Raw genomic sequence first — 60,762 nt, 5'->3', positions numbered from 1 at the left:
GCTCAGTAGTGAGAACACACCTTTATCTCTTTATTACTGTGTGACCTAGGCATCTTAAATAACTTCTCTGAGCTTCAGTTTCTTCCTTTATTTAATGGTTTTCCTGAGAAGAACACATGAGACTATGCACGTATAGCTCCTGCCTATTAAGCTTACTTATACCCCTTAACCAAAGAACGTAAACAATGAATTGAACCAATGTTTCTTGAGCATCTAAGACATGGGATGGGGTCAGTTTTTTCCGTCCTTCGGTGGCAGCATTGGAGGCCTGGCAAGAGTTCCTCTCTTTCTCTCCTTCCCCTCTTCCCAAGGAGCTTCAGCCAAGCTGAGGTTACCTGGAGCTATGTTCTGCTCTGTGCGAGCTCAGAGCCTGGGCCCTGGGGCAAGTGAAGCTGTGGACTCCCAGGTCCTGGTGCCTGCTGCTCATCGCCCCTCCAGCTTAGGGCCTGTTCTCTCCACCCTCACTGGGGGGCCTCCATCTCCAGCCTCCCTGGGTCCCCAGGGCTCACATCAGCCTGGAGGGAAGGACAGGCAACTGTGCGGACTAAGGGGCAGCTTGGGGTCCCTGGAGTGGCCTCCCAGCTGGACTCAGAAATGAGGGTGTTACAAGGAGGGACTCAGGACCGAGACTCCAGTAGTTTGAGGTGAAATTTTGGTTCCAAAAGGGCTGATGGGACCTTCCTTTGCTCGCAGGAAGCCCCTCTGCCACCTCCTAAGGAGAAGGCCCTGCAGCTCCTCCCAGGGGGAATGTCGGGCGGGGCTGCAGGACCTTGGGTAAGGAACCCACTCTGTCTCAATCTTGTGGCCATCATCTGTGAAATGAGAATACTAAAGCTCCCTCTTCAAGTTATTGGACAAATGAGATACAACCCCAAGTATCAAGCCCCTTGCAAGCACCTAGCACGGCAGGTGGATACACTGAATCAACACAGCTCTCGCCCTCCTTCTCTTTAAGTTGAACAAAAATCTGCTTCCCTGACACTTCTATCCTCGGGGAATTCTTTCATGGAAGTTTTGCAAAATTACTCAAATCCCACTTCCGAATGAAAGTTATTCACTATTTGAAACTGTGTGTCCATCCCTTCTCTTCTCCACCTAAATACCAGTTACCATTTGTTGTACACTGACATATACCAGGCATGGGTTAGGGGTCCCCAACAACCCCGTGAGAAAGGATTGCTATTCCTATCTTACGAATGGGCTCACATTCTCCCCTATTTTTTCCCTGTGACTTGATTTCCTGTGCCCCAGGTTGCTCCCCATCTTTGGACATTCTCTGGTTTGTCCCCGTCCACTCTGAGACTGTGGCTCCCTCAGGCTGGCCAGGGGCCTGTGGAACTGCTAAGTCCCTTCTTTTCTGACAAGACTGCTCAAAGTCTTGCTCAGTTATTTACTGAGTTTCACGGATTCCCTAGCTAACATTTATCCTGTATCAGGGCATGTTGGCTGCACTGCTCCCTTGGGGCCTCCCCTGGCTCCTGAGGATGGCTGGGCACATCTGGCTGTCCTGAGCGGAAGCGGTGGCTCCCTGAGTCTGCCGTGTCTTTGGACAAGGCAGTGGTGTGGCTGAAACAAGCGCCAGGTGCCTGCAGCTGCCTCCTCTCCAGGGCCCTCCGCTGTGCACAGGCGGCAGCTACACCAGACCATGGGCACTTGGTAAACTCAGGGACAGATGACGCTTGTCTTGTACCACATCCCTGTACCTCTGGGCCAACCTACAGTCCTCTCCTTTTGTGCTGTGGGTTTTAACCCAGCTGTCTGGCCCTGCAACCATTTTGAATCCTGATTCTGAAATCACAGGGCTTTGGAGCAGCAGCACGTGAATGAACAGGGACAGCTGGGCTGCGGAGGGAAGCAGATACTCCGGGAGCAAATGCCTCCTCCATGTGTACTGTCAGGTCAGCCCGGCCCTCCGGGACCCCGGCAGGAGACCAGCCTAGGGCTGCAGAGGAAATGGGTTAGAGGCTCCGCCGGCAACGTGTCCCCGGCTGTGCTCGAGGCTGAGGAAAAGAGGGAAGGCAACAGGGACAGAGGACAGGCAGGGGTCACTGCCTAGTCACTTTGTAAACTGATCCTTAGAGACCAGAGAGGAAATGAAGGAGGCCCTGGATGGAGGGGTTGGGAACAGGAGGCGAGATCAGGAGAGGAAGGAAGAGGAGGCAGACGCAGGCGGAGGCTGAGGCAGCGACAGTGAAGGTAGAGCACCTGTTGGGACTGTGGAAAAGGAGGCCTAGTTTCTGGCACCAGCTTCACCTGGGAACTAACCCTCCTTCCATCTGCTTTCCATTCCCAGAGCCCTTTCTCAACCAGCCCTACCTGGGCACGTGGAGCAAAACACTCATGGCTTCTGTTTCCTGATTGGTTAAAAAAGTGATTGCAATGCCCACCCCGACACTGCTCAGGGTTGTGGTAAGAGCCGGATGGTGGATTAGTAAGAGGGTTTAAGCCGCTGTGCAGAACTGGAGATGTGAAGAAGGAGGACAGCTGGAATCACATCAGGGTTCGGATCTTGGCTCTGTTGCCCACTAGCTGAGTGACGATGAACAAGTTGTTCATCCACTTCAAGTCTTAGTTTTTCCTCTGTGAAATGGGACTAATTGTTTATTAGACAATATTAGAGGCCGGGTGCATTGGCTCATGCCTGTAATCCCAGCACTTTGTGAGGCCGAGGCGGGCAGATCACTTGAGGTCAGGAGTATGAGACCAGCCTGGCCAATATGGTGAAACCCTCTTTCTATTAGAAATAAAAAAATTAGCCGGGCATGTTCCTGTAGTCCCAGCTACTCGGGAGGCTGAGGCACGAGAATCACTTGAACTCAGATGGTGGGGGTTGTAGTAAGCTGAGATTGTGCCACTGTACTCCAGCCTGGGTGACAGAGCAAGACTCGGTCTCAAAAAAAAAAATTAGAAAATTAATTTTGTTATATGTGAGAATAGTTTTTTGATTATGTAAGAAAACGTTTCTGTTTTTCAACGAATACTAAAACATTCAGCAATGAGATGTCATGATGTTTTCAGCTTACCTTAAACTACTTCACCAAAATAGACCAGATGTTGTTCTCACCAGGCCTCTAGTCCTGCATTGCCGTGGGGATTCTTGCAGGGAAGAAGCTGTACCTGCTTGACACTGACGTTAACATTGTCCTATTTTCATAAAAGTTGTGTGAGGTGGCTGGGCGCGGTGGCTCACGCCTGTAATCCCAGCACTTTGGGAAGTCGAGGTGGGCGGATCATGAGGTCAAGAGATCGAGACTATCCTGGCCAACATGGAGAAACCCCACCTCTACTAAAAATACAAAAATTAGTTGGGTGTGGTGGCACGTGCCTGTAGTCCCAGATACTCGGGAGGCTGAGGCAGGAGAATTGCTTGAACCTGGGAAGTGGAGGTTGCAGTGAGCTGAGATCGTGCCACTACACTCCAGCCTGGGCACCTGGCGACGGAGTGAGACTCTGTCTCAAAAAAAAAAAAAAAAAAGGTTGTGTGAGGTGCTGGGTGGTGGAAGGGGTGAGAAGGAAAAAGGAGCATGCCTTTGGGGACAGAGCAAGAGGAAGAGATTTCCTGAGTTTGGGAATAGGTCAGAGGTCACTAGGTACCGAGGAGAGGAAGAGCCTGGAGACATCAGGCCAGGACCCTAAAACATACAGGACTAGAGAGCTATTGCTGACTGCACAGGCCCGCCAAAGACTTGGACAACAAGCAGGCCAGCAACCACGATGGACCAGCGGTTAGAGGCCTTTCCCTGGTTTTGTCCCTCCTAAGTTTCTTAGTCAATTTGTGCAGCCATACTAGAATACCTGGGACTGGGTAATTTGTAAAGAACGTCATGCCTGTAATCCCAGCACTATGGGAAGCTGAGTGGCCAGATCACGAGGTCAGGAGTTTGAGACCATCCTGGCTAACATGATAAAACCCTGTCTCTACTAAAAATACAAAAAAATTAGCCGGGTGTGGTGACACGTGCCTGTAGTCCCAGCTACTTGGGAGGCTGAGGCAGGAGAATTGCTTGAACCCAGGAGGCGGAGGTTGCAGTGAGCTGATATTGCACCACTGTACTCCAGTCTGGGCAACAGAGTGAGACTCCACCTCAGAAAAAGAGAAAAAGAACAAAAATGTATTGTCTCACAGTTCTGGAGGTTGGGAAGTCCAAGACCAGGGCTCTAGCAGGTTCGGTGTCTGGTGAGGGCTGATCTCTTCCAAGGTGGTGCCTTGCTGCTGCGTCCTCCAGCGGAGACGAAGGCCATGGCCCCACATAGTGGAAGGCAGAAAGGCAGAAGCGGATAAACTCCTTCTGTCAAGCCCTTTTATAAGGGCAGCTACTCCCATTCACAGGAAAGGAGCCCTCATGGCCTTACCACCTCTTGGAAACCCCATCTCTTAATACTACCACATTGGCAACACCTGAATTTTGGGGACATATTTAAAACATAGCAATAAGTCCCTGGGTTCTGGTGGGACACTGGAAAAAGGCAGGAGTCCCGGGAATGAACTCAACTCTACTTGATTGTAATGAAATAGAGAAATGGATATTTTTGTGCACCTAAGTTTGTTGAGTGAGTCACACCTACTATATCACTACTACTATTATTATTATTAACATCGTTGTTGTTGTTTCCTGGGCTGTGACACTAGTGCATTTGAGTGCTGTCTGATATGAGCAAACTGCTCGGGACAGCTGCAGTTCCTTCCCCCAGGAAAGACTCCTAGCCCTTCAGTTCCCAGGCTCTTCCTGGGTTGTGCCCCAGCTGGCAATGGTGCTGCTACCAGGCCAGGAATGACAATGTAGGGACAGTCCTCTGTAGTTGAAGGTCTGGCTGGAGGCTCCAGTAGGAGTCTGTCTGGACCCAGCCTTCAAGGGTGGCCCACACTTTTGAGGTCTGTAGGGGAAACCAGGGCCCAGGGAAACTTCTAGTTGCTCTCTCCATCTTCAGGCTTGTCACCTCCCCTCTACTCCCTCCCAGTGCCCTCCACCCAACCTGGCTAGATTCTCCACGTTCCCTGGCTGGGGAGCAGGAAGGAGTGGGGAGTTTCCAAAATGTCTCTGTGGAGCTGCAGGGTGAGGCTTGGCAACTGAAAGTTGTCAGCCGTCTCCTTGACGACCAGCTGCCAAATAATTCTGGGAACGGAGGAGGAAAGGGAGCTCTGAGCAGGGCAGCCAAGAGAGGCAGCCCTCACTTCCCAGAAAACTTCAGTTCCTCATTACCTGTGTCAACTGGGGTTTAGTCAGGAGACAGAAACCACACTAGTTAGTTCAAAAAGAGAATTCAGCATAAGGAACTGATAATGAGGTATAAAGTTGTTAATTAGGCAAGGAGAGAGAAGGGTAAGGATGGGGGTTGCAGCTGCAGGAGCAGCTACCACTCCAGGGCTGGAGGACCCTAAGGAAGACTTTTGAAGGAGGGTTCCAGAGCCTGTGACCCATACCTCTGAGGAGGGGGCTCGAACTCAGCAGGCGCTGGTGTCTCTGGGTGTGAAGGAAGGACTCCTGCATCCAGACCTCTGTGGAAGGGGCACCTGCCAGCTGGTGCTGGGGTCTCTGGAACAGGGGTGCAGGGCTGGAGGTGGGGTGGATGACAAAGCTGCAAGCGTTGGAAACTCTGTGAACTGGGATTCAGGTGCTGCTCCCAGATGGGCCTGCTGTTCCTGTGGTGAAGGTGTGTTGCTGGGGTGCCCTCACAGGGAACACACAGATGCAAACAGGAAGGAGCCTGTCCGTACTTCCTGTCCCACCTGCAGCCTCCCTCTAGTGACTGGCAAAGCACAAATGGAGTTTGCAGGGTCCAAGCCCAACATTGCAAAACTGACTATAGAAGATACAGGCCCGGGGCTGAGAAATAAGAACCTTGTTACCACAGTGCTGGAAGTTTTGGCCTTCCAGCCTTGTCATTAGTGGTAAGAGCAATGTTGAATGCATAGTGGGTGCTCACTTAATATCATTGTCTGGCCATTGCCTCAGTTTATTCCTGAAATGGGCAAGTAAGGGACCAACCTGTCCCTCCCCTTCTTGGCTTTATTCTGGACTGTTTTGAAGTTACTGTCATTCACAGCCTTTGTTAGCTGGCAGGAATTTTTATAATGGCAATGATGAAAACAACAGTAGCAAAGAAATATTAAGTAAGAGTGGCCTAAGGAAAACTATAAAATGACTGGAATCACATCATACATAAAAGTACAGGAGAAGATAAATAGCCCCATGGGGCAGAAATAGCACAGTCCAGAAATATATCCCCATGCATATGGATTATAGGGTACAATGAAGGTGGTATTTCAAACTGGTGGATTCAAACTATGGTTTCTTTAATAAATTGTGTAGGCACAGTTGGCTATATGTCTGAATGAAAAAAAGGTTAAGACCTCCACCTTATTAAGTTATTAAAGTGAAATTTCAAAGAGCTGAAAGATTTAAATGTAATGTTTAAAACAGTTTCATGAGGAAAAATATTAGGAGAATATTTATATGATCTAGAGTTTGAAGATTTTTTCTAAATAAAATAGAAAGTTCAGAAGCTACAGAGGAAAAGAGAGACATAAGATGCTTAAATTTTAGAAAGATTTAAAAAAAAAGAAAGATAAAAGATACCACTGGGATCATGAGCTCAGGAGTTCAAGACCAGCCTGGCCAACACAGTGAAACCCCATCTCTACTAAAAATACAAAAATGAACCAGGCATAGTGGTGCGTGTCTATAGTCCCAGCTGCTCAGGAGACTGAGGCAGGAGCTTGAACCCAGGAGCTGGAGTTTGCAGTGAGCTGAGATCGAGCCACTGCACTCTAGCTTGAGCATTAGAGTGAGACTTCATCTCAAAAAAAAAAAAAAAAGATACCACTGGGTGCAGTGGCTCACACCCATAATCCCAGCACTTTGGGAGGTTGAGGTAGGCGGCTCACTTGAGCTTAGGAGTTTGAGACCAGCCTGGGCAGCATGGCAAAACCCCATCTCTACAAAAAATTCAAAAGTTAGCCGGGTGTGGTGGCACATGCCTATAGTCCCAGCTACTCAGGAGGCTGAGGTAGGAGGATGGCTTGAGCCCAGGAGATCAAGGCTGCAGTGAGCTATGATCACACTACTGCACTCTAGCCTTGGCAATACAGTCAGACTTTGTCTTAAAAGACAAAAACAAACAGACAAACAAACATGAGAAAGATAAAATATACCATATGTAAAGTCAAAAGACAAATTATATACTGGAGAAAATATTTCTTTTTGTTTTTTTTAGACAGAGTTTTGCTCTGTCACCCAGGCTGGAGTGCAGTGGCATGATCTCTGCTCACTGCAACCTCTGTCTCCTGGATTCAAGTGATTCTCCTGACTCAGCCCCCTGAGTAGCTGAGATTACAGGTGCACACCACTATGCCTGGCTAATTTTTGTATTTTTAGTAGAGATGGAGTTTCACCATGTTGGTCAGGCTGGTCTCTAACTCCTGACCTCATGATCCACCTGCTTCAGCCTCCCAAAGTACTGGGATTACAGGTGTGAGCCACAGCACTCGGCAAAATATTTCAATATATACCACCAATAATGAGTTAACATCTGGTACACAAATAGGTCCTGTCTGTCAATAGGAAAGAGAAATAACCTAGTAGAAAAATAGGCAAAAGATAGAAATAGGTGATTCATAGAAGAGAAAATCCAAATGAACAATACATTTATGGAAAGATGCTGAACCTCACTAATAGTCAAGGAAATGCAAATTTTAGAAATTGGATACTGCTTTTCATTTATCAGAAGAGCAAAACTTAAAAGAATGATCATACCTAGGGCTGGAGAAGATGAGGGAGAAACTAGTCTTAATCACAGCTGGTGGATATGTGAATTACCCCAGACTTTTGAGAAAGGGACCTGGTAAAATATATGAAAACTAAAAATATACATCTCTTTGAGCTATGTAATTTTTGGAAATTATACTATAGAAAAAAAAAGCTTTAGTATTTGAGGATATGCATACAAAAATATAGCATTTTTTTGTAGTGGCAAAACCACTAATATTGATTGAATGATATACATATACCCATATAACGGAATGTTATACAACTATTAAAACAATACATTACAGAGAGACAAATGCTCTATGATTCCACTTAGATGAGATACCTAGAGTAGTCAAAACCACAGAGACAGAAAGTACTCTAGGGGCCAGAGAAGGAGGGGAAATGGGGAGTTGTTTAACGGGTATAGAATTTCAGTTTTGGAAGAGAGAAAGTTCCGGAGCTGGGTTGCAGAACAATGTGAATATACTTAACGCTATCAAACTGTACACTTGAAAATGGTTAAGATTGTAAATGTTATGTTATATGCATTTTACCATGATTTTTAAAAAAATAATAAATTAGGGAGATTTTCACAATGCTTTGTTAGGTGAGATAAGCAATCTGCAGAGAAATCTGTGTGGTATTTGTAAAATAAATGACAATAAAGGTAAATAAATACCTGTTGGGTAATGCAGACCTGCCTGGCTGCATCCTGAGTCCTCGAACTCCAGAGCACTCTCCACGCTGGTCCAGGCCTAGGGCTCCAGGCAGGGGCTGGTGTTGAACGAAGCTTATTGGCTTTGTCAGCCCTAGGTGGCAAAGCACCCTTTAAAAAGACTTCTGCCCTGGTGTTCTTCATCTTGACTCTCCTCCCCGAAACGCTAGGCCTCCACAGGTTCTGGCACAGCCAGCCAAGTCACACAGCTGTTTCCAATAGTCTGCACAAATTTTATTGAAACGAGAAGCCCCGTTTATCATCCTTCAGGCCCCAGCTCCTCCTGATTAGGTACAGATGACCTGACAGTCAGCAGGGCCTGAGCCAGCAATCAAAGAGGAGATTGTTCTGAGCCAGGAGGTGAGAGGGGCAAAGGCCTGAGGAGCTGAGAAGGGTCCAAGGAGGCTTCAACCAGTCAGGGGCAGATGGGGGAGGTCCTCAAGTTGGGGGAAGGAAGGGAGGGGAGGGCTGAGTAAATTCTTCAAGGACCCCTGGTCTGCTCATCTTCTCTGGCCATATATTATCTCTGGCCTCTGAGCCTCCTTCAAAAGGCTTACATTCTATGCCAGAAACATCTCCCCATCTCCAGTCTCCAAACTCAGTCCCCATTTTGCTTTACTTTCATCTTTCAACAATACCAGAAAACCTCTCTGAATGTAATAAAAAGAAAGAGCATCTCTCTATCCTTGGGCTGTCCATAATTCTACTCTTCCTAGAACTACAGAATCAAAACTTGAATATTAAAAATAACCTAGAAATCACCTAAGTCTCAAGCCTACAGCTCCCTGTACAGCATCCCTGACCAATGGCTATTCCAGTTTATGCCTGAGCATTCTGAACTGTGCTGTCCAATATGGTAGCCTCTAGCCACATGTGGCTATTTAAAATTAAATTAAAATTTCACTTTTTTGGTCACTCTGGCCACATTTAAAGTGCTCAATGATATATGTGTTAGATGATGTGTCAAGAAATATGAAGGGTCGCATATTTTACCATGGTTGCAAATTAACGAGTTAATTTGACCATTTCATGGATGCTGGCAGAAGACATGAGACTACTGGGTCAAGGACAAAGAACTTTATTATTTATAGCAATATCAGTAACCAGAGTATCAGCATTTTCTTGCTTCAGTTTCCTGAGCTCCAGTTCCCACAGGGCAACATGAATGAGGCTAAATGATACCCACACATACAAGTGGGTTGCCATATAAGAAAGGAACCCTGGGTTTAGGAAACCTGGATCTTTTGCAATGTGCGGTAAATATCTGCCCTTTGTACTGGAGGAAGACATTGTCTTCCAAGACTGCTGGCTACATATGAATACAAAAATCCTTGAAAAGTGTCCAGAACAAAGGCAGTGCCTCTGCTTACAAAATGTGTAGAAATGCAGCCGGGTGCGGTGACTCACGCTTGTAATCCTAGCACTTTGGGAGGCCGAGGAGGGCAGATCATTTGAGGTCAGGAGTTCGAGACCCTGACCAACATGGTGAAAATACAAAAATACAAAAATTAGCTGGGCGTGGTGGCATGCACCTGTAATCCCAGCTACTTGGAAGACTGAGACAGGAGAATCGCTTGAACCCAGGAGGTGGAGGTTGCAGCAAGCCAAGATGGTGCCACTGCACTCCAGCCTGGGTGACAGAGTGAGACTGTGTCTAAAAAAAAAAAAAAAATTATGTAGAAATGCAGGAGACCCATGGGGAATTGTCTCCCAACACGGTGTGGATATGAAACACTGCTATCATTGCAGAAAGTTCCACTGGACAGCAGTGCTCTAGGGAACGTGAAACTCACTTATTTGCTAGGTCCTTTCGTCATTTCCAAATCTTGGCCCAAGGAATCACAGAAAAATCAGCAAGCACTGCCACTTTGTTACAGGAAAGGGGACCCAGTCCAGACCCCAAGAGAGGTTTCTTGGATCTCACGCAAGATAGAATTGAGGCAAGTTGGCAGTGCAAAGCAAAAGCAAATTTATTTAATTGATTTAAAAAGTAAAGGAATAAAAGAATGGCTACTCCACAGAGCAGCTCTGAGGGCTGCTGGTTGCCCATTTTTATGGTTATTTCTTGATGATATGCTAAACAAGGGGTGGATTATTCATGCCTCCCTTTTTTAGACCATTTAGAGTAACTTCCTGATGTTGCCACGACATTCGTAAACTGTTGTGGTGCTAATGGGAGTGCAGCAGTGAGGACGACCAGAGGTCACTCTTGTGGCCATCTTGGTTTTGGTGGGTTTTGGCTGCCTTCTTTACTGCAACCTGTTTTATCAGCAACGTCTTTATGACCTGTATCTTGAGCTGACCTCCTATCTCATCCTGTGACTTAGAACGCTTTAACTGTCTGGGAATGAAGCCCAATAGGTCTCAGCCTCATTTTACCCAGCTCTTATTTAAGGTGGAGTTGCTCTGGTTCAAATGCCTTTGACAACTTTGCATGCTCATAAGTAAATTTCAAGGTGTTTTCCTTGAAGCAGATGTTCATCACATTATAATCACTGTCTTTCTGAACTCAGCTATGAAAGCTGAGTCTGATTTCATGTGCTCTGTCCTCATAATGAGGTCAGACTAATCCAGGAGAGACAAATGGCTCTGGCAAAGGCCCAGAAGTGGGGTGAGCAGGGCATAGCTGGAGGGGCTGGGAGGCACACAGGTGAAATGACCAGGACACTCTTAAGTGGTCAAACACTCTAGCAAAGCGGCTCCCAACCTTTACAGGCATCAGGATCACAGAAGAGTTTGAGGGAGAGATTGCTGAGCCCCACCCCCAGGGCTTCTGATTCAGGAGGTCTATGGTTGGGCCTGAGAATTTGCATTTCTAAGGTTACGGTGGCTCACGCTTGTAATCCCAGCACTATGGGATGCTGAGGCCGGTGGATCACGAGGTCAGGGGTTGGACCAGCCTGACCAACATGGTGAAGCTCTGTCTGTACTAAAAATGCAACACAATTAGCTGGGCGCGGTAGTGTTTGCTTGTAATCCCAGCTACTCCGGAGGAACCAGGGAGGTGGAAGTTGCAGTGAGCCGAGATCACGCCACTGCACTCCAGCCTGGGTGACAGAGTGAGACTCTGTCTCAAAAGAAAAAGAAGAAGTTCATAGGTGCTGCTGCTGCTACAGATCTGGGGGTCATATCATGGGAACCATGATAGGTGCACTTTGGGCAGCATGCTAATGACACACGGATGGACAATTCTTTTATTTGTTTTAATGTATATTGGAAAATTGCAACTAGCACATCAAACCAGTTATGTTTTTTAACAGTACTAAGTAGATTTAAGAATATATTTACACATACATGTAGCTGTATCTATGTAGTATGAAGATTGGCAAAGATGGTGACGGTGCTACGGGAATGATTGAGGTTTGGGCAGTGCTGCTGCAGGAAAGGGCAAGGAATGGGATTCAGACAGGCCCCAGTGAAATTCCACTTCCACTGCATGATGGCAGATCTAGCCTCTCAGCTTCCTTGTTTATAAAATGGCATTACTACACTTCGATGAGTGTTTTCCAGGCTGTGTGAGGATCAACTAACCAACAGTAACTAGCTAACTTCCCTCCTTTCCATCCTTCCCCAGGGGGAGGGCACAATCCCTGCCCTTGGACTGTTCTCATTCTAGGGGACAGGCTCTGTCACCTTTAAATGCTAAGAACTTGTGAGGGGCTAAGAGTCCCAGGTCCCCGCCCTTGAGACAGAAACTAGCCCTCCCTCTGGCTGAAGCCTGAGGACTCTGGAAGGGGAAGCTGTCCTGGGCTGGGGAGCAGAGGGTCCCACAGCCATCCCCTGGATGGGCAGGCACAGACCCTGGGCCCCCAGCTCACCTACCTTCCTGGGCTCAGGCTGCACAGCTGCACAGTCCTGTAGGGCAGCAGTGCCTTTTCTAATCTTGCTGCCTTGGGTTTAATATCAAAGCTGCTTTGAGAATCCTGAGCCCGTGCCCATGTGAGGTAGGTGGACCTAGGCCTGGCCTAGAGAATCCGTCCAGGACTGAATCCATGTTCCTTTTTCTGGGGCAATAGGCTCCGTCACAGGGCCTAGTCTTAATGGTAGTAAGGCAGCAGCAAAGAAAACCAATGACTTAACAAGGAAAATTAAAATATTCTTGGGATCATCAGCATGGAGATACCTCTCTGAAGGCACCCTTCAGGAAGCTCATACTCGCAGCAACTGGTCTTGCTCCTGTCCAAAGGACTGCTAATGGGAGGGGTGATGATGGGAGATAGTCAGCGTTTTCAGTGAACCCCTAAATCCATGTTTTTGGCAGAGCCCTCTAGACTCCAGTGGTGTTTCCATCACACCGTTCATTCCGCAGGGCTTTCTGCTTCCTGCCCTCCTCATTTTAATGATCTCAGACAGACATAAAAATGGCTGAGCTCAGCATAAGTGACTGAGACATGAACATTGCCTCAAAGTCCCTGTGGACCCCAGCTGGGTACCATGCCGCCCTCGGTTCCACTTTGACAGGATAAAGTGAACTCATATATTCAGTTGTTTTAAGTGAGCTAACGCTAAGCAGTGCCAGAGGACGAAGACATAAATCTTTCCTAGAGCTCAGAGTCGCTGCCAAACACCTTGGATAAAACTTTCTGCTTGTTCAAGACGGTTTTTCCTCCCCTCTAAAAATGAGGAGGGGAAAAGTACTAAAAATCTACGGGGCTAGGGGGAGGCTGTTAGCAGATTCTGGGAATGACAAACTTGTCAACGCTTCGGCCTCATAAAAATTCTTTTAGTAAGAAAGGCAAACTTTTAAATTGATTTTTCTTACCGCTCTTAGTGGGTGCGGAGGGTGTCACTGGTCACCTGGTCTGCCTATGTGTTAGCCCTGGCTGGGAAATGAGGACTTTTCTTATATCTCTGCAGGCAGCATTTGCATCAGAGGTGGGACAGCTTGTCACATATCACCCTCAGCTGTGCTCATAGCCTCAAATGCTTCTCAGCTGGAGCAAACTCAAGCAGGCTGTTTGAAAACATTTTGAAAACCTCCCAGCCAGAAAGAAACCTTGTTCTAGCAGTGCAGACCAGCTCAGGGAAGAGGCAATGAGTGCTGTGCCCTACATGGCCTCCGTGTGGCTGAGAATGAACTACTTTTTTCCCTTTCGCTGATTTTCTTTGCAGTTTTTTTTCTTTGCAAACACTTTATAGCAACAAACATGTGAGAGAAAGTCACCTACACCCTTATCAGCCCTATGTGACAAATGGCTTTGTGTTTCTAAGTTGCTTGTCTATACACATACCTTTTTATTTTTTTATTTTTTGAGACTGAGTCTCACTCTGTTGCCCAAGCTGGAGCACAGTGGCATGATCTTGGCTCACTGCAACCTCTGGCTCCTAGGATCAAGGGATTCTCCTGTCTCAGCCTCCTGAGTAGGTGGAACTACAGGTGCCCGCCACCACGCCCAGATAGTTTTTATATTTTTAGTAGACACAGGGTTTCACCATGTTGGCCAGGCTGGTCTCGAACTCCTCACTTCAGGTGATCCACCCGACTCGGCCTCCCAAAGTGCTGGGATTACGGGCATGAGCCACCATGCCTGGTCTGTACACATACATTTAAAGCATAATGGTGACCAGGATTCAAGCACCCCCAACCCCGCTCTATTTTTTTTTTTTTTTTTTAGCCAAGAATCCTCACCTAGATCCGTGTTCTAAAACTTTGCTACTCAAAGTATGGTCTGGAAACCAGTGGCAGCACCACCCCAGACCTACTAAACCAGAAATCTACAGGTTAACAAGATCCCCAGGAGATCATATTTACGTTAAAGTTTGAGATAGAGTGCTCTAAAACATCGATCACCAATGTTTTTGGCCCCAGGGACGGGTTTTGTGGAAGATAATTTTTCCAAGGACAGGGATGTGGGGGGAATGGTTTTAGGATGATTCAGGTGCATTACTTTTATTTTGCACTTTAATTTCTATTATTATCACATTGTAATATATAATGAAATAATTATACAACTTCACCATAATGTAGAATCAGTGGGAGCCCTGAGCTTGTTTTTTTGCAACGAGATGGTCCCATCTAGGGGTGATGGGACACAGTGACAGATCATCAGCATTAGATTCTCATAAAGAGTGCACAACCTAGATCCCTTGCATGTGCAGTTCACAACAGGGTTTGTGCTCCTATAAGAATCTAATGCCACTGCTGATCTGACAGGAGGCAGAGCTCAGGTGGTAATGCGAGTGATGGGGAGTGACTGTAAATAGAGATGAAGCTTCGCTCACTCACCTGCCACTCACCTCCGGCTGTGCAGCCGAGTACTGATGACCTGGGGGTTTGGAACCCCTGCTCTAAACAGCATTAGCTAAGACAAAACTCTGCTACACATTGGGGTTACACAATTTCCTCCTTCCCTCTTCCCATAGTTGTGGAACATCTGGGGGTTGCTAGGCACTGGGTTGGGTGCTGGGCCTGACAGAGAGCCGGGTCCATGACAAATGGTCTCTGCCTTCAAGCCATTTATGCCTGTCAGAGGCTGAAGCATGATAGCACCGTGGTGTCAGGGAGGAATAGGATTGTAGAGCTGGAAGGGTCCTGGGAAGGTGGGGCCATGGCAGGTGAAGTGGCTTTGTCCATGACCACAGAGCAGGTTCATGGGGAAGCCCAGGCCTCCTCCCCTCACATGCACTCACTTGGCAGAATTCAGACCCCTGGCAGACAAGGGAACATGTAGGGATGCACAGAAATGAAATGCCCGGGCTTGCTGCCAGGTCCTCCTCCATTGGGCATGCCCTAAGACCACCTCAGCAGCAACCCTCCCTGCCTCTCCCCCTTGATAGCACAGCCTCTTGCTCAGGTGTCTACGGGTCTTTACTCCTAGCATATCTCCTGACCTTTTTGAGATAAGAAAGACCTAGCATGCGCTTCAACATGATAAAGAAATCTATTCTCCACAAAGTAATGTATGGACTGAATATATTACTCCTGCTGAATGGATGCAGTCAAATAAAATATCAGAGGAGTTTTTGGAAATTGGTTAAATGGATCTAAAACTAATCTTGAGGAATAAACTTGTAATGACATTGTTAAAATATGAGAGACAATGAAAGTAGCCAAGAGGGGGAACAAGTCCTTAAAATAAAACACATTGCATAACAATAATACACAAAACTGTGGTGTTGGCCCAAGAATAAACTGGAATTGAGTAGATACCTAGAATCTTGTTTTATGTGTTGAGGTATGTAGAAATTTAATATGATAAGGGAGATCTAAGAATAGGAAATAGAGGTTTCTCAGTGATATACCTCATACCAGAACAAATTTCAGATGAACTAAAGCTGAGTATCTTTTTAAAGATAAAAATCACATAACTAAAAATAAAATTAAACATGTTTTCTGGAGCAGTGCCAATATTCTAGAACCAGCAAACAAAAAAGTATTGATATATTTCATTACAAAAAATTAAATAATTTTGTGTCAAACAACTATAACAAATTTTAAAAGGCAGTCAGACTGAGACAGACAACGTATTGTTAGTAAAAGGTTAATGCCTTTATTTTCTTTGGAAATAAATTCACACATATATTTCACACAACTTAACAAGGAAAATATTAACATCTCACAAGATAAAAGGGCAAAGAACACTACAGATGTTTTTCAAACAATGAACCACTTTAAAAAATATAATCTTGTTTGCACTAAAAGAAACATAAACCAAAAAAGTTACCAAGCATTTTGTTTTGTTTTGTTTTTTGAGACAGAGTCTCGCTCTGTTGCCCAGGCTGAAGTGCAGTGGTGCGATCTTGGCTCACTGCAGCCTCCGCTTCCTGGGTTCAAGCAATTCTCCTGCCTCAGCCTTCCTAGTAAGCTGGGACTACAGGCACGTGCTGCCATGCCTGGCTAATTTTTGTATTTTTAGTACAGAAGGGGTTTCACCATGTTGGCCAGGACGGTCTTGATCTCCTGACCTCATGATCTGCCCACCTCAGCCTCCCAAAGTGCTGGGATTACAGGTGTGAGCCACTGGGCCCAGCAGACCAAGCAATTTTAAAACGAAAATATCCCTTGCTGGTAAGGTGAGGTGAATTTGGTGTGATAATATATATTGGTATAGCCAGAGTCTATTGGATACAAAGTGACCCTAACAAAATCTGTCAAAACGCTCCTAGTTTTTGACCTGGTACTCACACTCAATGTCTCTAATCTTAAGAGATAATGCAGAACACTGGGTGAGAAGATATTTGCTATAGTACGATTTGTAATGAAAACTTTGGAAAAATGGACATCTCATAAATGTTCAACAGATAGCTATATGCATATTCACTAGATAGGACAATCTGGCCAATTATTCTTTGGAAAATATAATCCCAAAGACTGTGTGGCAACATGAAAAAAACTTGAATGTTTCAAATAAAAAGATATGACACTATAATTAACCACAGACGTGTATATTAAGGTGAACAGGACTGTATCAAGCTGATAACTTTTATGATAAAGACATTAGATTTTTGATATTTTGCTCTACTTTTGTTTGCTGTTTCATTGCTTTTATAATACGAACATTAAATTAAAAATAATCCACACGCAGCATAAACTTGGTATAAAGAGATGGTCACATGGGGAAGGAGCCAATTAATCTGAAAGTTAAGACAGGGTGCAACTGGAAGTTAATTACCCCATTTTCATTTGTGGAAAACAATCTTCTTTTGTGCAAAGCTTCTCTGACTCATGTTCCTCCACCTGTGTAGCTATTCTGTATGGGGTCATGGAAACATGGCATCTTAGAATGGACAGAGTCTCCGAGATCATTTTATTCCAAACTCCTGGTAATTCAAGAACCAGAACTACAGCATCCATTACAAGTAACTACTCATCTTCTGATTGAATGCTCTCATGAATGGGGAGTTCACCACCTCACAAAGCGGCCTGCTCATTCTGTGCCTTCTAAATCATGCCTGAGGCCATTATATATACCTATACCTCCGAATGTCATATACATATGACTATACCTCTGCATAACACAGAGATTTCAAGTCATGATCACAAACTAAGGAACTGAGTGAGGCTGTACCATTTTTTCTAACAATAGAAAAAATATTAAGCTCAAAATAGGAGACCATTCTTATTTATGAAAATTATATTCTAGAAACAGGAATAGAGAAGCCCAAGGTTATTCTACTGAATAGAAAGAATTATGGGCAGGTTAATTCCCAAAGAAAACTGTTACAGGTAGTTGCCATGCTTCTCTAGAGGCTTATTAAAACTTTATTTCAGTTCTGAATACAAGAGGGAGAGCCCCTCTTCAGAGTTCATCGTGATTATATCAGAGCCTCTGGCTGTTTCTAACCTCAGCAGAAGTGGAAGGCTGATAAACTGGTAAAAGAGGGCCAGGCAGTTCCAGATACAGGGCAGTGGGTCCCTCCGTGGGTTTGCCAAATGCAGTGGGATGTCCCTCAGCCAAGAATCATCCCAGTTCATGTGTGTTTTCTGTATTTCACTAGAAGAGTCTAAAAGTTTAATGTTTAAACAGGGATAGAAAATCCACATTAAAAATGCAGAATGGTGCTTCAGCCCCACCCATATTTAAAACTGATAGTTTGCAAAGCAGTAAGAGAAACTAGACAATGGCTCAAACAGCATCTCTTCAGGCAGACACCCGGCAACACAGTGAGGGGCAGCGAAGGAGGGTGTGGGAAGTCCAGACCCATCCTTCTGAGGGACCCAGGAGGCACAGGAGGGCAGCAAGGGAGAAGGCAGAACCAGACAGTGGAAACATTAAGCTGGGGACGTGAGCAGCAGAACGGGGAGGGGAGTCAGTAGACAGAAATGAGAAGGGGAGGCTGAGTGCAGTGGCTCACACTTGGAATCTCAGCACTTGGGAAGCCAAGGCATGTGGATCACGTGAGGTCAGGAGTTTGAGACCAGCCTGACCAATATGGTGAAACCCCATCTCTACTGAAAAAATACAAAAATAAGCCAGGCACGGTGGCATGTGCCTGTAATCCCAGCTACTCTGGAGACAGAATTGCTTGAACCTGGGAGGCAGAAGTTGCAGTGAGCCGACATCCTGCCACTGCACTCTAGCCTAGGCAAAGAGTGAGACTCCATCTAAATAAATAAATAGAGAGAGAGAGAGACAGAGAAAGAGAGAGAGAGAGAGAAGGGAAAATGTCAAATTCTCCTAGTCACAGATTAGCAAAAGTATAGAAAATGTTGGGGTTGACAGCCTCTTGGATTCTTTCTAGAGCAAAAAGTTGGTATTCCCTGTAGCACAGAACAAGACTGTGATGATTTCATAGTTTGTGGGTTAAAATGATATGAGGGTCTTTGATATACATCATTATTCCTCAGAAGTAATGGAGAGTTGAAGTGAGGGCATTAGGATTGAAGAGGATCTGACCTTTCTGTTACTCCCTTGGGAAACCCAGTATATGCCAGATCACTGGGCTCCTTAAGACCCTCCTGCAGGGCTGGGCATGATGGGCTGTCTGTACAATGTGGGCGAGAACAGAGTAATGCTCCCTGGTTCAGAGAGCAAAGTGCAGGCCCATCCCAACAGCTGGGCTGTCTCTGCATGGGTTCTCTTTCGAATCTAGGTCCCGACCTGAATCAAAGGGGAGACTGAGCCTCTCAGAGGACCAGGAGCCAAGCCAAGGCTTGACAAAACCAGCCTCTCTCTCTGGTGTCAGGAAAGGTACTGCTCACTACCCACCACCCCCATCACTCCTCTAAGATTTTCCACTGTTGGTCATATGTGCAGAGATTGCCAGCAGCTTTCATGGTGACCGAGCTTTGCTGAGGAGGATCAACACTTTCTCATGACCAAAAGCAATAATGTCTCTTGAGAAGCAGCTGTCACACATCCTACCAGACTATGACCAACTCATTTGCCTTTCCTATTATTAATGGTTGCCTTAGATCCAGCAGCTAACATCATAGCAGCTGTGTTCCAGGTGAGGTGTTCACTCACCCACTGGAAATCACAGCCCTGCTCTATGTAATCATGAATTTCAATATGCTAACAGTATTAAACTGGCCAAGATAAACTTCATGAATTTGGTTTAGTATTTGGTGCCAAGAAATATACAGCTGATTAACTCAGCTCACAGTTGCACTGAAATCACCTGGTGTTTCCTTGCCTCTTCATCTCCTTTGTCCTCAGGCAGGCACTGAGAAGACCTTGGCCAGGCCATGCAGGAAGATGGGAAAATTGCTTATAGCTCTGATAAGAGCTGCACCCTGCAAAACAGCCTTTGGATTGTTGACTCACTAAACTAGCCAGTTGGTATTAATGCAGCTGTGATGCAGGATGGCTTTGCTGCCTCCTAGGTGGCAAGACAAAGGGACATGAGGAGGGGGCAAAGGGGAACGCAGAAAAATTCTCCGTGCATGCAGACCTGTGGGAATAGCTGACAAACAGAAATTACTGAAGACACTCGTAAGGGTAACTGGCAGAGATTTTACCAGAGATTTGAACTGGAAAGGGAAGTGGTAAAGTTTCATTTAGGATACCCCAAGGCTGAGCTGAGCATGGTGGAAAGTCCAACTCAATTCTCAAATGGTAAGAGAGAACAAAGTATCTGGATACACTTCCCATGCTCATTCATCCTGTGCCATATTATTGGGGTTCAAAACTAGGATAGAAAACCTCAAAAAAATGTTAGTGAATAAGGAAGTGGCAAAAGAAAAAAAAATTTACTCAACAAAGATACAAGTTTCTTGGGCACCTAGGATGCACTGGGCACTGTCATAAGAGTATTGAGTAGACAAGAGTGATCACCAGCTTCCAGTCCAGAGAGGAGGGCAGACATAGGATAAGGAGAACCAGGATGGACACTGAGCAGCGGAGTTTCACGTCTTACAAATTCTGTCCCTGAGGGCCTCTCTGCCTGAGGGTCTCTCCCTGAGATGGCCATTTTAATTACCACTGCTCTACCTGTGCTTGAGGCTCCCTTATGGAAGTGGGTATTTCTGGGCTCTGCCCTCAGAGTCTGGTTTTGTCTGCTTGGGGAAGGAAATCTGTATTTTTTTCCTCCTGGGTTCTCCAGGTAATTACGATGAGCTGGGTCTGGAACACTTCCTCTGGTAGACTCAGGTTAGAAAGTTACTGGGTGGTATAAAGTCCACACTGAGAAGGCACGGTTGAATACATCCTGTTCTTCTGTAGGAGATTCTGAGTGTCCTCCCCTCCGGAAGCCGGCCTAGATGGTGTTAGGGTCCCTCCTCTGTGCTACACTAGTAACCTAGACCCACTTGCTTTAGCACAGTCTGTTATCATGCTGGCTTATTCTAGGTCTCTGCCATTAGGCTCTGAATTCCAATATGGCTATTATATCTCACTCACCTCCCTTTCTTTGGTGTTTAGCATAAAGGGTACACAATAAATATCTGTTGCTGGATGAGGGAGCATGATGATTTTTATATATTTCTGAGCCCTGCTCTCTGGGAGAAAACATGGGCAGGGTGACATGGAAGAGGAATATCAAAATAGATATGCCAGGAACCAGCATCCCACCAATGACAGGGGCATTCACAGCAGCCACTGGTACAGTCTGCTGCCGTGACAGGGCTGGTATCTGGACTCTGGTTGTAAGACCTGCTCCAGCTTTCTGGAAGACTCTCCATTTACCCCATTTTCTCAAGCTGACTACACTTTACTTTTTGAGTAGGAAATATGAAAAATAAAAAGTATCTCAGTGGGACTTGCAGGAAAATGTCCAGGATTCTCAGGTATACCTTTCAATTCTTAAAAGCAAAAAAACGTTTGCTCTCTGAAATTTTCCTTCTTTAATACGGTATGTGGGTTTTTTACCCTCCACTGACTGCTTTTCAGAAATACCCATAATAAAGCCACACTTTTAGAGACTGTGAAATAACTGATGAGGGAGTAAATCTTCTCTAATTTGAAGAGAGTAAGAAGCAAAACAGAAAAATGTTCTGAAATTCTGTATGTCACTTGAAACATTAAAGAAGCAAAATACTCTTTCTTCCAAATGGTTTCACTTTTTAAAAGTTTTAATCTGTACTTTCACTGAAGAACATGCATGTGTATGCATGGGGGAGTTTCAGGCAAGGGGTGGGGAAAGGCATAAATGGCTGGAAAGGGCACCTGTGAGTGAGGTCTGAAGACACATGGCTTTTTCCTACCAGCTCAACTTCCAAAACCAGCGAAGCTCTACTGCCCTCTCGTGGCACAGTAAGATGCTCCCAAGAGGCACGATCTGCTCAGATTGTAACAAACCAAATCCAAAAACACCCCAGTAGCCCACATTGAGATGTCACCTGTACAAAGATTAGAATAAGAAATAATCTTGCTTTTATTCAAGATGGTCACAAGCTTCACATCAATTTGGTTTCAAAAAGACCTCATGTCTTAAAACTAAGTACCATGACATTTGTTTTGCCATCCGTGACAGTTTCACATTGAAAAAGCCTCAACATAAAAAAATTACCTTCAAAACCCACTGAGACATTCTCACATAAACTAGGATAATGTACAAACAATAAAGTTCTTTCTTCAATAGTCAATCTTTTCAATTTCATCCATGTCTTCAGCGTTGAGTTGCTTAATACTGCTGTCTAAAAGAACAAAAGAGAACAGAACTAGTCTTATGTCAGGACCTAAAAGAAACTTCATTCCATCCAGATTTCTGAAGACAGTGATACCTTGTATAGAAAGCCTTGATGCAGGAACATAAGGAAGGAATGGTACCAACATCACTGACCAATGCCAACTCAAACAGCATCAAATGCACCAGACCACAGACCATATATATCTAGATATGTGGGGCAGAGAAGGTCAGAGTGGAAGTGAGGAGAGCCTGGGAGGGACTAAGGCTCCTCTGCTACAGTCACTTCCTGAGACCAGGGCCTTAGGAGCTCACCATAGCGACAGTGGCCTTAATGCATCATTGTCCTGTCCTCCCCAGTTAGCCTAACACAGGGGCACTTAACCTACTTTCCTGAAAGGTCAGTGGATGTGCTACACTCAACCTGCAACTTGTGAAAATCTCAAATGGTATGTGCCTGCCTATGTGCACTTCCTAGAGTGCTTACTGCTTTCTACAAAGGTTAAGTACTGCTGTCCTGGAAGGTGCTCTTCCTACCCTGCTCCCCAGCCACATGCATGGGCTTTGGGGCTTGGGACAATTTGAGCCATGGGGCCCTTTGAGTTTCCATCAGAGAAATCTGCCAGTCTAGAATTCCAGCAGGCTATCATCAGAGCCTGCCTTGTTTAGATGAGAGGCTGGAGGAAAGGTCCCAGACTTCAGAATTTAAGACTTTCCTGTTTGGGATGGTGGGGCAAGAGGAGGGAAAAAGCATAAATAAAAGAGGAGAACAGAAGAGAATCTTAAAAGATGTTACTACTCTGCTTAGGGGACTTCTTTATAAGATGTGAAAATCTGCTCCTGTAATCTACTCTGCCTTCCCAAGATGTGAAATTCTAACTCCAGAATGAGCTGTAACACATAAATCTGAGCTCATAGTAATTCTACTTGATCAAAATAATTTTTAATTACCATATAAGCATTATTTAATCATCTGTCTCATATTAGAACCCTGGTCCTGTGAATTAAAAGCCTTCCAGCCCGTGCCTTCTGCTTCCACTACTCTCATGAGCCTCTGGACTCCAGCTCTCTAGCACACATCATCGCTGTCAGACCGGCAGGTCTATGGTTCATATTGTGAGGGTGGTGCTACTTACTAAAGTGGTCCTGGATTTTCATAAGCAACGGCAGCTTATCCACTTCAATCATGTTGAAGGCAAGGCCTTTTTTCCCAAAGCGTCCTGTCCGCCCTATGCGGTGGAGGTAGGTCTCATAGTCTGGCTCCTCTCCTTGTTTTACAGGGAGATCAAAGTTCACAACAATCGTGACTTGCTTCACATCAATCCCTAGAAGAGGAAAAACACTGTAGGGTCCTGCAATACTTTCCTCAGGACATGGGCCATTCAAGTACCACATTTGCCAAGGGAATTCTTATTCACAGAGAAAATTTAGAAATCCAACCTGGGCTTATGTAATTGAGACAGATACTTCGGTCAGGAAGTTTGCTTGCCTGCTGTGATGCCTGTGATGCTAGGTAAGAGTTTCCATAGAGAATGCTACAGAAGTGTAAATATGCACAAGGCTCATGCGTGCGTGTGCATGCGTGTGTGTGTGTGTGTGTGTGTATGGTGGAGAGGTGCCCTCACCAAGCTCACAGAGCCACCCTCTCCTCTCTGCTCCTGCTGTGCTAAGTCCCCAGCAGGCCCCGTAGTCTCACTCCCCCTTACCCATCATGGGACTCCAGCTCAGCTCCATTTTATGGCTACTGTTCCGGTCAGGTCTTTTTAAGCCCTTGCCTCAGCGGTCACAACAACTTCCAGACTGGTTTCTCACCACTCTCTCCCCGCACTCCTCTCATCTCTCCTACGATGGTCACCACAACAATGTCCAGGATACTTGTGTTCAAAACCCACTGCCCAAATTGTACAGGAAAAGCATAAACAATTCAAGACCTCAAACCACCTAAAGTCTCATCTCTTTCTCTCCTGACTCACAAATACAACACTCCAGTTAAGATCTGGCCACTTCTTGAACAAATGTAAATTCTCATTCAATTTAACAGCTACGCTTCCTGCAAAAACCTTTTTTTTTTTTTTTTTTTTTGAGACAGGGTCTTGCTCTATCACTCAGACCGGAGTACAGTGGCATGATCTCAGCTCACTGCAACCTCTGCCTCCCGGGTTCAAGCAATTCTCCCATCTCAGCCTCATAAGTAGCTGGGATTACTGGTGCCCACCACTACACCCAGCTAATTTATTTATTTTTAGTAGAGACAGGGTTTCACCATGTTGGTCAGGCTGGTCCTGAACTCCTGACCTCAAGCAATCCACCTGCCTTAGCCTCCCAAAGTGCTGGGATTACAGTTGTGAGTCATGGCACTCGCCCCTGCAAAACCTTTCAGATCAAAGGTTGCCTCGGAAGACTTCTACATTTCCCCTCCCCAGCATGCCTTCCTTCTCAACACTAACAAGCTGTCCGGGTCAGGATCCTTGTGCTCCTCACACTGTGCCTTGACCTGGAGCTCTCTGTGCCTTCTTTCCTCTAGGGTCTAGAGTTATGCTGTCCAATACAGTCAACATTAGCACCATGTAGCTATATTTAAATTAGTTAAAATTAAAAATTCAGTTCCCCAATCACAGTAGCCACATTTCAAGTGCTCAAGAGCCAATATGGCTAGTGGAAAAATTCAGTTCTTCAGTCACACTAATCACATTTCAAGCGCTCAAGAGCCGACATGGCTAGTGACTACTAACTGAAGAGCACAGAATAGAACATTTCCATCACTGCAGAAAGTTCTATTGAATAGTACCAGTCTAAGAGGTGAGAGTTTAGGCAGTGAGCTCCTAAGGGGTAGGGACCTCATCCTATTTCAGGATACCCTTCCCAAAAGCAGAACTCAGCATCCACTCCTAGCATTGGAGGTTCTCAGTTCTGTTTGCTAAAGTAAGAATGAACTAGAAAATGTGGTTTGAATATGGGGTCCAAGCAATGATTTAGGAGAGATGAAAAAAGTAGGAAGGTCCATTCTTCTCTTGAAAAAACAAAGGATTTTTTTTCTTTTTTACTAGTCAATACTTTTAAAATTAAAAACTCCACAGAGATGCTCAACATCATTAGTTATCAGGGAAATGCAACTTAAAATCACAATGAGATCCCAGTATACATCCACAGAATGGTTAAAATTAAGAGTGACAGTAGCAATTGCTGGCAAGAATGCAGAGCAACTGGAAGAGTTTTACAGCTTCTTATAAAGTTAAACGTACACTTATCATAGGACCCAACAACCCCACTCCTAGTTATTTACTCAAGATAAATGAAAGCATATCTCTAAATAAAGACCTACACATGAATTTTTATTACTGTCTTGTTAAACATAGCCCCAAACTAAAAGCAATCCAAATGTCCATCGACTGGTGAACAGATGAACTATCAATGGAATACTATCAGCAATTAAAAGGAATGAACTACCGATGCATGTAACAATACTAATGAAATTCATTAGTATCATTATGAGCATTATGCTATGTGGAAGAAGTTACACAAAGGCTATATACAGTAGCATTTGATTCTGCTCTCCAGAAATATGGAAACAGAAATCTGATCAGTAATTGCCAGAAGCCATGGGATGGGAAGGGAGACTGGCTGAAAAGGAGTGTGAGGAAACTGGGGAGATGGAGATGCTCTGTATTTTGATGACAGTGATGGCTGCGTGATTGCGTGTTTGTCAAAACTCACAGAACTGTAGACTTAAAAAGAATGCATTTTATCATATGCAAATTAGAACTCAATACCTGACTTTAAACACACACCTCGAGCACAAACATTGGTTGTTATGAGAACCTTCTCTTTCCCATCCCGAAACCTCTGAATGATGGAAGCTCGCTGCTCCACAGTCAGCTCCCCGCTTAACAAAGACACCTGGTGGCCATCCTGTATCATCTCCACAGTCAACCACTTGGCGTTTCGACGAGTCTATGTAAAAAAGCAAAACCCACCACAGCACCCAAGATTAAGCAAAGCAGCCTGGCTGTGCTTACAGGGCGGGGATGGGAGAGGGCTGCAGAGGAGTTTTGCTTCACTTCTCCCTCAGTCCTTGAGGGCCTTAAAATGTGGCATGGCATCCTCCCTGCCTTTATGCTTCTAAGGCTCACATTCTCTCAACCAGTCAGACCTTTGGCTTTCTCAACCATGAAATGGAGATAAATGTGCTCCATAAACCTCACATGTGCTATGATGTGACAAAATGATAACATGTAACAATTGGCAACAACAGACACCCTAAGAGTGCTTGCTTCCCAGGTGCCAGGCATCTGGCTGAAATCTTTATGGTGAGTGTAATGTGTTTCACAACAAATTAATGAAGTAGCAACCTAATTTCATTAAAAAATTAACACAGGCCGGGTGCGGTGGCTCACGCCTGTAATCCCAGCACTTTGGGAGGCCGAGGCGGGTGGATCGCCTGAGGTCAGTTTGAGACTAGTCTGATCAGCGTGGTGAAACCCCATCTCTACTAAAAAAAAAAAAAAATTAGCCAGGCGTGGTGGCAGGCACTTGCAATCCCAGCTACTCGGGAAGCTGAGGCAGGAGAAGTGGTTGAACCTGGCAGGCAGAGGTTGCAGTCAGCCAAGATTGTGCCATTGCACTCCACCCTGGGTAACAGAGTGAGACTCTGTCTCAAAAAATAAATAAATAAATAAATATAAATAAAAACAGACAAAACTCCCAAAGCTTAAAAATGTATGTAACTTGCCCAAGGTTGCATGGCTAGCCAGTGGCAGAGCTGAGCTTTCTTTTATTCTACAAGTGTTTTTGGTGCTATCCATGTGTCAGACAGGTGCTGTTCTAGTGCAGTGGATATGGGAGTGAATAAGAGAGAGGAGTCCCTGCTCTCGTGAAGCTTAGAGTGTTTATGTGGTAGTGAGAAAATAAAACACATGAACATGAAATGTCAGAAAGCAAAAAACAAACATAAAAATGGGGTGCTGTTAATAGTGTGTAACATCCTTAACCTCTGATAAAGGGTATCTGCAAAAGCTACAATAAACATAAATTGAAATGGGGAAGTGTTAGAAGCAGTCCCTCTAAAAGAAGAAGGCACTGTGTTTAACATCATTTTGAAGATCCTATTCCGTTACTTAACCTTTTCATGTTTCAACCATAAAATACAGGTAATTTCTATTCAGAGCTCTTCTAAAGATTAAACTGGAGACACACAAAAAGTGCTGAACATGGTGCCTGGCTTTAGGGCACTTATTATGTCTCCCTACCTCTGCCTGTGGGGATATCTGGGCACGATGAAGACACATCCACAGAGTGTACCTGGCAGAAGATGATAGCCTGACCAATGGTGATGCTGCCATAAATGTTGCACAGAGCTTGGTATTTGTCTTTCCTGTGCTCACATAACATGTAATATTGCCAGATGTTGTTCAGGGTAAGCTCCTCCTTTCGTAACTTGATAACATTAGGGTCAGGGATGATTCGCTCAGCAAAGCGCCACACAGAGTCTTCAAAGGTTGCTGAAAAGAGGAGCATCTGGCATTCGGGGGGTAGAGCTCTGTAAGAGAGGAGAGAAAGGTGTCACTCAACTGTCACCCTGTCACTCTTCTTCAAGCACTTCACGCCTCTGCCATCAGGTGCTGTGTCCACCCCTGTTCCATGTGAGGTGCTGCCTGCAATGACCAGCTATATCTCCAGGCAGATAGCCAAGTTCCTGCCCCTCCTTGCCATCAAGAATTTGGAAAAGTATATAAACAGAATGTGGAGCTCAGAGCAAAGTTTAGGTATATATTGCAGAGGGTCTGAGGTTTCTCATGCCAATTTCTTCCTTAGGCGACGCAGACTCATGCAGCCACAAGAGAGGTAGAGTAGATACTCTTTACAGTTATAATCTGACACAAAAGTAGACGAAGATGAAGGAAACAGAGACAGTTATTTGATGGCAGGTGTTATATATCTTGGGAGGAAAAGAACAGCCAAAATTAACTTTATTCAGAATAGGAAGAACTAAATACAAATTAAAGGGGAACAACAGGGGAAAGTATAGTGACTAAAATGTACCCATTCAGAACCCAGAATGAACTCAGGGCTGATTTGCATAAAGTTAAAAAACAGGCAAAATCAATTTGTGGAGTTAGCAGTTAGAATAGAGGTTAATCTTTAGGAAAAGAGCGGGACCAGTGACCAGAAAGGGGTTATTAAGGAAATTCTAGGGTGCTGATAAAATTTTATTCCTTCATCTGGGCTGCTGTTATAAGAGCATGGCTTCTTGTGATAATTCACTCAGTGGTACACTTAGGATTAATGTATTTCTCTGTATATGTTTCATACACCAATAAAAAGTCAACTTTTTAAAACAAAATAAATGAGAGACACCAGAGGGAAATCAGCTCTTTTGAGAAGGAGACAGAGCACTTCGAAGAATAAACTGTTAGCATCAAAAGGGAGTGAAAGAGATCATATAGTCCAGTGATTCTCAAACTCAATTTTAAACCTGGGGTCTCGATCATCAAACAACAATCCGGCAGACCTACGGTTAATGATGTCAGACTGTCTACATGTGTTATCTTCTCAGCTGCCCATATCCCACTGATGTGATCATAAAGAGACAAAAAGAGATTAATTCACAAAAAACATGGAGAACGGGAAAGGAGAAACTGGTGGATGAGTTATCTTTTTGGAAGATAGAAGGGGTGGTAAATGAGAAAGCAGATGAAGCTACACCATGAACACTGCAGAACAGAGTGTTGATGAAAATGCAACTAACTGTTCCCTCAGACCACCGAGAAGTCCAGGACCTGCAAGCTCCAGGAACTATAAAATCAGAAGAAAAAAGCTGAAAACAGGGCACATGTTAGAAAACATGAGGAAAACTTTGCATTCCACATGCTAGGGCCTCTTGGCCACTTGCTGGGTCACAATCCTGTATCTGGGAAAGACGGCACAAGGACTTATATCCTAAAGCTTGGACCATTTTACTCCAAAGAAAAAATTCATACAAATTACACAAAGAAAGAAAACCATGGGCCGTTCTGTAGAACACACTGGATTTTGAAGAGTTTGTATGAAAAAAGAATGTGAAATATCTCATTAATAATTTTTATTTATTTTGATTTTTAAAAAATTTTAATAATTTTTATACTGATTACTTGTTGAAAGGATATTTTGATACAATGGGTTAAATAATATATATTTATTAATTTCATCTCTTTCTTTTTGAATGTGGCTATTAAAAAATTTTTAATTATACATGTGGCTTGTATTAAGTTTCTGTTGGATGTCACTGGTTTAACCTGTTTTAAGAAAAGGAAGGAAAACTTTAACAATGCAGGGCTGAACAACCAACATAAATGCTCTAATTATTACTTAATATTCTCTTGAGTATAAAATAAAAGGGACTTTCTTAGAAAGCCCTTTTTGGGTCCAGGTGTGGTGGCTCATACCTGTAATGCCAGCACTTTGGTAGGCTAAGGCAGGCAGATCACTTGAGGCCAGGAATTTGAGACCTGATCTCGAACTTAATGTCATCCTGATCTCCAAGCTTTTGTTTATTACCATTTTTTGGTCATAAACAAACTGGCCAATATGGAGAAACCCCATCTTTACTAAAAGTACAAAAATTAGTTGGGTGTGGTGGCGTGTGCCTGTAATCCCAGCTACAGCTACTTTTGAGGCTGAGGAAGGAGAATTGCTTGAACCCAGGAGGCAAAGGTTACAGTGAGCCAAGGTGAAGCCACTGTGCTCTAGCTTGTGGGACAGAATGAGACTCCATTTCAAAAACAAAAAACAAGAAAACAAAAAAGCTGTTTTTCACTACTAAATATTTCCTGGAGTTTTGAATTTTTCATTCGCTGTTATATAAAACAAATCAACTTACTGGTAAGAGGATGACAAGAAGGAAACCTCTTTTGATCTCTACTCAAAATTATTTTAAATAGGAAGACTGGCAGAAAATATGTATAAGGAGCAGGTGGATCCCCTTAGTTTAAGTAGCTAAGCCTGTAGAAGCAGATTAGATGTTTATTCTGTGCAGAAATTCCAGACTTGGGGATAACAGTCTTAGTAGAAAGTGGGAGCAAAACATATGTCTGAGAAGAGGAGATCAAGTGAAAATATGCTAATGAATGGGAGGACCCTCTCATCCCGTTCCCCCACCTGGCTCCCAGAATGTCAGCAACCAAGGGTCTATCCCCCAGAAAAGAGAACAGAGACATTACATAGTACTAAAGACCTCCAGATGACAATCATCACACAGTAGGTCTCCCCAAGTTACAGCCCCAGCCATACACACAGAGCTGTCCATTGGAATTTTAGCTTCTTGCCCTAGATCATGAAAAGCTAGCCAAGTATCACCACATATGAGGAGGAACATTCTGCTGTCAGAGGCTACAGCAAACAAAAAGGAAGGACATGCATAACAAAGTAACACATGTGTATGATTATTTCTTCTATTTTTATATAATTATTTTCTTTGAACTGTTATGACTGTGTCCCAGAGGGCCTCTCTAAACTTGGTCACTCTAGGGAAAGAGATAACTTAAGAAATTTTCCCAGAACTGGCAGGCCCAAGTTTTGAGAATGAAAGGGTGCACTATGTGTCTAATATGATGAATGAAAAAAGACCTGAACCAAAGTATGTCACTGAAAAGTTTCAGAATACCATAAAGAAAGAAGACCTCGAAGGCTTTTAGTGAGAAAAAAAAGGTCATAAACAAAAGCTTGGCTATCAGGGTGACATTAAACTTTTCAATAACAAAACTGGAAGCTGAGGATATTAATTATATGTTAAAGTTTTTTAAAAAACTTTTCTGTTTTCAACATTTCTCTGAATTTAGAGGGAGAATGACATAGGATTCCTATCTGGGCAAACTATTAACCAAAAGATCAAATTTACAGGTATAATAAGAACATTTTCAGACATGTAAGGGCTGAAAAATGAACCTCTTTTATATTATTTTTCAAGAAGGCATTAGAAAATATGCTCCAGCATTCTGAGGAAGTACTCCAAGAAAAACGATCCAAGATATAGGAAATTCAAAACTTAAGTGAGCAAAGGAAAGGCCCATGATGACAGCTGTAAAGCAAATCTATCAGAATGAAGCTGGAGAGAGGGAGCTTGAAATTTTGCTAGGAAAAAGTAGAAATGGATGGATTTTAAAATTTTATTTTACTATTTGGAGATAACACAGACATAGGACACATACGATAGAATAGCCAGGAAAAAACTAAATATCCTTACACAGTGATACTAACTAAATGAAAAAAAAAAAGCAATGATTACTTCTAGAAGAGAAAGCTTTATAAGAAAAACAGCCCTTTATATTAGTGGGTTCTGTATCTGTGGGCTCCATATCTGTGGATTCAACCATCAGTCAAAAATATCTGGAAAAATACTGTGTTCGTACTAAATGTATACGGACCTTTTTCTTGTCATTAGAAATGATTTAAAGTATACAAGAGGATGTGTATAGGTTATATGCAACTACTACAACATTTTACATCAGGGACTTGCACATCCACAGATTTTGGTATGTGCAGGGGGTCCTGGAACCAATCCCCCATGGATGCAGAGGAACAACTGTTATTATAAAAATATGCTGTTTGGCTCAGCAGCGAACAATATTTATACTGTCACATGATATCAATACTGACAGTTAATGTAACCTAATTCATGACATAATTACAGAGAGGTGATGGGGGATAGGAAAGGTAGAATGGGGTGGTGTTTTCAAAGAACTCAATTCCCACTTCCTATAATGGGAAATCAGTTGACAATGACTATACATCAGGAAATAGCAGTATGAAAAATGTTATTTAAAGGTATAAAGGTTAATATCAGAAAAGTATCCTCTTCAGGTTGGAGCAAGGGGTCACTATTTTTCATTACAAGTCTTTCAATACTAATTGAATTTAACACTGAGTATATAATACGTCATTTAAAAATACATGATACAGATTGGTAAATCCACTCACAGAAACTGATTCAGTAAGTCTGAGGTTGGGTCCAGTAATCTGTAGTTTTAAACCCCTCAGGTGATCCTGATAAAGAGGTCTAGGAAAATGACACAGCTTTTTACAAATTAGAGGGAAAGTCAGGACTAGACTACCAGTCTCCTGATGCCACATTACTGTGTCCTCTACTCTATCTCAATTATCCATTGTATCCTCACAATATCCTTACCAGGCTTTAACAGATCCTCTTTAGAATTCTGGTCAAAATACAGAACAGTATTGGCAAATTTGGTTTAGAGGCAATATATATTGATAGAGTCCATCTGTAATTTGTGTTGCAAAAGTAAAGCACTCAGGCAAGATTATAAACTGAAGAAGGTGGAAAACTGTAGCAGCTGAGGGACCTTTGAACCGGTGAAAATAATGAAAACCCAAATTTGTTTTAGAGGTGAAGGTGGTGAGGAGTTAAGCAATAAAGATAATGAGGAGGAGTAAACAAATGAAATTCCCCATCTGGACAGAAGGCTGAGGAAGAGAGGAAGACTCTGAAGATTACCTTTGAATACGAATACTATGATCTGAAAATCCTTGGGTGTCAATCATCACATCTGCTTCATCCAGGACAAACACACGAATCTTAGTCAAATCAATCAATTTTCGTTTAAAACACCAATCTAGGACAGTCCCAGGAGTGCCAATTACAATCTGTTTAGTGATGTCGGTGCCTCTGAGAACTGGGGAGAAAAGGGTTTTAAGCATTCATTTAGATGCAAACAACTCCAACAGGTCACAGTTCAGGGAAGTGCAACATAAAGCTGATAAGCAAAAATATAGATTGTAATAATTTTCCAAGTGCAAACCCTGAGGGTCACTGTGGTTTTTGACTCTGCAGAATTTTTAGGATAAATTTCTTTCTATGCTTATGGTAGTAACAGTGCCATTTAATTCTGCTTCATAATCATTTAAAAAGCCACACTGTAGCAATTCCACTATCCTACAGAAATACTGGTACAACTGTGAAAAATGGCACCTCCCCAAAGAGAAAACAACCAAAATGTCCATCAGGTTACGTTAAATAAGTCATGAACTACTGTGCAGCTAATCAAAAGAATAAACAGTAAAAAGTGTGCTCCCATTTTTGTAAACACTCAATGAAAACACAAATACGGGCATTTGTATGTGCTTATATGAGTTCAAAACAAAAAAAAGCAAAAAAAAAAAAAAAAGGCTTGCCTGTTTACTATGTAATCTTTGGGATTATGTTTTTGGAAGGCAATGAAGAACAACTTTCACTTTTACCTAATCTTTTGTCTTTTAAAGTTTTTCCCCATTATAAGCTTATAATATGTTAATGAAAAATCCAAAAATTGAAGCTGTCCTACACAAACCAATCAAGTCTCGAAGTAAGGACTATACAAAGGCATCCTCTTGCAGGATGTGGAAATGATGTGGCTAACATTTAGTGGGTCCTTACTACGTGCCAGGCGTTGTGCACAACACTTTACCTACGTCATCTCAATTCTACTAACAACTCTATGACATGAGTGCTATTATTTCCCCCATTTAGAGATGAGAATGCAGAGAAGTTACATAAAATGCTTATTAGTGGTAAAGCCAGGATTTGACAAATCAGCCAGGACTGGCTTACTGGTACATACTTCGATTCCCTCGAATGGCATACATCACTTGAACATCCACACAGAATTTTCCCATCTGCTCAACCACACGGCCAGTTTGCAGAGCCAATTCATAAGTAGGAGCTAGGCAGAGGCACTGTGGTATAGAGAGAGAAGAGGAGAGGAGAAAGGTGCTTACAGGCATCTTTCAAATTTCAACTACAATAAAAATTTGTATAGGGAGAGGCACAGAAAGGAAACTGAAGGTTTGGGTTGAATGAAATATTTTTAATTGGGCCAGGCACGGTGGTTCATGCCTGTAATCCCAGCACTGTAATCCTATGGAGGCTGAGGCGGGTGGATCACCCTGTGGTCAGGAGTTCGAGACCAGCCTGATCAACATTGTGAAACCCTGTCTCAAAAAAAAAAAAATTTAATTGGATACAGTTTAATAGTTGACAGATTTGAGGTGAATGTTGAGTATGAGAAAGGGAAGGGGCCAAGGGACGGAGAAACAGCTACCTTTTACATATTCCTCTCTAAAGGGTTATTTAGAAACACAAATTACTAGTCACCCTTATTGAGGTAGGGGAGGCATGGAATGGAGAAGAATGGGATGTAGGGAAGCTGGGAATCAATGAATGCAAGGCAAATTACAGTTTGAGTTATATCCCATAGCCTCTTGTTTGCTATTAAAAGTCTGACTATTTCTGAGGCTGGGCGTGGTGGCTCACACCTGTAATCCCAGCACTTTGGGAGGCTGAGGTGGGTAGATCACCTGAAGTCAGGAGTTGAGGCCAGCCTAGCCAAAATGGCAAAATCCCATCTCTGCAAAAAAAATTAGCCAGGTGTGATGGTGGGTGCCTGTAATTTCAGCTACTTGAGAGGCTGAGGCAGGAGAATTGCTTGAACCCAGGAGGCACAGGTTGCAGTAAGCTAAGATCGCGCCACAGCACTCCAGCCTGAGTGACGAAGTGAGACTCTGTGTCCAAAAAAAAAAAAAAGTTTCCCTATTTCGGGAACACTCCCTTCTTGATCCAGTCTATTTATACCTATATCTATATAATATATAATATGATATATATAACATAATAGGCAGAATAATATTCCCCCAAACTGTTATTCTATACTCCATAAAAATGGCAGCTGCTGATGAAAAAAGATGCTGATGGAAAAAAAATGGTGATATCTAATGCACCTATATGTGTCAATTAGGAATCTGTGATAGAAAAACATAGACAAACTGCTAAAAATACCTTTCACCCACATTTTTCAAAATATGCTCAAGCATAACTTATCCTACATAGTTTTTATTGATAATATCAAACCCTAAACATAAATTTCACTGAACTTGTCTAAAATGCACAAGATTTCCTATGCCTGATCTATGCTGACTTGGCTGATCAGAGTGGAAGCTTACTGAGAGAATTCTGGTGTTCCCCATAGCACTTAATGGATACAGGTACTCAGCTTGTCAAGCAAACAGGGAGAGATGACCAGATACTTTTCATGAGTGGAAACTACACTAGGAGAATGGCAAACCGGGTGCCAGTGCCAGTCTTGACTCGGTCACTCTCTGGGGACCTCTAGAAAGACACTTCCCTCTCCAAGCATCAGCCTCCTCCTCTACTAAAGTGAGATGGACTGCATGATCTTCTGGTGTTGTAGCCAGATGGCTATAATTATTGTATGCTTAATTTATGCCAGGGACTGTTCTAAAAATGTAAATTATTAAATCCACATGACTTTATTCAATATTTAATGAGTGGTTTCTACATGTCAGGCACTGTGCTAGGTATTAGGATTTAAGGGTGAACAGATCAACTATAATACATTCCTTTACAGATGCTATCTTTACAGACAAGGATTAACAGACTCAGATTTACTAACTTGCCTAAGACATTCAGTGAGTAAGTGGGGAGGCTAGGATTGAAATCAGACTATAAAGCTTGTCTTCTCCATCACTGTCCCATACTGTTGCCCAATGCTCTATGATATTATGAAAACATGTCTTTTCTAAATATTGTCATATCACAGTAGTAACCATATCACTGCCCAGGAACACCGCCTGTTACTAAAATAGCACCGGCACTGCAAGCATTCCCAGTCTCTCTCAGCCTTCTCTTACCTGTGGGAACAATTCCAAGGCATTAACTCTGCTTAACATTGCCAATACAAATGCAGCTGTCTTTCCTGTTCCAGACTGGCTCTGTGCTATGAGGTTCTGGGGTCTGTAGAAAAGAGAAGACCACTGGGCATAAACTGAATACAAGAGTGTGGACATAAACTGAAAATAAGAAACTAAATATAACTAAGTTAGAATACCACCACCCTGGAAACTCACGGATGTGCCAGCATCATAGGGAGAGCCATCTCTTGGATTTTGGATGGCCTATTAAAGCCCATTGCATAGATTCCTTTTAGTAAATCTTCCTTTCTGGTAAAAAAAAAAAAAAGAAAAACAGAAAAATCAAACACAGGTTATAGTTGGTCAGTAGCATCAGCAATACAGACCCGAAAGGTGCATTTCTAAAATATATCATTCATACCTCAACTTCCAAACATAAACAATCATGCCTGCAGAGGTGGACCACTAAAATAATAAGCTATGCCGTAAGCCTAGTCAAAGGACAGTAGTAAAGGCCTTAAGCTGAACCTTCTGTTGAACAAAGCAAAATAGGAAAACCTCATCCGATAAAAAGAATATATCTGTTTGCCAAGAGTTATATTTTCTGCCTAGGCAGAAAACTAAGTGGCATTTACTGTTTAGTTCCTTTTCACGAATGATATTGATGTTTTTAACAGCAATTTTCAGAGAAGACAAATTTTTATTTAGGCAATTCTTATATCAGTTCTTTCTAGGAGAAGACACACTATTACTTTATCCTTCTGAGGCAATATTTTAAAATGCAGCTTTCCTGAGGTTAAGAAAAATGACAGAATGAGGATAAGAGGTTCTTAAGAAAAATGACAGAATGAGGATAAAGCAAGTGGGCTGGAACACCTCCACCTTTAATGACATGCACATTTGTGTGTGTTCAATTGGTAGATGACTGGCAGCCCATCTTAAATCATGGGTAGGCTTCTTCTACTATTTAGAAAATGTCTGAGTGATAGGATTTTGGATTTTTACCCTTTACACAAGTAGGTTTCAGTACTTTTCTTTCTGTTAAAATACTTTTTTTAAAAGCATCAAATGATAAATCCCTAGGGAATGCAAACCCATTTGGGAAAGTTATTCAGTTTAATATCATTTGAAACATAAAATCAGGAAAGTAAAAGCTTGTAATTTATCTGCAGTGGCTGGAGGAGGATGTCTGGGTCATCAGAATCTGGGTTCTGATATGGAGAGTGGCAATCTGGCTGTGCCTAGCTTAGCTATATCCCCTGAGCACTGCAGGAGGCAAGTATCTTACTATCAAAAATGTTCACCATTTACCAGGCAACTTGGGTATCCTAATGTTCTTCTTTAGAACACCTTTAAAAAAGATACACATACACACACACACACACACACACACACATTTTTTGAGACGGAGTCTCACTCTTTCACCCAGGCTGGAGTGCAATGGTGTGATCTCGGCTCACTGCAACCTCTGTCTCCTGGGTTCAAGTGATTCTCCTGTGTCAGCCTCCTGAATAGCTGGGATTACAGGCCGGCGCCACCAGGCCTGGCTAATTTTTATATTTTTAGTAGAGACAGGATTTCTCCATGTCTGCCAGGCTGGTCTCAAACTCCTGACCTCAGGTGATCTGCTCTCCAAGGCCTCCCAAATTGTTGAGATTATAGGCATGAGCCACTGCGTCCGGCCTGAGCTATATTTTGATGGCATGAAAAATGTACAAATCTCACTTTAATACTGAATATTAAAACAAAAATTAACTGTGCGTGGTGGCACAGGCCTATAGTCCCAGCTACTCGGGAGGCTGAGGCGGGAGAATTGTTTGAACTTGCAAGGCAGAGGTGCAGTGAGCCGAGATCGTGCCACTGCACTCCAGCCTGGATGACAGAGTGAGACTCTGTCTCAAAAAACAAAAACAAAATATTAATATCAGAAAACAAAGAGGAGAGCCTGATTGTTTTTATTATAAGCAGATTCATTTGTTCTGTGCCTTTCAGCATTTTTCTCATATTAAAAGAGTAAAAATACTCACAGTCGCAGCTCTTCAAATGTTTTTACTGAGTAAAGTGGAGAGCTGGGATCCTTCTGTAAAACTTCCACGTGGTGACTGGATTCTACTAAGGATTGACGGATTAACTTGTTTAAGAGTGAATTGGCTGCCAAATCCACTAGAAAAGCAAAAATAAAAAAGAGGACATCAAACTTCCTAAATGACATCAAATAAGTTGCTCTTCCTCTTTCAGTGGTTGTATACCAAGCAATTGCTCCTATGCTCATCTTTCCTCTAAAAGAAGGTTCCAGAAAGAATGAGATAGCACTGAGCATCCCTTCTTTATGAGGATTCAGTTTCTTAAGCACTGGTACTTCACCATCCTCTAACTTCAAAGTATCCTAAATCCATCTCCATGAAAGCAAATTCTTGACAGCTGGAAATTCTTAACCCAATCAATCCCTGCATATTCCATTTCAACTTCTTTTAAATAAATACAACCTACTCATAATTTAGTGTGTCTCCTGATAGTCACTATAAGAAAATAGAAGCAAAGACAGGCCTTTTCCAACTGAGATATTATTCACTCACACTATTAAAGTTATAAATGGAAAAAGAATGCTAGTAGCTACATGCAAATGAAATTATCTCCTACCTACATCATCTTCATCATCTTCTTCGATGTTATCAATAGAGTCATCTGGAAAGGATGGAAGAGAAACAATACATGTAAAGACAAACGAGCAGAAATGTAAAGCATATTATTCAATTTTTTTCTTCCTGACTCTTCAGTGTCTACTGGCAAGAACAGTCATTTCATGGAGGAGTGGGTAAAATGATGGGGAAGGTAATGGAGAGCGTTGAATGTTCCACTAAAGAACAAGGGTATTTCACTTGGCAGGGATGTGATAAAAGCAAAGCAGTAATTTTTAATTCATTGAGCCCACTCTGCTTTGCCCTAACAGCACTCACCTATGTTTCGGACTGTAGTACTCCTGATACCCAGAAGGTTCTTCCGGGGGTGGTTGAGGTTTGAAAACTATTGAGAGACACAAATTTCAACCAATATTAAGATGCAAGCCCTCAAGCAGCCCAGTGCTTCCCAACCACAGGGGCTGGACGGGATTCAGGAAAGGAAACCCGGGTACTGTTTCCTTTGCGATATTAGGTAGCAGCAGATTCCTTTCGGAGTTGGGTCTCCTGTATGAATTATCCTAAAATTGGAGATTTTCTGATTTTCTGTATCCCCTGTACATGAAGTTTCTCTTTCCTAGGCCTCTAGTTTAGAGTTGGGCAGTACTTGGGGTTCACAGCACCAACCAGGGCAGAGTGGCTAGGAAAGTGCGCTGGCAGATGGATGGAAGCGAGCTGAGGCTTAATGATCAAACAGGCAGAGTAGAAAACTCAGGGTCTAACTGGGACTACCAGCTGCGTTCCCACCCTGGATTTCCAAGGGTCTTCACTTTGCCCTTTCCAACCAAAGGTCTTGCCTCTCGTGGGGGTGGGGACGGGGTCTCCTTCTGTGGCCCTCTTCCAAACCCTTCCCACATCTCCCCTCCAGCATCTGACACCCCACTTCGAACGCTCGCGGGCTTTCTCTCCCCTCCCAGCTAATCTTCCTCTGCGAGTCGGCGCTCCACCCCCACGGCTGTGCCCCCCGGCTCGGTGGCGGTTACGTGGCTGTTCAGCCGCTCGCTCTCCGCCGCCCCCGCGTCTCCTCCCCACAGTAACGACGCCATGGCTGCGATCGCTGCTCCCGCCCCCAGCACGTGCTTTTACCACAGGCGCGAGGCGGCGCCGGTCCCATCCGTTGGCCAATGGGCTTCCTCAGGGGGTAGGCGTCTGCGCCCGCGACCACCGCGGTGCGGCGCGCAGGCGCTGGAGGGCGGGGTGAGGCCCTCCGGAGGGCGGAGGGAGCGCGGACCTGGGGTGGAGGGGACGCGGGGCGGGAGGCGGGGTGGCACAGAGGGCGTGGAGGGGGTGTGAAGGGGACGGGGAGAGCTGGCGGCCTGGGCGCGGCCGGAGGTGGGCAGTGCTGTGTTGCTGCGCGCGGTTTTGGTCTTCCCGCCCCAAGTCCGCGCTTGGCGTAGGCTTCTGGCCCCTGCTGAGCCGGTTGCGAGCGGCTGCAGCCACCGCCCTGAGTGGAGAGCTCCCCCGCCCGCGTCCTGCCGCGCACACAGCACTTCAGGCGGGAGCTCCCCGGACTCCCCACAGCGCTTTACGCCCCCTGCCCATTTCCCAGGAAATTTTTGCCTTCGCATCACAAGATGTCAGAAAGGTTAGCGAATTGCTTAGGAAAGTGAGGACAAAATCTGATGAATTTGATATGACGAATGACCTCGAATGCCACAGTTGCGGAAAGGAAGCAGAGCTGTTCAACTTCTAACTGCGGTTCCTGTGATGCTAGTAATTTAAAACATAGGCGTTTTAAAACTTTTATTCCGAAATGTGGTCTCACGTTAAAAACATTTCCATTCGGTATAACCTCTACGTCCTACATGCGTATGCATAATCCGGGACAGATCCCTGGATCCCTGCTACTAATGACTTAATGACTGCTCAATTTGGACGAAAGAACCAAATTCTACCTCCTTCTTCCCCCCAGTTTTCTAACTGTAATTTTGAGATTTGGGTCAGCATTTCTGGAATTGGGGGCAAAAATGCAAAAACCCACAAACGAAACTGCAGTCGTCATGATCTCTCCGTGGTGCTGAAGCAACGCTCCCCAGCTGTGTTCGGTCACTCTCAGGGCACTTAGTCGCTTGTGTTGAGATTATCATATTCATTTCAGCTTTTAATTTAGATTCCAATAGTAAGTGTTTTCGTCTCTCAGTGGTAACTTTCTTGTTTAAGTAGGTACAAAATCGAGCCAAGATCTTCAATCTTTTAGTTTTCGTGTAAGGATAGCAGACATTTGAAAAATTATCTCTATTCTTTTATTACAGCGTAGCACTAGAATTTCTCCTTTTGTTGCTGTCCTGCCACGGGCCCAGATTCTCCCTTGTGGATGGAGAAACGATAGCTATACTAGAAAACCTGAGGTGAATTCTAGCACCAAGCTCGGGTCTCAGAACTACATTTCCCACAACCATGGACTACACCTCCCATGAAGCCCCAGGCGCGTGCGCAGAAGACGCACAGTGACAACTTCCTGTCTCAGAAACGCGGCACGGCCGCTTACTGCAAAGTAAGTGTGGGCTCTTTGGGGTGGGTTAATTTCTGGGTTCCACAGGGGAAGGGACAAACGGACACACTGCTGAACGGTTGTCTTTTTGCCCTCTTACATATACTTTGGTCTTTTCAGAAAAGCATTGGTGTATGGAAATGAGACCTCGCTTAAGACCATGTCTTTCTTTTGTGTCTGGTACTTTCTGGAGCTCACGGCGGTAACTCGCAGCTGTAGGGACATCTTTAATTCCATCGTGACCGGAGCTTCCGTGGCCCTTGGACTGTGGTGTACAAAAGTGCTCTGCTGCCCCACTTAGAATTGGGTGCTCATAAAACTAAACTGTGGTAGAAGTTGAGATCCCAGGAGTATGTGGGAGGCTGTGGCAGCAATTTTCGAATTATTTTGCTTTTTAGTGATCATAGTGCGTGCCCACGAATCTTTTGGACAGTACTCTCTCTTCCCTTTGGATTAATACGAAGTTTATCAAGAGGAATGCTATTTTTGTTAACCCACTGGTTCCTGACGGTAGGACTTTTTTTTTTTTTTGAGACTGTCTTCGAGGCTGAGTGCAGTGGCATGATCACTGCTCACTGCAGCCTCGACCTCCTGGGCTCAAGCGATCCCCCCACCTCAGTCTCCGAGTAGCTGGGGCTACGGGCGCACGCCATCGTAGCAGACTAGTTTTAGATTTTTTTTTTTTTTTTTGTAGAGACAGTCTCGCTGTGTTGCCCAGGCTGCTCTTGAATTGCTGGCCTCAAGCGGTCCTCCCCGTCTTGTGCTATCAAAATGTTGGGATGACAGGCGTGAGCCACGGCGCCCAATGTATGGAACATCTGGTGATGGCTGTTTTAGTTTGTAATTGATGCTTAGGGTACACACGAATTCCCTCTGTGGTCACTTGGTAGCCCTGGCCAAGGTGTTACCTTAAACGTCTGCTTGGGAACTACTGCACTTCACCCTGAAAATGGGTAAAGTGTGCTGGAAAAAACACTGTAGTGTACCAAGTCTTGTTTTTGCCACAAATCTGCCTTAAGACCAGCCAGACTCACTCCCTGGCCTAGTTCTTTAGCTAGCAGGGGGGTTGAACTAGGTAACTTTGGAGGCTGATTTTGGTAATACTGGACTTTGAGATCTAAATAAATCATTGGAGTGTTCTGCAAGTTAAAATCACCATACAATTTTTGACCTCATAAAAAGCCAATGTGTAAATACAAATTACCTTTAATCCCACTGCTCAAGAGTTAGGTTTTGATCTTTCCCTGTATGTACAGAGTGTATAACTGAGATCATGCTGTACAGTTCATGATACATTCATCTAATTTTCACCTTCCCAAGATTCCCAGTGACTATTTAATATTCTAATATCTTTAAAGACATTACTGTTCCACTGTTGGAAGACAGTTTGCAGTTTCTACTTATTTGCAGTGAGTATATCCTACATGTATCTGAGTCATTAATTACTTCTTTTCCTGATACTTAGCAAATAGAACCGGGTGAATGTGTGAATTATGTGGCTTTAAATGTTACAGGGAAAATGATTTTCACGGATAGTAAGGGTTAGTCATTCACATTTATGTTAGAGCTTTTCTCCTTGAACAAGCAAACTATTTATGCCATCGTTCTTTTGGCCTCCAGTGTTAAAACTGACAACTTTCAGATTTTACATGGTCCCCATTGGGTTAGACATGCCAAGAACCAATAAATTCCAGTTTAAGGTGAGAATTCATATTTTGATCTGCACCCAAACAGGCTAGATTCATTTAGGTATATATGTTTGCATCTGATTCCAGATGTTACTAGTTTGAAATTCTACTGGAGTAGGAATAGCCTTCCAAGTGACGCATAATTCCTACAAAAATCTCAGGAGCAAATTATAAAAAGCATGGTATTCCAGAAATAACAGCTGACAGGTAAAATATTATTGAAATGATTCTGAAGTAAAACAGTTTTGAATCCTGTTTGTTATATGGTACTGTTTTGGAGCATTTATTAAAAAGTAGTTTAAAGCTACTTGGATTTGTATACCTTTAGTAATGACGGCTATCTATGTTGTTACCTCTCTCCCATCCGTTAGGACTGTGTAAAAGGCAGGTTTTTGTTCCTTCTTTTGAGCTCTCATCACAGCTCAGGTTCAAGATCATCTTAGGGAAGTATTTAATGAAACAATATTCAAGTTCATGAATTTCCAAGATTCTTTAATTGATAAATGTAATGCCCAGCAACTTAAAAAAACACACATTAAAGCACAGCAACTCACATTGCCCATAGGTAAAAAAGGTTATAGGACACAAAGGGCCCTTACTGATTTGGCAAAATACTAATTTGACAAAATAGAAAGACCAGGTCTGTTTTTCTTTCTCTGATATATCTTGCAATTGCTGGATTTGAGTGTTAATTTGGAAGTTTTATATGATACCAATATGATATATAGCTAGGAAAGACCAGTGATAGGTGAAGTCCTTACTGTAAAATGTTCTATAAGCTTTTCAAGTCAGTTGTTTCTATTTAAAAGGAAAGATAAAAAGAGCCAGGCTATCTCAAACAATCCTGTGAAAGACGACAGTTTAAAAAAGATTTAAGGAGGACAATGAGGGAAGGGAAGCTTCCTGGGTATGATACCATTTGCAAGGTCACAACGAACACCCCAACGGAGTGCAGACCTTTTCTTCTCTGTTGGTACTAGATAATTGTTTGGGACATACACGTGCTGAGGTTTGGGTTGGGGTTCTGTTTGACAGAGCATCTGCTCTCGGACACCCCAGCGTAATTCCTTCCTATGATCTTCACCAGGTAAGCGTATTGAGTCCCAGTCCCGTTTGTACTCAAAATACCGGGCTACCCGGTCTGTCTTGCCCCGGTTTCGGCTTAACTGGTCCAGCCTTGGAAGAATAACGGACTTGGGTCTGCTGGCAACAATCAGGTCTTGTTCGTAAGCTGGAGAGCCCATTCCTTCTTTTTGTAGAGAGCAAATGAGCTGATCTTGAGAAATTCCTTGGTATTCATGTGGTGGATTAAGTTTTTGTGAAATATCAAATGAGGATTCCCTGTCTTCCTCGAACTGCACATTCATCAGCTTTTGTCTTAAGTCCCAGAGACCCTGATCATTTTCTGTACCAGATTCTGATTCACTGATAATCGACTCATCTGTCACTAATACTTCCCCATCTGGCTTTCTACGCAGCACCTTTCTCTTCATCACTGGCTTTCGGAGTCTTTGGGAGGCCTCAGAGACTGTTTCTGAAGTGATACTACTTTCTACACGTGGGTACTGTAGTTGCACAGGAAGAGTAGGTCGCTTCCCTGGGGCTACTGAAACTTTACTGTAGGGATCATATTGGATAGATTGGGCTTCTCTCCTGACATCTCCTTTACCCTGTCCTGCATAGATGTGGGTAAAAGCTGTAGCAGCTACCAACATTTGCTCTTCTGGATCCATACTGGCCCATTTTTGTCCATCAGGTACAAGTTGTTTCATTGCTTTCCTACACTGTAGGACCTTCTGCAAGAGATAACATTGGTCAGTTTTCCGATAATAAATTCCCAACTCATAAATTGCTCATTCCCTTATCTCCATTTTATAGCAGTCAAATGGAGAAAGAATGGCTAAGGCAGTCATAAATTCAATACCAGGTAGTATAAGAACAGATTAGAGGGGCATTAACTCAGTTCCAGGAATCTGTTACCTGCTTTCATTACCACTCTTACTCCTGCTTTCTCCTGTCTTGCCACCTTTAGTAGGTCCTGAAACAGGACAGTTTAGTTCTGGCATAAGAAAAGCTTGAAACTACATGATATGGAGCATACCACTTAATGTGCATTATGTAACAGGTACTTAGGGGGTGCTTTATGTGCCTGCCGTTGTTCTACGTGCTTTACATTTATTCATGTAATTTTCAGCTGTGGGATTATCTCCTTTTCACAGATGAATACATAGGGCACAGAGAAGTTAAATAACTTGCCCAGGGTTATTCAGCTAGTCAGTGGTGGAGCTGGAATTCTAACACAGTTTGGCTTCAGAGTGAGTCCCAGCTTTTAACCATAAAAGAGTGATTTGATCTAAAAAAAAAAAAAAAAAAAATCACAAAAGCAGTGTTGTGTTCTCTCTCACACACATACAATGTGTGTGTGTGTATATATATATATGCATACATATAATTTCTATGCTTTAGTAATTTGAATGCATCTTCAGTTGCTGGCTAAATCTGTTCATTCTAGTGTCTGAAATAACGTAGTACTCACATCCATCAGCCAAATACCCAATGCTAGTTTCCTAACTGGATCTGAGATAGGTATCTGCTTCCACTATTTCCTGTGTCCCTACTATTTTTCTTTTTAAACTGAAAAACTAATACATGCACATGATAATTTTAAGCAAGCATTTTTCTCTCCCCCACCAAGTTATACTCTCAAAAGCAATTTCTTATGATTTCTCCAGAAATTTTCCATATTCACATGTACACTTATTTTTTTATACTATAAAGGAGAACAATATACAACTCTTCTGAACCTTAAAGATAACCAGTTATCCAGCTGTGTAAGCATAGGCTGACCTTCATTTTATGCTGCACAGAATTCCAGTGTATCATTTATTCAGCCATTCCCTTACTGATTATTGATGTAATTTAGATTTATAGGTTTACTAATGTTAATAAGAGTATTTGGTAAGTTGCTACTTATTTGGCAAGCATATGAATGGTTAAATTTCTAGACATGGGAGAAGTAGGCCAAAAGTTGACAGCTGTTGCCAAAATGTTTACCTCCAAAGAAGCTGTACTGACCATGTATTAACAGAGCTTGTTTCTCTAGTCCCTCTCCAAAGTGGCATACTATCAAACTGTCTTCGTAGTCAGTTCCTTAAAAAATAGTTCTCATATCCTCTTGCATTTATTTCAGCTGAGTAGAAGTAAGCATTTAAAAATATTTTAGGCTGGGCGCAGTGGCTCATGCCTGTAATCCCAGCACTTTGGGAGGCCAAGGCAGGTGGATCACTTGAGGTCATGAGTTGGAGTCCAACCTGACCAACATGGAGAAACCCTGTCTCTGCTAAAAATTTAAAATATTAGCCAGGTGTCGTGGCACATGCCTGTAATCCCAGCTACTCGGGAGGCTGAGACAGGAGAATCGCTTGAACTGGGGAGGTGAAGGTTGTGGTGAGACGAGATCGCACCATTGCACTCCAGCCTGGGCAACAAGAGTGACACTCCATCTCAAAAAATAAATAAATAAATAAAAAATAAAAATTTTATAAGCTTTTTTCTTTTTGTTTGAAATGTTTGGTCTTTGCCCGTTTGACTCTCAGGTTGCTGGATTTTTTTTCTTACTGACTTTTTCATTAAAACTGATTTATATATTAATGAAATATATATTAAGGAAGGTAGCACTTTACCATCACTTATTTTTTCTTCTCAGTTTGTTGTTTGCCATTTGACTTTATTTTTTGCTTGCAGAAATGTTTACTTTTAGGTCACATCTTGTTTTTCTGTAGTTTCTGGGTTTCTAGACTTGTGCTTAGAAATGCCTTTCCTACTCCAGAATTTCAAAGTTATTCCATGTTTTCTTCAGTACTTTTAGTTTCATTTTTTACAATTTAATTGTAATATATTTAATACATATAATAGCTTAATTTAAAGAACTACTATAGATACAGAAACTCAGTAAAAAACTAAATTAGCTACCTACACTTAGATAACATAGCCTTAGAACAGATGTGGAGATGGTCTTCTCTAACTAAAGTAACCATCAGTCACAGATTGTCTAGGACCATCCCAATTTTAAGGATGTAGTACAGTTGTCCTCAGATTATTGAAATATAACAGGAATTTCTACATTGACATCTACATTACACAGACTGACTTTTTAAACTATTAGAGGTACAGAAATCTTTTATCAAAACATGCATTTAATTCAGCTTAAAAAAGGGGTTAATGTGCTTAATTACCTCTTTTCTCCCATCAAAATTGTTTAAAGTGAGAAAATCTTGTCTCTAGCTTCCACTTCCAATGTGAAATATAACCATCAGTAAGCTTCTTCAGTTAGGCTAGCTTCTACTGCACCACCTACTATTTAACTAATGAATATTAGATGATGGAACATACAAGCAATTTATTTGAAATAAAAGCAACAGAAACCCAGAGCAGACTTAAGTAGCCCATATAAAGAAATCTTATGACTAGAGAATTGAACAAATACAATGAGAAATCAAATGGAAATGTCTTAGAGAAAAAATACCTGTAACATGAGTCCTCAATACACTCAGTGAAGACAGATAAATGAAATCTATAGACATTCTCCCGGAATTTTGACTGCTTTAATGAAACCTTAATAATGACAGCTGAGTAATACTTCTTTCCCTCTGTGAACTGGCCAGACAGAATGGAAAAGAATGATATCTGTGGATGATCAACCCACAATAAAGCTAATGCTTGTATCCCTGGAAAAGCAAAAGTATATTCTTTGGGCATTAAATTAAATGTTCGATACCATCTGAACATCATCAAAGGAACTAGCACTGAAACTGTTGTATCCCTTTGCTCTCTTTTCAGATAGGGCAGACCTGTTTGATTTGTTTATTCCTGGGGTTGTCGTATCATGGCTGATAATGATGCAGACAGAAACCAGACTGAGAAACTCCTAAGAAGAGTACAAGAACTGGAGCATGAGGTGCAAAGACTTAAAAAGGAACAGGCCAAAAATAAGGAGGACTCAAACATTAGAGAAAATTCAGGAGCTGGAAAAACTAAGCGTGCATTTGATTTCAGTGCTCATGGCCAAAGACATGTAGCCCTAAGAATAGCCTATATGGGCTGGGGATACCAGGGCTTTGCCAGTCAGGAAAACACAAATAATACCATTGAAGAGAAGCTGTTTGAGGCTCTAACCAAGACTCGACTAGTAGAAAGCAGACAGACATCCAACTATCACCGATGTGGGAGAACAGACAAAGGAGTTAGTGCCTTTGGACAGGTAAGGGCCAATACACTGTTTCTCCAAGCAATACCAGGATATTCTAGGTCTACACACTGAGTACTGAGAGTATTTGTGTCTCTCAAACCCAGTATCTTTCTTTTACTCCACAGGTGATTTCACTTGACCTTCGCTCTCAGTTTCCAAGGGGCAGGGATTCTGAGGACTTTAATGTAAAAGAGGAAGCTGCTGAAGAGATCCGTTATACCCACATTCTCAATCGGGTGCTCCCTCCAGACATCCGTATATTGGCCTGGGCCCCTGTAGAACCGAGCTTCAGTGCTAGGTTCAGCTGTCTTGAGCGGACTTACCGCTATTTTTTCCCTCGTGCTGATTTAGATATTGTAACCATGGATTATGCAGCTCAGAAGTATGTTGGTACCCATGATTTCAGGAACTTGTGTAAAATGGATGTAGCCAATGGTGTGATTAATTTTCAAAGGACTATTCTGTCCGCTCAAGTACAGCTAGTGGGCCAGAGCCCAGGTGAGGAGAGATGGCAAGTACCTTTTCAGTTATGTCAATTTGAAGTGACTGGCCAGGCGTTCCTTTATCATCAAGTCCGATGTATGATGGCTATCCTCTTTCTGATTGGCCAAGGAATGGAGAAGCCAGAGATTATTGATGAACTGCTGAATATAGAGAAAAATCCTCAGAAGCCACAATATAGGTGAGTTAAAAAATAAATGGTGCATGCCTATAATCCCAGCTACTCAGGAGGCTGAGGCACAAGAATCGCTTGAATCTGGGTGGCAGAGGTTGTAGTGAGTTGAGATCGGGCCACTGCACTCCAGCCTGGGTGACAGAGGGAGACTCTGTCTCAAAAAAAAAAAAAAAAAAAAAGAAATATCATATCCTTCTCTCCCCCATGATTATCTAAATAATTAAGTCACTGATTTTGCCTTCATGAAGCTTTTAATCTGAATTATAGAATGTTATGAACATGTAAGAGGGAGTAATATCTTCTACTTTCCTCTCATTGTTCTATCCCATGAGTAAAGAGGCAGGTGTTTTAACCAGGCTCCTTAAGTAAAAGGACATTCATTTCTACATCCTTGTTGTTTCTGAATTTATGTTAAGAGGTATTGTTAGGATGTGATAAAACTGAAATGTGAATAAGCTATTCGTATTAAATCTGGCTGGTTTTCTATCACTGAGTAGTCATCCTATTGTAATTTTGAATTTTTCCTAATTTCCTATTTCTGAAATGGTAGGAAAGAAAGAATAGTCAAGATTTTTCTTTTGACAACAGGCTGAGATAGATACCAATAGTTTTACTCATACTGAGCAAAATTGCAATGCCATTAACAAATCTGGAAAAAACATCAGCTATTTTTTAATTTTATAGCAGCACGATAGAGCCATGTCAACTCTTATAGCTGTCTTGTTAGCACTGACATTTACCTAATATAGATCAGGTTCATCTATGATTTGTTGCATTTTTCATTACTGTAATAAAGTTGTTCAAGGTTAGGGATGGTGGTATATTTTCTTAGCTATTAGACTATTAACATCAACTGTGGCCCCCTACCTGGCTCCCTTAACCCAACTAACTCTTAGTTTTTAAGGAACTGTTAGATGGCTGATATATATTCTCAAACTCTTTCTTTTCTCTTTTTCTCTAGCATGGCTGTAGAATTTCCTCTAGTCTTATATGACTGTAAGTTTGAAAATGTCAAGTGGATTTATGACCAGGAGGCTCAGGAGTTCAATATTACCCATCTACAACAACTGTGGGCTAATCATGCTGTCAAAACTCACATGTTGTATAGTATGCTACAAGGACTGGACTCTGTTGCAATACCCTGTGGAAGAGAACCAAAGATGGATGGAATGATAGAATGGAGAAATGTTAAGCCCTCTGTTATAAAGCAGACCAGTGCTTTTGTAGAAGGAGTGAAGATGCGCACATATAAGCCCCTCATGGACCGTCCTAAATGCCAAGGATTAGAATCCCGGATCCAGCATTTTGTACGTAGGGGACGGATTGAGCACCCACTTTTATTCCATGAGGAAGAAACAAAAGCCAAAAGGGACTGTAATGACACACTAGAGGAAGAGAATACTAATTTGGAGACACCAACAAAGAGGGTCTGTGTGGACCCAGAAAGTAAAAGCATCATTTAACCACAGACAATTTGCCAGGATCTAGGAACCACCTAATGGTAGGTGGACAGAAAAGGAAAAAAAAATTTACTTGCAAGTACTAGGAATTCAGATTATCAGCTCTTAAAGAAAAACGCAGAAAGACTAAAGCCCTATTTAAGGAAGTTACTGCTTTAATAAGAAAGTTCAAATATTCTCTTATCCCTGTCCAAAAGGATTAAGAGATTAAAGAAGCAAAAAGCAGTTGTAAAATGGAGATGTGTTTATGTACACCTGGAAACCTGTGCCTTGTATTCAAATTCATTAAAGCCTAATCCTGCAAGTATCTAATTAGTTGTGTTTTTTCCCCCCAAAGCAGATGAGATATTCACCACTCATCTGAGTTTTCATAAAGTCTTTCTCCTGAGTATCTTATTTTCTAAGATAGAATTTAAGAATATTCAGTTAATTAAAGATTGGATAAATTGGTCTAATGCCAGGCATGAAGTTACCTACCTGGAAGTTAACAAACTAATAAAGCATAGTACCTTATCTTACAAAGCACATAAATCTAGTGCAGAGGTTGGTAAATGTTTTCTGTGAAGGATTAAAGAGTAAATGTTTTAAGCTCTGTGAGCCACAAATGGCCTCTATTGGGTACATATTTTTACAATCCTTTACAAATGTAAAAAGCACTCTTAGTTCATGGACCATGATGTTTGCCAAGTCCTGGGCTAGTGGTTATAGGCAAGTTCTTATAGAGGAGATATTAAAGCTAAATCTTGCAGAACAAATGGGAGCCAGTTAAAGAACCACTTTAAGGATGTCTAAGGCAGAAGACACAGTTTGTGTAAAGGATTATAGAGGACAGCATATGCATTCAGGCAACTGTGAATCCCTTGGTATGGCTTGAGAGTGACAAGAACATAGTTTAAAAAGGTAAGCAAAAGTCACATTTGTAGAGCAAAGGCATTCTTTAAGAAGCTTAGATTTTATTTTGCAGGGCCACTGAAAAAATTTACATGCCCTATAGAATTGCGTGGCAAAAATATTGCTCTAGGTATTCTATGGATGGGAAGAGCAAGATTGGAGGCATTGTGACCAAACTGGGAGGCAAAATATGATAACAGTGGCCTAGAAGATATTCATAGGCAAATGGAGAGAAGTAGATGAACTTAAGATGAAGAAAGTAGAAACAACAGGATTCAGTGACTAGATATGCTGTTCAAACATAGGGAGGCTTTCTAGATAACTCCTTTTTCAGATGTGAGAAACATGAGTGGCCGGTAGTACCACACACTGAGATAGGAAAATGAGATGGGGCTTTGCTTGTTCTCAAAGCAAAGTTAATAAGTAACCCTCAAAATATTACTTGTGAACACCAGTATTTATTCAAAAGAACTCAAAAGTTGTCTTAAATACATTATCCTTTGTAACCATAGAAATAATAAACAACAGACCTTGAACTCAGACCTTCTTCCTCAATAATTTTCATTACTGCAGTGTTATTCACATTTAGAATTTGTACAAATGCTACCTCAGAGAATGAGTAATTTTGCAAACTCACATTTGAAGTCTTGTTTGTTCTACCTATGATGACTGTCTTGACTTATGGTAACTACCAAAAATGCAGTCACTAAATTCTTACTCTTCTAGATTGGATAGTATAATCTAGACAAACTTGAAAGGATCTTTTTTTGTTTTGTTTTTAGATGGAGTCTCACTCTGTAGCCTGGGCTGGAGTGCCGTGGCACAATCTTGGCTCACTGCAACCTCCACAGGTTCAAGCGATTCTCCTGCCTCAGCCTCCTAAGTAGCTAGGATTACAGGTGCCCACCACTATGCCCAGCTAAGTTTTTGTATTTTTAGTAGAGACAGGGTTTCACCATGTTGGCCAGGCTGGTCTCGAACTCCTGACCTCAATTCGCCCACCTTGGCCTCCCAAAGAGTTGGGATTACAGGCGTGAGCCACTGTGCCCAGCCAAAAATATTTTACTTAAGATCTCAGACCCTGATCCTCTAATTTATAATTCTCCCATGATTATGAGATCCAAAGTTTTACTTACCAAGCAACAATTAGTTTTTTCCTACCCATGTTCAAGACTCCAGGTATACAAATGTTTTCTATCCTCCAGCTGCTAGTGCAAATAACACATGGGACAATTAAAAACAGTACTAATATATATAAATCATAAACTAATGCTGCATAATTGTTACAGAAGCCCAGCAGGGGGTAGACCACAGAATAAGACTTCACTGAAAGAGTTCCAAATTTAGGAAGTAAAATAGCATACAAAAGGTGAGGTGAACTTGTAGTACTGAAAAGTACATTATAATAGCTTTTATATCCTAGCAGAGAGGGAACCAGAAAATATCCCCATTTTAGAGATGGGGAAATAGTGGTACAAAATTACTTAAGATTTATTCAAAATTGTCCGTTGTATCATCCAAGTCTTCTGGATTTGAATCATTATCACCTAGTCTATCAACACTTCACTATGCCCTGAGTATTCTTAAAATATAATTACTTTGTCCTTTAATTTTGATTTAAAGATCCTCTTTTTCATGTAATCGATGAGCCTGGTGGAATTAAGTGTAAACCAAAGTTGGTTTTTTTTTTTTGTCAATTTCTTACCTTGTTTCAATGTGCCTTGATTGGTATTTGCATTCAAGTTGATTAAAAAAAAAAAAAAAACCTAGAAAAGAAGAATACAGTTAAAAAAAATTAACTAAAGTAGTGATACATGGAACAAAAAGCACTAACCAAAAGTCACTGTTAGGAGACTGTGTAGAAGCAAAGGAATCAGAGGATCAGGGTCTTAAATCTTAAGTAAAATCCTTTCAAGGTTGGCTAGATTATACTATCCAATCTAGAAGAGTAAGAATGTAGTGACTACATTTTTGGTAGCTGCCATAGAAAAAGTAGAGACAGTTATCACAGGTGTAACAAATGAGAAGCCCCCAAATGCAACTTTGCAAAATTACTTGTTCTCTTAGGTAGCATTTGTACAAATTCAACAGTCTCTGACCCATGGTAGGGAATTAATAAATGTTAGAACAAAGGAACTCTTTCAATAGGTTGTGAAATTTAAATGATACTTTTTATATATATCTATACATGAATAACAATTTGAGAGACTCTGTTTGGGCCAGGAAGATTTTTGGCAGTAAAGCCAAGAGGTTTTTTTTTTTTTTTTTTTTTCCCTAAATGGCATGTGTCCTACTATACAGTGATTAATGTATTATTTCCTCTGCATTTAAACTGTGTCATATTCCTTTTTCCTTTAACCTATGAAGATGATGTTTCCAAACAGTAAATAAAATACAAACTTTAATAAGGTCCACAGGTAATATAATATAAAAGTAATATATTATATTACTTTTATAATATAAAATTCTAATATAATATAAAATTCTAATAGAAAAGACCGAACAATCCTTTCTCTTTAGAGGAACTTTCACATAAAAGCTAGAGCAATTTGTATTTTGTAAACACAGACAATGACCAAAATATCTAACAATATCTTCTCTTCAAAAATCTTAGTGACTCAGAGTCCTAGGTTTAGCTAGTTACAATCAAAAGGATTTCAAGGGTAGAAGGGCAAAGACTTTAAATTGAGATAAAGGGTCTGGGTCAGTAGCCAGACTCTGACAGTTACAGGGAGGCTATTGCAGAGTTATAACAAATTTCTCTACCTCTGGGGAGATAAGCAAGCAGCTTAAAAAATCATAGTATTAAAAGAAAACATCCTACCACAAAGGCAAACAATACCATAATGAAGACAAAAGAGACAACAAACTGGGAGAAATACTTGTAACAGGTTTAAAAACCAGTAATTTGGCCGGGCATGGTGGCTCACCTGTAATCTCAGCACTTTGGGAGGCTGAGGTGGGCAGATCACCAGGTCAGGGGTTTGAGACCAGCCTGACTAACATGGTGAAACCCGGTCTCTACTTAAAAATACAAAAATTAGCTGTCTGTGGTGGTGCACACCTGTAATCCCAGCTACTTGGGAGGCTGAGGCAGGAGAATTGCTTGAACCCGGGAGGTGGAGGTTGCGGTGAGCCGAGAGCGTGCCATTGCACTCCAGCTTGGGTGACAGAGTGAGACTCCATCTCAAAAAAAAAAAAATCAGTAATTTGAATTGCTTAGAAATCTATAAAAGGGAACACATAACAGTAAGATAAGGGAGAAAAGACAGATGCTTTACCAAAGAAATAATAAACAGTCTGGGTGCAGTGGCTCATGCCTGTAATTCCAGCACTTTGGAGGCTGAGGTGGGAGGATTGCTTGAGGCCAGGAGTTCAAGGACAGCCTGTGCGACACAGCAAGACCCCCATCTCTTAAAAAAAAAAAAAAGAAAAAAGATTAGCTAGGCATGGTGGCATAGGCCGTAGTCTCAGTACTATGGAGGCTGAAGCAGGAGGACCGCTTGAGCCCTGGAATTCGAGGCTGCAGTAAGCTATGATCTGGTCACTGCACTCCAGCCTGGGTGACAAAGCTAAAATCTGTTTCTAAACAGCAACAAAAATTAATAAACAGAAAACATGTTCAATCTCAATAATGCCCATAAAAGCATTAAGACATCATTTTAGAAGATTTTTCAATACCCAGTGCTGGTGAGTGTGTGAAGAAATAAAAACAAGTACCTTTATTATGCCCTGTGTGTTGGGGATAATCCGTTTTTCTAGAGGGCAGTTTGGCATTATTATTATTTTTTGAGACATAGTCTCTCTCTGTCGCCCAGGCTGGAGTGCAGTGGCCTGATCTTGGCTCACTGCAACCTCCGCCTCGCGGGTTCAAGCGATTCTCCTGCCTCAGCCTCCCGAGTAGCTGGGATTACAGGCGCCGGCCACCACGCCCGGCTAATTTTTTTTTTAAATCTTTAGTAGAGATGGGGTTTCACCATGCTGGCCAGATTGGTTTCAAAATCCTGATCTCAAGTGATCGGCCTGCCTCAGCTTCCCAAAGTGCTGGGATTACAGGCGTGAGCCACCGTGCCTGGCCCAGTTTGGCATTATGAATCAGAATTTAAACTGTACCACAACTTCTAAGTCATAATCCACTTCCAGAAATTTATTCCAAGGACATAAATTGGACAAGAATGCAAACATGTATACATACAAGTGACCACTACCATATTATTTTATAATTTTATGAAGAGACATTAGTAGGGGATTGGTTAAATAATATGTGATACAATAATATAGCCATAGCAAGAAACGCCGTGCATACATTAAAAATGGTAATGCATATCGACACTGACAGATAAATGTGTTCCCAATTTATTACTGACTCAATAATGCACGATCTCCTTAATTTACGTTCTTTTAAATTAACATTATATTCATAACAAAATTTAAAATACATTTTATAAAGAAATCATGTAAATATAAGGTATATATTCATTATGAATATATCTGAAGTAAACCTAAATGTGAACAGTGTTTTATTTGATGGTTATCTGTGGCTGCTGGAATTTCGGGTATTTTCTTTTTTCTTTATCCATACTAAATGTCGCTCGGATTTCTAAAAACATGTACATACTATGTTTGCATTCTTGTCCGATTTATGTCCTTGGAATAAATTCCTGGAAGTGGATTATGACTTAGAAGTTATAGTACAATTTAAATTCTGATTTATAATGCCAAACCGCCGTCTAGAAAAACGGATTATCCACAACACACAGGGCAGAGGGTGCTTGCTTTCATTTCTTTATCTCTCACCAGCACTGGGTACTGAAAAATCAATTTAAAACGACCTTAATGTTTCTCTTTGCATGCTTAGTGAGACTTCATACTTTTTAGAATAAAAAAAGGTTTATTTCCATTTCAGGGTGGGCAAACACCTTGCACAGTTCCATCAGGCAGTCCACAAAAGGTGCAGCCAGAAAGCGAGAAGACATGCTCCGCCTCTCAACGACAAAGCTCGCAGTCGCCCCGCCCGGCCGCGGGCGTGGCCAGGACCCAGGTAGCCAGCGGCCTCCGGGACTGCGCTCCCACCCCGGGGCCGTCCGTGGCCTCCGCCTGGTCCCACGGGAGCGGCCCAGGAGCTCAGCGCGACCACCGGCGTAAAGGCGGCGGCAGCGGCGGCTAGTGCACTCCATGACCTCCAGGGGCCGCGGCCCGTCGCGCACGGCGCCTGCAGCTCACGCCGCCCCGGCCGCCTTCCTCAGGAACGCAGAGGTTCGGGACGGCTCGTCCGGCAGGACCTGGAAACTGGGAAGGAAGCTACCACTCTGCACCGTCCAGACAGCGGGAAAGGGGCGAGGGCTCCTGCGGCAGCGGGCCTGCAGCCCTACGTCCCCAGGTCCCCCCGCTTCCGACCTTCATCCGGCTTACCCGCGTCGCCGAAGCCCGCTTTCCGCACCGCGTCCTGCCAGTCGCCAGCGGAGGACGCAGGTTCCGTTAGCGTTCCCACAGTTTGCGCAAGGACACTGCCCGTCCACGCGCCGAACCTGCTGTTAACTGCCGACCGTTGAGGTTTAAATCCCAAGAGCGAAACAGCACCCTTGGTCCCGCCCACCTTCTCTCTTATTGGTCCTGACGGTAAACGTCCTCCAAGTCTGCATCCTGATTGGCGCACATTTTCTCTTGTCCTTCTCCACAGGCGGGAGCATGCCCGGGATTTCCAGTGCGTCCTTAAAGTCCGCACCCGCCTCGCTGAGGCGCGTAGGCAGCAGTCGTTGTTGCGACGCCTCTGGTATACTAAGTCTGGAGGAGAGGTTAGGTCCTTGAAGAGAAACCTTGGCTAACGGCGACGTAGCTGGCTTTTGGGAGAGGCCTCCTAAAGTTCTGCCGCCTCACTGGAATCAGCCTCCGCTCTTATAAACTCCTGGTTGCTGAGGGACGGATGGTGCCGGGAGGGGAAGGTGCTCAGGACACGGTTCGAACAGGGCACAGGCAAGTCGGCCTGTGCGCTCTAGACGTGCCCCTGGGGCCTGACACAGTGACTTCTGATGAAACCTGGGCGCACTGAGCACCTCCTTTACATGGTGTGCAGGGCTCTGGTGTTACCCGTGGCTGCTTCTCCACAGCTCCTCCCACGTTACTCTTTAACTGTGCTGCAGCCACCGACTGCCTTGCTCCAACATGCACTTGCTGTTTTCTTTTGGAATGTGTCTATCTCCTTCACATGGTGTTACTCTAAACATTTTTTTTTCAGGCGGGGTTTCACTCTTGTCGCCCTGGCTGGAGTGTGGTGGTGTGATCTCCGCCCACTGCAACCTCCTGCTCCCGGGTTCAAGCAATTCTCCTGCCTCAGACTCCCGAGTAGCTGGGACTACAGGCACGCACCACCACGCCCAGCTAATTTTGTATTTTTAGTAGAGACGCGGTTTCATTATGTTGGCCATTCTTCCCCTGCCACCCCGCTTCCCAAAGTGCTGGGATTACAGGCATGAGCCACCGCGTCCGGCCACTATTTTTTCTTTCTTTTTTTTTTTTTTTACTTGACGTTTTAACTTTTTATTTTTTGCATGTCTACCTTTTTTTTTTTTTTTTTTTTTTTAATTAAAAAAAGGTCTAGTACTTGGGGATTGCTGAGGATGAGATCTGGAAAAGCAAGAGGAGAGGCCCCCCAGAGTTCAATATTCTAGTCGCTACCAAGCAAACATCTCAACTGGTCCTGAGTCCTGAACATTGCGTTTTCCACCTCAAACAACTGGCAGGTGCTAGTTGTCAAGTTCAACTTAAACTGTTACTTAAATCCAGGATTCAGTGGGAGACGAGAAATGTTTAATCCTTTTCTTCAAACACTTGTATTATCTCTTACGCTTCCCCCTTTGCCTCAGGGCCTTTGTGCTACCTCTAAGGCACTTTGAGTTTGTAGGAGGATGAAAATGGAATGAACAAAGGAGGGAAGATGACAGAAGTAGGTTGTGGAGATTTGAGTGACTGCCCCTACATCTGGAATATCATAACACTCCTTTAGTGCAGCAGTCCCTAACTTTTTTGGCACTAGAGACTGGTTTCATGGGATGCAATTTTTCCATGGCTCAGAGAGGGGGTATGATTCTGGGATGATTCAAGCGGATTACATTTATTGTGAACTTTATATTATCATTACATTGTAACATGCAATGGAATAATTATGCAACTCACCGTAATGTAGAATCTGTGGGAGTTCTGAGCGTGTTTTTCTGCAACCAGACGGTTCCATCTGGTGATGGGAGACAGTGACAGATCATCAGGCATTAGATTCTCATAGGCATGCAATCTAGATCCCTGGCTTGTGCAGTTCACAATAGGGTTTACGCTTCTATGAGACTCTAATGCCCCTGTTCCTCTGACAGAAGGCAGAGCTCAGGCGGTAATGCCAAATGGGAAATGGCTGTTAAAACGCATGAAGCTCCTGCCATTCACCACTTGCTGTGAAGCCTGGTTCCTAGCTACTTGTCTGTGCCCTGGGGGTTGGGGACCTTTGCTTTAGTGCACATATTGTTTTCTTAGGAGCAAATGTAGTATGCTCAGATTTTATCTTACACCTGCATGACTTTTTCTTTGGCTTTGAATCTCCAATCTGACTTAAAAACCAAAGAGTAGATGGAATCATTTTTCTTTCAGCTTGGAACATCAGCATACTCCTTATGGATGCCCTAATTAGTTTCTTTTTCTTTTCTTTTTCTTTTTTTTTTTGAGACGGAGAGTCACACTCTGTAGCCTAGTTTGGGATGCAGCGGCATGATCTTGGCTCACTGCAACCTCCATTTTCCAGATTCAAGGGATTTTCATGCCTCAGCTGCCTCAGTCTCCTGAGTAGTGAGGACTACAGGCATGTGCCACCACATCCAGATAATTTTTGTATGTTTAGTAGAGATGGGGTTTCATCATGTTGGCCAGGCTGGTCTCAAATTCCTGACCTCAAGTGATCAACCAGCCTCGGCTTCCTGAAGTGCTAGGATTACTGGCATGAGCCACCACACAGAGCTGCATGCAATTAGTTTCTTGTTATCCTTTATATTAAATTTTGATCTTTGAAAACCTTTAATAGCAACTTGAAGGATCTACTCCTGCATAATTCGTATTTCAAGTGGTGTCTTGTGTTCTACTCAACCCTGTTTTTTTTTTGTGGATTACTTAGTTCTCCAATTTTTGCTTAGATTTCATTTAATAATGCCCGTGGTTCCCAGAAATCTACTGAATCCAGGTCAAACCTCTGTTTAAGTCTTCTCAGTGTTGGAGGCAGAACAATAATGGCATAAAGAATAACAAAATGAAAATAAGTAGCTTTCCCTTAACATTGTTGCTCCTTCTGTCAGCCTCTTGTCCATCCTCTCTCCCCTATTTTCTTTGCTCAGTTGCTCCTTAAATCCCTGTATTCTGGATTCTACCCTTGTCAGGATATTCAAACTGTACTTTCAGAGGTCATGATTGATCATGATAGCTCCAATTGTCTTGCTCAGTCCTCATTCTTTTTTGCTTCTTAAAAGTATTTGGTAATCAATTCTGCAAATATTTAATGAACACCTATGGTATGTACTGTGCTATGTCTTGGTGATTCAATAGTGAATAAAAAGATACAATTTCTGCTTTTGGTCTGATAGGAGAAATTGTCATTGATCAAACAATCACAAATTACAGTCATCCCTCAGTATAATCTGGGTATTGGTTTCAGGGTCCCTGCATATACCAAAAATCCATGCATACTTAAATCCTAAAGTTAGACCTGCAGAACTTACTTATGTGAAGAGTTGGAGCCAGGCACAGTGGCTCATGCCTGTAATCCCAGCACTTTGGGAGGCTGAGGTGGGTAGATCACCTGAGGTTGAGAGTTCGAGACTAACCTGACCAACATGGAGAAACTGCATCTCTACTGAAAAAAAAACCAAAAAAAACAAAAAAACAAAATTAGCTGAGCATGGTGGTGCATGCCTGTAAATCCCAGCCACTCAGGAGGCTGAGGCAGGAGAATTGCTTGAACCTGGGAGGCGGAGGTTGCAGTGAGCGCACCACTGCACTCCAGACTGGGCAACAAGAGCAAAATTTAGTCTCAAAAGAAAAAAAGGAGAAAAAGAAAAGTTGGCTCTCTGTATACTTGGGTTTCACATCCCTCAAATACTGTATTTTCCATTTCCTATTGTTGAAAATAATTCACGTATAAGTGAACTTGTGAAGTTCAAACTTGTGTTGTTCAAGGGACAACTGTATTATAAAATTATAGTTGTGTTCAATGCTAAGGAGAGGCAAATGGTTCAATGAGAACATCTAATAATAGGGAGATTTGGCATAGTGTCACTGAACCAAGAATTGAAGGATAAGTAGGTGAAAGGAAGTGGAGGGAAATGATGAGGGTGAAAAGAGTTTGCTAGGTAGTGGGAAAAGCATATTAAAAGGTTTATGAGGATGGAAGAGTCAAGAAACTGAAAGACCAGCAAAGAAAATAATGATAGAGATGAGACTGAGAGATGGGCAAGGGTCAAATCATGCGGGGCCAAGGCAAGAGATTTGATAGTTACCCCAAGAGCTGTAGAAACTGAAGTGTTTCAAGTAGGGTTGGTGCATGTTATGCAATATATTCAGATTTGCATTTGAAATTATTTGTTGACTGCACTGAGGAGAATGGATTTGAAGAGGGCAAGATTATATGTGATGTCTAAGTGGGAGATAGTTGCATTATTCCAGGTGGAAGACTGTGGTAGCTTAGGCTAGGAAGATAATAGCCAGAGATTACAAGAAAGGGACAGAGATATTTGCTAAAACTCATGATGACTTGAAATGAATTGACTGGAGTTGGGATATGAAAGAGAGGCAGGTCATGGATTATTCATAGGATTCCTGTTTGTGCAGCTAGATTCTGTTTTCTGAGATGCAGGAAGAAAAATGTGTTCTGAGAAGCAGAGTTAGATTTTGGGCATGTAGAATTTGAGATACACCGTGGGCATCCAGGTGGAGATAAAAGTAGGTAGTTTGAAATTT

General features: G+C 42.8%; 3 protein-coding genes across 10 annotated transcripts; 1 reads left to right on the top strand and 2 right to left on the bottom strand.

Annotated features, from left to right (window-relative positions):
- Positions 1–21,693: 21,693 nt before the first annotated feature.
- On the bottom strand, positions 21,694–39,400 carry DDX25 (DEAD-box helicase 25). The gene is made up of 12 exons (XM_012470172.2): positions 39,305–39,400; positions 38,601–38,667; positions 38,284–38,328; positions 37,671–37,806; positions 35,860–35,952; positions 35,644–35,746; positions 33,558–33,672; positions 32,456–32,633; positions 27,268–27,505; positions 25,758–25,920; positions 23,106–23,294; positions 21,694–21,979 (listed from the first exon to the last, which is right to left on the bottom strand). The coding sequence occupies exons 1-12, from the start codon at positions 39,365–39,367 to the stop codon at positions 21,918–21,920; spliced, it is 1,452 nt and encodes a 483-aa protein (XP_012325595.1). The 5' UTR covers positions 39,368–39,400; the 3' UTR covers positions 21,694–21,917.
- A 1,364-nt stretch (positions 39,401–40,764) lies between these two features.
- On the top strand, positions 40,765–50,191 carry PUS3 (pseudouridine synthase 3). 2 transcript variants are annotated; one of them, XM_012470173.2, is made up of 4 exons: positions 40,765–40,815; positions 47,340–47,760; positions 47,874–48,430; positions 49,386–50,191. In XM_012470173.2, the coding sequence occupies exons 2-4, from the start codon at positions 47,386–47,388 to the stop codon at positions 49,885–49,887; spliced, it is 1,434 nt and encodes a 477-aa protein (XP_012325596.1). In that variant the 5' UTR covers positions 40,765–40,815; positions 47,340–47,385; the 3' UTR covers positions 49,888–50,191. The 2 variants fall into 2 exon arrangements, with proteins under 2 accessions (XP_012325596.1, XP_064231620.1); XM_064375550.1 differs by lacking the exon at positions 40,765–40,815 and having other exon boundaries at positions 45,248–47,760.
- Positions 42,976–53,288, bottom strand: HYLS1 (HYLS1 centriolar and ciliogenesis associated). Of its 7 annotated transcripts, none has more exons than XM_012470174.3 (4): positions 52,481–53,287; positions 51,912–51,983; positions 48,268–48,392; positions 42,976–44,296 (listed from the first exon to the last, which is right to left on the bottom strand). In XM_012470174.3, the coding sequence occupies exon 4, from the start codon at positions 44,270–44,272 to the stop codon at positions 43,373–43,375; it is 900 nt and encodes a 299-aa protein (XP_012325597.2). In that variant the 5' UTR covers positions 44,273–44,296; positions 48,268–48,392; positions 51,912–51,983; positions 52,481–53,287; the 3' UTR covers positions 42,976–43,372. The 7 variants fall into 7 exon arrangements, with proteins under 7 accessions (XP_012325597.2, XP_012325598.2, XP_012325599.2 ...); XM_012470175.3 differs by having other exon boundaries at positions 51,912–51,980; XM_012470176.3 differs by lacking the exon at positions 51,912–51,983.
- Positions 53,289–60,762: the final 7,474 nt, after the last annotated feature.

This window comes from Aotus nancymaae, unplaced genomic scaffold (genome assembly GCF_030222135.1).
Source record: "Aotus nancymaae isolate 86718 unplaced genomic scaffold, 86718_ANA_hifiasm-v0.15.2.pri h1tg000012l, whole genome shotgun sequence".
NCBI classification, from domain to species: domain Eukaryota; kingdom Metazoa; phylum Chordata; class Mammalia; order Primates; family Aotidae; genus Aotus; species Aotus nancymaae.
This window is presented reverse-complemented; position numbering and strand designations above follow the sequence as displayed.

What these genes read in the sequence shown, in the direction of transcription:
- DDX25 (XM_012470172.2), bottom strand. Translation starts at nt 39,367, where the DNA reads ATGGCGTCGTTACTGTGGGGAGGAGACGCGGGGGCGGCGGAGAGCGAG. An exon ending in GCGAGCGGCTGAACAGCCAC is followed by an intron (nt 38,668 to 39,304) that starts GTAACCGCCACC and finishes GTCTCTCAATAG; the next exon opens with TTTTCAAACCTCAACCACCC. An exon ending in TGCCATTCGAGGGAATCGAA is followed by an intron (nt 32,634 to 33,557) that starts GTATGTACCAGT and finishes TTTTCTCCCCAG; the next exon opens with TTCTCAGAGGCACCGACATC.
- HYLS1 (XM_012470177.3), bottom strand. Translation starts at nt 44,272, where the DNA reads ATGAAACAACTTGTACCTGATGGACAAAAATGGGCCAGTATGGATCCA.
- PUS3 (XM_012470173.2), top strand. Translation starts at nt 47,386, where the DNA reads ATGGCTGATAATGATGCAGACAGAAACCAGACTGAGAAACTCCTAAGA. An exon ending in GAGTTAGTGCCTTTGGACAG is followed by an intron (nt 47,761 to 47,873) that starts GTAAGGGCCAAT and finishes TTTACTCCACAG; the next exon opens with GTGATTTCACTTGACCTTCG. An exon ending in CCTCAGAAGCCACAATATAG is followed by an intron (nt 48,431 to 49,385) that starts GTGAGTTAAAAA and finishes CTTTTTCTCTAG; the next exon opens with CATGGCTGTAGAATTTCCTC.